Raw genomic sequence first — 72089 nt, 5'->3', positions numbered from 1 at the left:
TATTTTTTTCTGCATCTACCTCTGAAAAAATATTTGGCCTTCTAGTAGTGTGTCGGACTTTCTCTATTAGTCCATCTATACTGACCTCCATCAGGTTGCAAATTAAAACTAATTTTTATCTGCATCTACAGTACCTCTGAAAAAATATTTGGGCTTCTAGCAGTGTGTGGGACTTGTTCTATAAGTCCATCTATACTGACCTCCATCAGGTTGCAAACTGAATATATTTTTTTCTGCATCTACCTCTGAAAAAATATTTGGCCTTCTAGTAGTGTGTCGGACTTTCTCTATTAGTCCATCTATACTGACCTCCATCAGGTTGCAAATTAAAACTAATTTTTATCTGCATCTACAGTACCTCTGAAAAAATATTTGGGCTTCTAGCAGTGTGTGGGACTTGTTCTATTAGTCCATCTATACTGACCTCCATCAGGTTGCAAACTGAATATATTTTTTTCTGCATCTACCTCTGAAAAAATATTGGGCTTCTAGCTGTGTGTGGGTCTTGTTCTATTAATCCATCTATACTGACCTCCATCAGGTTGCAAACTGAATATATTTTTTTCTGCATCTACCTCTGAAAAAATATTTGGCCTTCTAGTAGTGTGTCGGACTTTCTCTATTAGTCCATCTATACTCACCTCCATCAGGTTGCAAATTAAAACTAATTTTTATCTGCATCTACAGTACCTCTGAAAAAATATTTGGGCTTCTAGCAGTGTGTGGGACTTGTTCTATTAGTCCATCTATACTGACCTCCATCAGGTTGCAAACTGAATATATTTTTTTCTGCATCTACCTCTGAAAAAATATTGGGCTTCTAGCTGTGTGTGGGTCTTGTTCTATTAATCCATCTATACTGACCTCCATCAGGTTGCAAACTGAATATAATTTTTTTCTGCATCTAGCTCTGAAAAAATATTTGGCCTTCTAGTAGTGTGTCGGACTTTCTCTATTAGTCCATCTATACTGACCTCCATCAGGTTGCAAATTAAAATTAATTTTTATCTGCATCTACAGTACCTCTGAAAAAATATTTGGGCTTCTAGCTGTGTGTGGGACTTGTTGTATTAGTCCATCTATACTGACCTCCATCAGGTTGCAAACTGAATATATTTTTTTCTGCATCTACCTCTGAAAAAATATTTGGCCTTCTAGTAGTGTGTCGGACTTTCTCTATTAGTCCATCTATACTGACCTCCATCAGGTTGCAAATTAAAAATAATTTTTATCTGCATCTACAGTACCTCTGAAAAAATATTTGGGCTTCTAGCTGTGTGCGGGACTTGTTGTATTAGTCCATCTATACTGACCTCCATCAGGTTGCAAACTGAATATATTTTTTTCTGCATCTACCTCTGAAAAAATATTTGGCCTTCTAGTAGTGTGTCGGACTTTCTCTATTAGTCCATCTATACTGACCTCCATCAGGTTGCAAATTAAAACTAATTTTTATCTGCATCTACAGTACCTCTGAAAAAATATTTGGGCTTCTAGCAGTGTGTGGGACTTGTTCTATTAGTCCATCTATACTGACCTCCATCAGGTTGCAAACTGAATATATTTTTTTCTGCATCTACCTCTGAAAAAATATTTGGCCTTCTAGTAGTGTGTCGGACTTTCTCTATTAGTCCATCTATACTGACCTCCATCAGGTTGCAAATTAAAACTAATTTTTATCTGCATCTACAGTACCTCTGAAAAAATATTTGGGCTTCTAGCAGTGTGTGGGACTTGTTCTATTAGTCCATCTATACTGACCTCCATCAGGTTGCAAACTGAATATATTTTTTTCTGCATCTACCTCTGAAAAAATATTGGGCTTCTAGCTGTGTGTGGGTCTTGTTCTATTAATCCATCTATACTGACCTCCATCAGGTTGCAAACTGAATATATTTTTTTCTGCATCTACCTCTGAAAAAATATTTGGCCTTCTAGTAGTGTGTCGGACTTTCTCTATTAGTCCATCTATACTGACCTCCATCAGGTTGCAAATTAAAACTAATTTTTATCTGCATCTACAGTACCTCTGAAAAAATATTTGGGCTTCTAGCAGTGTGTGGGACTTGTTCTATTAGTCCATCTATACTGACCTCCATCAGGTTGCAAACTGAATATATTTTTTTCTGCATCTACCCCTGAAAAAATATTGGGCTTCTAGCTGTGTGTGGGTCTTGTTCTATTAATCCATCTATACTGACCTCCATCAGGTTGCAAACTGAATATAATTTTTTTCTGCATCTAGCTCTGAAAAAATATTTGGCCTTCTAGTAGTGTGTCGGACTTTCTCTATTAGTCCATCTATACTGACCTCCATCAGGTTGCAAATTAAAACTAATTTTTATCTGCATCTACAGTACCTCTGAAAAAATATTTGGGCTTCTAGCAGTGTGTGGGACTTGTTGTATTAGTCCATCTATACTGACCTCCATCAGGTTGCAAACTGAATATATTTTTTTCTGCATCTACCTCTGAAAAAATATTTGGCCTTCTAGTAGTGTGTCGGACTTTCTCTATTAGTCCATCTATACTGACCTCCCTCAGGTTGCAAATTAAAAATAATTTTTATCTGCATCTACAGTACCTCTGAAAAAATATTTGGGCTTCTAGCTGTGTGCGGGACTTGTATTAGTCCATCTATACTGACCTCCATCAGGTTGCAAACTGAATATATTTTTTTCTGCATCTACCTCTGAAAAAATATTTGGCCTTCTAGTAGTGTGTCGGACTTTCTCTATTAGTCCATCTATACTGACCTCCATCAGGTTGCAAATTAAAACTAATTTTTATCTGCATCTACAGTACCTCTGAAAAAATATTTGGGCTTCTAGCAGTGTGTAGGACTTGTTCTATTAGTCCATCTATACTGACCTCCATCAGGTTGCAAACTGAATATATTTTTTTCTGCATCTACCTCTGAAAAAATATTTGGCCTTCTAGTAGTGTGTCGGACTTTCTCTATTAGTCCATCTATACTGACCTCCATCAGGTTGCAAATTAAAACTAATTTTTATCTGCATCTACAGTACCTCTGAAAAAATATTTGGGCTTCTAGCAGTGTGTGGGACTTGTTCTATTAGTCCATCTATACTGACCTCCATCAGGTTGCAAACTGAATATATTTTTTTCTGCATCTACCTCTGAAAAAATATTGGGCTTCTAGCTGTGTGTGGGTCTTGTTCTATTAATCCATCTATACTGACCTCCATCAGGTTGCAAACTGAATATATTTTTTTCTGCATCTACCTCTGAAAAAATATTTGGCCTTCTAGTAGTGTGTCGGACTTTCTCTATTAGTCCATCTATACTGACCTCCATCAGGTTGCAAATTAAAACTAATTTTTATCTGCATCTACAGTACCTCTGAAAAAATATTTGGGCTTCTAGCAGTGTGTGGGACTTGTTCTATTAGTCCATCTATACTGACCTCCATCAGGTTGCAAACTGAATATATTTTTTTCTGCATCTACCTCTGAAAAAATATTGGGCTTCTAGCTGTGTGTGGGTCTTGTTCTATTAATCCATCTATACTGACCTCCATCAGGTTGCAAACTGAATATATTTTTTTCTGCATCTACCTCTGAAAAAATATTTGGCCTTCTAGTAGTGTGTCGGACTTTCTCTATTAGTCCATCTATACTGACCTCCATCAGGTTGCAAATTAAAACTAATTTTTATCTGCATCTACAGTACCTCTGAAAAAATATTTGGGCTTCTAGCAGTGTGTGGGACTTGTTCTATTAGTCCATCTATACTGACCTCCATCAGGTTGCAAACTGAATATAGTTTTTTCTGCATCTACCTCTGAAAAAATATTGGGCTTCAAGCTGTGTGTGGGTCTTGTTCTATTAATCCATCTATACTGACCTCCATCAGGTTGCAAACTGAATATATTTTTTTCTGCATCTACCTCTGAAAAAATATTTGGCCTTCTAGTAGTGTGTCGGACTTTCTCTATTAGTCCATCTATACTGACCTCCATCAGGTTGCAAACTGAATATAATTTTTTTCTGCATCTAGCTCTGAAAAAATATTTGTCCTTCTAGTAGTGTGTCGGACTTTCTCTATTAGTCCATCTATACTGACCTCCATCAGGTTGCAAATTAAAACTAATTTTTATCTGCATCTACAGTACCTCTGAAAAAATATTTGGGCTTCTAGCTGTGTGTTGGACTTGTTGTATTAGTCCATCTATACTGACCTCCATCAGGTTGCAAACTGAATATATTTTTTTCTGCATCTACTTCTGAAAAAATATTTGGCCTTCTAGTAGTGTGTCGGACTTTCTCTATTAGTCCATCTATACTGACCTCCATCAGGTTGCAAATTAAAAATAATTTTTATCTGCATCTACAGTACCTCTGAAAAAATATTTGGGCTTCTAGCTGTGTGCGGGACTTGTTGTATTAGTCCATCTATACTGACCTCCATCGGGTTGCAAACTGAATATATTTTTTTCTGCATCTACCTCTGAAAAAATATTTGGCCTTCTAGTAGTGTGTCGGACTTTCTCTATTAGTCCATCTATACTGACCTCCATCAGGTTGCAAATTAAAAATAATTTTTATCTGCATCTACAGTACCTCTGAAAAAATATTTGGGCTTCTAGCTGTGTGCGGGACTTGTTGTATTAGTCCATCTATACTGACCTCCATCAGGTTGCAAACTGAATATATTTTTTTCTGCATCTACCTCTGAAAAAATATTTGGCCTTCTAGTAGTGTGTCGGACTTTCTCTATTAGTCCATCTATACTGACCTCCATCAGGTTGCAAATTAAAACTAATTTTTATCTGCATCTACAGTACCTCTGAAAAAATATTTGGGCTTCTAGCAGTGTGTGGGACTTGTTCTATTAGTCCATCTATACTGACCTCCATCAGGTTGCAAACTGAATATATTTTTTTCTGCATCTACCTCTGAAAAAATATTTGGCCTTCTAGTAGTGTGTCGGACTTTCTCTATTAGTCCATCTATACTGACCTCCATCAGGTTGCAAATTAAAACTAATTTTTATCTGCATCTACAGTACCTCTGAAAAAATATTTGGGCTTCTAGCAGTGTGTGGGACTTGTTCTATTAGTCCATCTATACTGACCTCCATCAGGTTGCAAACTGAATATATTTTTTTCTGCATCTACCTCTGAAAAAATATTGGGCTTCTAGCTGTGTGTGGGTCTTGTTCTATTAATCCATCTATACTGACCTCCATCAGGTTGCAAACTGAATATATTTTTTTCTGCATCTACCTCTGAAAAAATATTTGGCCTTCTAGTAGTGTGTCGGACTTTCTCTATTAGTCCATCTATACTGACCTCCATCAGGTTGCAAATTAAAACTAATTTTTATCTGTATCTACAGTACCTCTGAAAAAATATTTGGGCTTCTAGCAGTGTGTGGGACTTGTTCTATTAGTCCATCTATACTGACCTCCATCAGGTTGCAAACTGAATATATTTTTTTCTGCATCTACCCCTGAAAAAATATTGGGCTTCTAGCTGTGTGTGGGTCTTGTTCTATTAATCCATCTATACTGACCTCCATCAGGTTGCAAACTGAATATAATTTTTTTCTGCATCTAGCTCTGAAAAAATATTTGGCCTTCTAGTAGTGTGTCGGACTTTCTCTATTAGTCCATCTATACTGACCTCCATCAGGTTGCAAATTAAAACTAATTTTTATCTGCATCTACAGTACCTCTGAAAAAATATTTGGGCTTCTAGCAGTGTGTGGGACTTGTTGTATTAGTCCATCTATACTGACCTCCATCAGGTTGCAAACTGAATATATTTTTTTCTGCATCTACCTCTGAAAAAATATTTGGCCTTCTAGTAGTGTGTCGGACTTTCTCTATTAGTCCATCTATACTGACCTCCCTCAGGTTGCAAATTAAAAATAATTTTTATCTGCATCTACAGTACCTCTGAAAAAATATTTGGGCTTCTAGCTGTGTGCGGGACTTGTATTAGTCCATCTATACTGACCTCCATCAGGTTGCAAACTGAATATATTTTTTTCTGCATCTACCTCTGAAAAAATATTTGGCCTTCTAGTAGTGTGTCGGACTTTCTCTATTAGTCCATCTATACTGACCTCCATCAGGTTGCAAATTAAAACTAATTTTTATCTGCATCTACAGTACCTCTGAAAAAATATTTGGGCTTCTAGCAGTGTGTAGGACTTGTTCTATTAGTCCATCTATACTGACCTCCATCAGGTTGCAAACTGAATATATTTTTTTCTGCATCTACCTCTGAAAAAATATTTGGCCTTCTAGTAGTGTGTCGGACTTTCTCTATTAGTCCATCTATACTGACCTCCATCAGGTTGCAAATTAAAACTAATTTTTATCTGCATCTACAGTACCTCTGAAAAAATATTTGGGCTTCTAGCAGTGTGTGGGACTTGTTCTATTAGTCCATCTATACTGACCTCCATCAGGTTGCAAACTGAATATATTTTTTTCTGCATCTACCTCTGAAAAAATATTGGGCTTCTAGCTGTGTGTGGGTCTTGTTCTATTAATCCATCTATACTGACCTCCATCAGGTTGCAAACTGAATATATTTTTTTCTGCATCTACCTCTGAAAAAATATTTGGCCTTCTAGTAGTGTGTCGGACTTTCTCTATTAGTCCATCTATACTGACCTCCATCAGGTTGCAAATTAAAACTAATTTTTATCTGCATCTACAGTACCTCTGAAAAAATATTTGGGCTTCTAGCAGTGTGTGGGACTTGTTCTATTAGTCCATCTATACTGACCTCCATCAGGTTGCAAACTGAATATATTTTTTTCTGCATCTACCTCTGAAAAAATATTGGGCTTCTAGCTGTGTGTGGGTCTTGTTCTATTAATCCATCTATACTGACCTCCATCAGGTTGCAAACTGAATATATTTTTTTCTGCATCTACCTCTGAAAAAATATTTGGCCTTCTAGTAGTGTGTCGGACTTTCTCTATTAGTCCATCTATACTGACCTCCATCAGGTTGCAAATTAAAACTAATTTTTATCTGCATCTACAGTACCTCTGAAAAAATATTTGGGCTTCTAGCAGTGTGTGGGACTTGTTCTATTAGTCCATCTATACTGACCTCCATCAGGTTGCAAACTGAATATAGTTTTTTCTGCATCTACCTCTGAAAAAATATTGGGCTTCAAGCTGTGTGTGGGTCTTGTTCTATTAATCCATCTATACTGACCTCCATCAGGTTGCAAACTGAATATATTTTTTTCTGCATCTACCTCTGAAAAAATATTTGGCCTTCTAGTAGTGTGTCGGACTTTCTCTATTAGTCCATCTATACTGACCTCCATCAGGTTGCAAACTGAATATAATTTTTTTCTGCATCTAGCTCTGAAAAAATATTTGGCCTTCTAGTAGTGTGTCGGACTTTCTCTATTAGTCCATCTATACTGACCTCCATCAGGTTGCAAATTAAAACTAATTTTTATCTGCATCTACAGTACCTCTGAAAAAATATTTGGGCTTCTAGCTGTGTGTTGGACTTGTTGTATTAGTCCATCTATACTGACCTCCATCAGGTTGCCAACTGAATATATTTTTTTCTGCATCTACTTCTGAAAAAATATTTGGCCTTCTAGTAGTGTGTCGGACTTTCTCTATTAGTCCATCTATACTGACCTCCATCAGGTTGCAAATTAAAAATAATTTTTATCTGCATCTACAGTACCTCTGAAAAAATATTTGGGCTTCTAGCTGTGTGCGGGACTTGTTGTATTAGTCCATCTATACTGACCTCCATCGGGTTGCAAACTGAATATATTTTTTTCTGCATCTACCTCTGAAAAAATATTTGGCCTTCTAGTAGTGTGTCGGACTTTCTCTATTAGTCCATCTATACTGACCTCCATCAGGTTGCAAATTAAAACTAAATTTTATCTGCATCTACAGTACCTCTGAAAAAATATTTGGGCTTCTAGCAGTGTGTGGGACTTGTTCTATTAGTCCATCTATACTGACCTCCATCAGGTTGCAAACTGAATATATTTTTTTCTGCATCTACCTCTGAAAAAATATTTGGCCTTCTAGTAGTGTGTCGGACTTTCTCTATTAGTCCATCTATACTGACCTCCATCAGGTTGCAAATTAAAACTAATTTTTATCTGCATCTACAGTACCTCTGAAAAAATATTTGGGCTTCTAGCAGTGTGTGGGACTTGTTCTATTAGTCCATCTATACTGACCTCCATCAGGTTGCAAACTGAATATATTTTTTTCTGCATCTACCTCTGAAAAAATATTGGGCTTCTAGCTGTGTGTGGGTCTTGTTCTATTAATCCATCTATACTGACCTCCATCAGGTTGCAAACTGAATATAATTTTTTTCTGCATCTAGCTCTGAAAAAATATTTGGCCTTCTAGTAGTGTGTCGGACTTTCTCTATTAGTCCATCTATACTGACCTCCATCAGGTTGCAAATTAAAACTAATTTTTATCTGCATCTACAGTACCTCTGAAAAAATATTTGGGCTTCTAGCTGTGTGTGGGACTTGTTGTATTAGTCCATCTATACTGACCTCCATCAGGTTGCAAACTGAATATATTTTTTTCTGCATCTACCTCTGAAAAAATATTTGGCCTTCTAGTAGTGTGTCGGACTTTCTCTATTAGTCCATCTATACTGAACTCCATCAGGTTGCAAATTAAAAATAATTTTTATCTGCATCTACAGTACCTCTGAAAAAATATTTGGGCTTCTAGCTGTGTGCGGGACTTGTTGTATTAGTCCATCTATACTGACCTCCATAAGGTTGCAAACTGAATATATTTTTTTCTGCATCTACCTCTGAAAAAATATTTGGCCTTCTAGTAGTGTGTCGGACTTTCTCTATTAGTCCATCTATACTGACCTCCATCAGGTTGCAAATTAAAACTAATTTTTATCTGCATCTACAGTACCTCTGAAAAAATATTTGGGCTTCTAGCAGTGTGTGGGACTTGTTCTATTAGTCCATCTATACTGACCTCCATCAGGTTGCAAACTGAATATATTTTTTTCTGCATCTACCTCTGAAAAAATATTTGGCCTTCTAGTAGTGTGTCGGACTTTCTCTATTAGTCCATCTATACTGACCTCCATCAGGTTGCAAATTAAAACTAATTTTTATCTGCATCTACAGTACCTCTGAAAAAATATTTGGGCTTCTAGCAGTGTGTGGGACTTGTTCTATTAGTCCATCTATACTGACCTCCATCAGGTTGCAAGCTGAATATATTTTTTTCTGCATCTACCTCTGAAAAAATATTGGGCTTCTAGCTGTGTGTGGGTCTTGTTCTATTAATCCATCTATACTGACCTCCATCAGGTTGCAAACTGAATATATTTTTTTCTGCATCTACCTCTGAAAAAATATTTGGCCTTCTAGTAGTGTGTCGGACTTTCTCTATTAGTCCATCTATACTGACCTCCATCAGGTTGCAAATTAAAACTAATTTGTATCTGCATCTACAGTACCTCTGAAAAAATATTTGGGCTTCTAGCAGTGTGTGGGACTTGTTCTATTAGTCCATCTATACTGACCTCCATCAGGTTGCAAACTGAATATATTTTTTTCTGCATCTACCTCTGAAAAAATATTGGGCTTCTAGCTGTGTGTGGGTCTTGTTCTATTAATCCATCTATACTGACCTCCATCAGGTTGCAAACTGAATATATTTTTTTCTGCATCTACCTCTGAAAAAATATTTGGCCTTCTAGTAGTGTGTCGGACTTTCTCTATTAGTCCATCTATACTGACCTCCATCAGGTTGCAAATTAAAACTAATTTTTATCTGCATCTACAGTACCTCTGAAAAAATATTTGGGCTTCTAGCAGTGTGTGGGACTTGTTCTATTAGTCCATCTATACTGACCTCCATCAGGTTGCAAACTGAATATATTTTTTTCTGCATCTACCTCTGAAAAAATATTGGGCTTCTAGCTGTGTGTGGGTCTTGTTCTATTAATCCATCTATACTGACCTCCATCAGGTTGCAAACTGAATATATTTTTTTCTGCATCTACCTCTGAAAAAATATTTGGCCTTCTAGTAGTGTGTCGGACTTTCTCTATTAGTCCATCTATACTGACCTCCATCAGGTTGCAAATTAAAACTAATTTTTATCTGCATCTACAGTACCTCTGAAAAAATATTTGGGCTTCTAGCAGTGTGTGGGACTTGTTCTATTAGTCCATCTATACTGACCTCCATCAGGTTGCAAACTGAATATATTTTTTTCTGCATCTACCTCTGAAAAAATATTGGGCTTCTAGCTGTGTGTGGGTCTTGTTCTATTAATCCATCTATACTGACCTCCATCAGGTTGCAAACTGAATATATTTTTTTCTGCATCTACCTCTGAAAAAATATTTGGCCTTCTAGTAGTGTGTCGGACTTTCTCTATTAGTCCATCTATACTGACCTCCATCAGGTTGCAAATTAAAACTAATTTTTATCTGCATCTACAGTACCTCTGAAAAAATATTTGGGCTTCTAGCAGTGTGTGGGACTTGTTCTATTAGTCCATCTATACTGACCTCCATCAGGTTGCAAACTGAATATAGTTTTTTCTGCATCTACCTCTGAAAAAATATTGGGCTTCAAGCTGTGTGTGGGTCTTGTTCTATTAATCCATCTATACTGACCTCCATCAGGTTGCAAACTGAATATATTTTTTTCTGCATCTACCTCTGAAAAAATATTTGGCCTTCTAGTAGTGTGTCGGACTTTCTCTATTAGTCCATCTATACTGACCTCCATCAGGTTGCAAACTGAATATAATTTTTTTCTGCATCTAGTTCTGAAAAAATATTTGGCCTTCTAGTAGTGTGTCGGACTTTCTCTATTAGTCCATCTATACTGACCTCCATCAGGTTGCAAATTAAAACTAATTTTTATCTGCATCTACAGTACCTCTGAAAAAATATTTGGGCTTCTAGCTGTGTGTTGGACTTGTTGTATTAGTCCATCTATACTGACCTCCATCAGGTTGCAAACTGAATATATTTTTTTCTGCATCTACTTCTGAAAAAATATTTGGCCTTCTAGTAGTGTGTCGGACTTTCTCTATTAGTCCATCTATACTGACCTCCATCAGGTTGCAAATTAAAAATAATTTTTATCTGCATCTACAGTACCTCTGAAAAAATATTTGGGCTTCTAGCTGTGTGCGGGACTTGTTGTATTAGTCCATCTATACTGACCTCCATCAGGTTGCAAACTGAATATATTTTTTTCTGCATCTACCTCTGAAAAAATATTTGGCCTTCTAGTAGTGTGTCGGACTTTCTCTATTAGTCCATCTATACTGACCTCCATCAGGTTGCAAATTAAAACTAAATTTTATCTGCATCTACAGTACCTCTGAAAAAATATTTGGGCTTCTAGCAGTGTGTGGGACTTGTTCTATTAGTCCATCTATACTGACCTCCATCAGGTTGCAAACTGAATATATTTTTTTCTGCATCTACCTCTGAAAAAATATTTGGCCTTCTAGTAGTGTGTCGGACTTTCTCTATTAGTCCGTCTATACTGACCTCCATCAGGTTGCAAATTAAAACTAATTTTTATCTGCATCTACAGTACCTCTGAAAAAATATTTGGGCTTCTAGCAGTGTGTGGGACTTGTTCTATTAGTCCATCTATACTGACCTCCATCAGGTTGCAAACTGAATATATTTTTTTCTGCATCTACCTCTGAAAAAATATTGGGCTTCTAGCTGTGTGTGGGTCTTGTTCTATTAATCCATCTATACTGACCTCCATCAGGTTGCAAACTGAATATATTTTTTTCTGCATCTACCTCTGAAAAAATATTTGGCCTTCTAGTAGTGTGTCGGACTTTCTCTATTAGTCCATCTATACTGACCTCCATCAGGTTGCAAATTAAAACTAATTTTTATCTGCATCTACAGTACCTCTGAAAAAATATTTGGGCTTCTAGCAGTGTGTGGGACTTGTTCTATTAGTCCATCTATACTGACCTCCATCAGGTTGCAAACTGAATATATTTTTTTCTGCATCTACCTCTGAAAAAATATTGGGCTTCTAGCTGTGTGTGGGTCTTGTTCTATTAATCCATCTATACTGACCTCCAACAGGTTGCAAACTGAATATATTTTTTTCTGCATCTACCTCTGATAAAATATTTGGCCTTCTAGTAGTGTGTCGGACTTTCTCTATTAGTCCATCTATACTGACCTCCATCAGGTTGCAAATTAAAACTAATTTTTATCTGCATCTACAGTACCTCTGAAAAAATATTTGGGCTTCTAGCAGTGTGTGGGACTTGTTCTATTAGTCCATCTATACTGACCTCCATCAGGTTGCAAACTGAATATAGTTTTTTCTGCATCTACCTCTGAAAAAATATTGGGCTTCAAGCTGTGTGTGGGTCTTGTTCTATTAATCCATCTATACTGACCTCCATCAGGTTGCAAACTGAATATATTTTTTTCTGCATCTACCTCTGAAAAAATATTTGGCCTTCTAGTAGTGTGTCGGACTTTCTCTATTAGTCCATCTATACTGACCTCCATCAGGTTGCAAACTGAATATAATTTTTTTCTGCATCTAGCTCTGAAAAAATATTTGGCCTTCTAGTAGTGTGTCGGACTTTCTCTATTAGTCCATCTATACTGACCTCCATCAGGTTGCAAATTAAAACTAATTTTTATCTGCATCTACAGTACCTCTGAAAAAATATTTGGGCTTCTAGCTGTGTGTTGGACTTGTTGTATTAGTCCATCTATACTGACCTCCATCAGGTTGCCAACTGAATATATTTTTTTCTGCATCTACTTCTGAAAAAATATTTGGCCTTCTAGTAGTGTGTCGGACTTTCTCTATTAGTCCATCTATACTGACCTCCATCAGGTTGCAAATTAAAAATAATTTTTATCTGCATCTACAGTACCTCTGAAAAAATATTTGGGCTTCTAGCTGTGTGCGGGACTTGTTGTATTAGTCCATCTATACTGACCTCCATCGGGTTGCAAACTGAATATATTTTTTTCTGCATCTACCTCTGAAAAAATATTTGGCCTTCTAGTAGTGTGTCGGACTTTCTCTATTAGTCCATCTATACTGACCTCCATCAGGTTGCAAATTAAAACTAAATTTTATCTGCATCTACAGTACCTCTGAAAAAATATTTGGGCTTCTAGCAGTGTGTGGGACTTGTTCTATTAGTCCATCTATACTGACCTCCATCAGGTTGCAAACTGAATATATTTTTTTCTGCATCTACCTCTGAAAAAATATTTGGCCTTCTAGTAGTGTGTCGGACTTTCTCTATTAGTCCATCTATACTGACCTCCATCAGGTTGCAAATTAAAACTAATTTTTATCTGCATCTACAGTACCTCTGAAAAAATATTTGGGCTTCTAGCAGTGTGTGGGACTTGTTCTATTAGTCCATCTATACTGACCTCCATCAGGTTGCAAACTGAATATATTTTTTTCTGCATCTACCTCTGAAAAAATATTGGGCTTCTAGCTGTGTGTGGGTCTTGTTCTATTAATCCATCTATACTGACCTCCATCAGGTTGCAAACTGAATATAATTTTTTTCTGCATCTAGCTCTGAAAAAATATTTGGCCTTCTAGTAGTGTGTCGGACTTTCTCTATTAGTCCATCTATACTGACCTCCATCAGGTTGCAAATTAAAACTAATTTTTATCTGCATCTACAGTACCTCTGAAAAAATATTTGGGCTTCTAGCTGTGTGTGGGACTTGTTGTATTAGTCCATCTATACTGACCTCCATCAGGTTGCAAACTGAATATATTTTTTTCTGCATCTACCTCTGAAAAAATATTTGGCCTTCTAGTAGTGTGTCGGACTTTCTCTATTAGTCCATCTATACTGAACTCCATCAGGTTGCAAATTAAAAATAATTTTTATCTGCATCTACAGTACCTCTGAAAAAATATTTGGGCTTCTAGCTGTGTGCGGGACTTGTTGTATTAGTCCATCTATACTGACCTCCATAAGGTTGCAAACTGAATATATTTTTTTCTGCATCTACCTCTGAAAAAATATTTGGCCTTCTAGTAGTGTGTCGGACTTTCTCTATTAGTCCATCTATACTGACCTCCATCAGGTTGCAAATTAAAACTAATTTTTATCTGCATCTACAGTACCTCTGAAAAAATATTTGGGCTTCTAGCAGTGTGTGGGACTTGTTCTATTAGTCCATCTATACTGACCTCCATCAGGTTGCAAACTGAATATATTTTTTTCTGCATCTACCTCTGAAAAAATATTTGGCCTTCTAGTAGTGTGTCGGACTTTCTCTATTAGTCCATCTATACTGACCTCCATCAGGTTGCAAATTAAAACTAATTTTTATCTGCATCTACAGTACCTCTGAAAAAATATTTGGGCTTCTAGCAGTGTGTGGGACTTGTTCTATTAGTCCATCTATACTGACCTCCATCAGGTTGCAAGCTGAATATATTTTTTTCTGCATCTACCTCTGAAAAAATATTGGGCTTCTAGCTGTGTGTGGGTCTTGTTCTATTAATCCATCTATACTGACCTCCATCAGGTTGCAAACTGAATATATTTTTTTCTGCATCTACCTCTGAAAAAATATTTGGCCTTCTAGTAGTGTGTCGGACTTTCTCTATTAGTCCATCTATACTGACCTCCATCAGGTTGCAAATTAAAACTAATTTGTATCTGCATCTACAGTACCTCTGAAAAAATATTTGGGCTTCTAGCAGTGTGTGGGACTTGTTCTATTAGTCCATCTATACTGACCTCCATCAGGTTGCAAACTGAATATATTTTTTTCTGCATCTACCTCTGAAAAAATATTGGGCTTCTAGCTGTGTGTGGGTCTTGTTCTATTAATCCATCTATACTGACCTCCATCAGGTTGCAAACTGAATATATTTTTTTCTGCATCTACCTCTGAAAAAATATTTGGCCTTCTAGTAGTGTGTCGGACTTTCTCTATTAGTCCATCTATACTGACCTCCATCAGGTTGCAAATTAAAACTAATTTTTATCTGCATCTACAGTACCTCTGAAAAAATATTTGGGCTTCTAGCAGTGTGTGGGACTTGTTCTATTAGTCCATCTATACTGACCTCCATCAGGTTGCAAACTGAATATATTTTTTTCTGCATCTACCTCTGAAAAAATATTGGGCTTCTAGCTGTGTGTGGGTCTTGTTCTATTAATCCATCTATACTGACCTCCATCAGGTTGCAAACTGAATATATTTTTTTCTGCATCTACCTCTGAAAAAATATTTGGCCTTCTAGTAGTGTGTCGGACTTTCTCTATTAGTCCATCTATACTGACCTCCATCAGGTTGCAAATTAAAACTAATTTTTATCTGCATCTACAGTACCTCTGAAAAAATATTTGGGCTTCTAGCAGTGTGTGGGACTTGTTCTATTAGTCCATCTATACTGACCTCCATCAGGTTGCAAACTGAATATATTTTTTTCTGCATCTACCTCTGAAAAAATATTGGGCTTCTAGCTGTGTGTGGGTCTTGTTCTATTAATCCATCTATACTGACCTCCATCAGGTTGCAAACTGAATATATTTTTTTCTGCATCTACCTCTGAAAAAATATTTGGCCTTCTAGTAGTGTGTCGGACTTTCTCTATTAGTCCATCTATACTGACCTCCATCAGGTTGCAAATTAAAACTAATTTTTATCTGCATCTACAGTACCTCTGAAAAAATATTTGGGCTTCTAGCAGTGTGTGGGACTTGTTCTATTAGTCCATCTATACTGACCTCCATCAGGTTGCAAACTGAATATAGTTTTTTCTGCATCTACCTCTGAAAAAATATTGGGCTTCAAGCTGTGTGTGGGTCTTGTTCTATTAATCCATCTATACTGACCTCCATCAGGTTGCAAACTGAATATATTTTTTTCTGCATCTACCTCTGAAAAAATATTTGGCCTTCTAGTAGTGTGTCGGACTTTCTCTATTAGTCCATCTATACTGACCTCCATCAGGTTGCAAACTGAATATAATTTTTTTCTGCATCTAGTTCTGAAAAAATATTTGGCCTTCTAGTAGTGTGTCGGACTTTCTCTATTAGTCCATCTATACTGACCTCCATCAGGTTGCAAATTAAAACTAATTTTTATCTGCATCTACAGTACCTCTGAAAAAATATTTGGGCTTCTAGCTGTGTGTTGGACTTGTTGTATTAGTCCATCTATACTGACCTCCATCAGGTTGCAAACTGAATATATTTTTTTCTGCATCTACTTCTGAAAAAATATTTGGCCTTCTAGTAGTGTGTCGGACTTTCTCTATTAGTCCATCTATACTGACCTCCATCAGGTTGCAAATTAAAAATAATTTTTATCTGCATCTACAGTACCTCTGAAAAAATATTTGGGCTTCTAGCTGTGTGCGGGACTTGTTGTATTAGTCCATCTATACTGACCTCCATCAGGTTGCAAACTGAATATATTTTTTTCTGCATCTACCTCTGAAAAAATATTTGGCCTTCTAGTAGTGTGTCGGACTTTCTCTATTAGTCCATCTATACTGACCTCCATCAGGTTGCAAATTAAAACTAAATTTTATCTGCATCTACAGTACCTCTGAAAAAATATTTGGGCTTCTAGCAGTGTGTGGGACTTGTTCTATTAGTCCATCTATACTGACCTCCATCAGGTTGCAAACTGAATATATTTTTTTCTGCATCTACCTCTGAAAAAATATTTGGCCTTCTAGTAGTGTGTCGGACTTTCTCTATTAGTCCGTCTATACTGACCTCCATCAGGTTGCAAATTAAAACTAATTTTTATCTGCATCTACAGTACCTCTGAAAAAATATTTGGGCTTCTAGCAGTGTGTGGGACTTGTTCTATTAGTCCATCTATACTGACCTCCATCAGGTTGCAAACTGAATATATTTTTTTCTGCATCTACCTCTGAAAAAATATTGGGCTTCTAGCTGTGTGTGGGTCTTGTTCTATTAATCCATCTATACTGACCTCCATCAGGTTGCAAACTGAATATATTTTTTTCTGCATCTACCTCTGAAAAAATATTTGGCCTTCTAGTAGTGTGTCGGACTTTCTCTATTAGTCCATCTATACTGACCTCCATCAGGTTGCAAATTAAAACTAATTTTTATCTGCATCTACAGTACCTCTGAAAAAATATTTGGGCTTCTAGCAGTGTGTGGGACTTGTTCTATTAGTCCATCTATACTGACCTCCATCAGGTTGCAAACTGAATATATTTTTTTCTGCATCTACCTCTGAAAAAATATTGGGCTTCTAGCTGTGTGTGGGTCTTGTTCTATTAATCCATCTATACTGACCTCCAACAGGTTGCAAACTGAATATATTTTTTTCTGCATCTACCTCTGATAAAATATTTGGCCTTCTAGTAGTGTGTCGGACTTTCTCTATTAGTCCATCTATACTGACCTCCATCAGGTTGCAAATTAAAACTAATTTTTATCTGCATCTACAGTATCTCTGAAAAAATATTTGGGCTTCTAGCAGTGTGTGGGACTTGTTCTATTAGTCCATCTATACTGACCTCCATCAGGTTGCAAACTGAATATATTTTTTTCTGCATCTACCTCTGAAAAAATATTGGGCTTCTAGCTGTGTGTGGGTCTTGTTCTATTAATCCATCTATACTGACCTCCATCAGGTTGCAAACTGAATATATTTTTTTCTGCATCTACCTCTGAAAAAATATTTGGCCTTCTAGTAGTGTGTCGGACTTTCTCTATTAGTCCATCTATACTGACCTCCATCAGGTTGCAAATTAAAACTAATTTTTATCTGCATCTACAGTACCTCTGAAAAAATATTTGGGCTTCTAGCAGTGTGTGGGACTTGTTCTATTAGTCCATCTATACTGACCTCCATCAGGTTGCAAACTGAATACAGTTTTTTCTGCATCTACCTCTGAAAAAATATTGGGCTTCAAGCTGTGTGTGGGTCTTGTTCTATTAATCCATCTATACTGACCTCCATCAGGTTGCAAACTGAATATATTTTTTTCTGCATCTACCTCTGAAAAAATATTTGGCCTTCTAGTAGTGTGTCGGACTTTCTCTATTAGTCCATCTATACTGACCTCCATCAGGTTGCAAACTGAATATAATTTTTTTCTGCATCTAGCTCTGAAAAAATATTTGGCCTTCTAGTAGTGTGTCGGACTTTCTCTATTAGTCCATCTATACTGACCTCCATCAGGTTGCAAATTAAAACTAATTTTTATCTGCATCTACAGTACCTCTGAAAAAATATTTGGGCTTCTAGCTGTGTGTTGGACTTGTTGTATTAGTCCATCTATACTGACCTCCATCAGGTTGCAAACTGAATATATTTTTTTCTGCATCTACTTCTGAAAAAATATTTGGCCTTCTAGTAGTGTGTCGGACTTTCTCTATTAGTCCATCTATACTGACCTCCATCAGGTTGCAAATTAAAAATAATTTTTATCTGCATCTACAGTACCTCTGAAAAAATATTTGGGCTTCTAGCTGTGTGCGGGACTTGTTGTATTAGTCCATCTATACTGACCTCCATCAGGTTGCAAACTGAATATATTTTTTTCTGCATCTACCTCTGAAAAAATATTTGGCCTTCTAGTAGTGTGTCGGACTTTCTCTATTAGTCCATCTATACTGACCTCCATCAGGTTGCAAATTAAAACTAAATTTTATCTGCATCTACAGTACCTCTGAAAAAATATTTGGGCTTCTAGCAGTGTGTGGGACTTGTTCTATTAGTCCATCTATACTGACCTCCATCAGGTTGCAAACTGAATATATTTTTTTCTGCATCTACCTCTGAAAAAATATTTGGCCTTCTAGTAGTGTGTCGGACTTTCTCTATTAGTCCATCTATACTGACCTCCATCAGGTTGCAAATTAAAACTAATTTTTATCTGCATCTACAGTACCTCTGAAAAAATATTTGGGCTTCTAGCATTGTGTGGGACTTGTTCTATTAGTCCATCTATACTGACCTCCATCAGGTTGCAAACTGAATATATTTTTTTCTGCATCTACCTCTGAAAAAATATTGGGCTTCTAGCTGTGTGTGGGTCTTGTTCTATTAATCCATCTATACTGACCTCCATCAGGTTGCAAACTGAATATATTTTTTTCTGCATCTACCTCTGAAAAAATATTTGGCCTTCTAGTAGTGTGTCGGACTTTCTCTATTAGTCCATCTATACTGACCTCCATCAGGTTGCAAATTAAAACTAATTTTTATCTGCATCTACAGTACCACTGAAAAAATATTTGGGCTTCTAGCAGTGTGTGGGACTTGTTCTATTAGTCCATCTATACTGACCTCCATCAGGTTGCAAACTGAATATATTTTTTTCTGCATCTACCTCTGAAAAAATATTGGGCTTCTAGCTGTGTGTGGGTCTTGTTCTATTAATCCATCTATACTGACCTCCATCAGGTTGCAAACTGAATATATTTTTTTCTGCATCTACCTCTGAAAAAATATTTGGCCTTCTAGTAGTGTGTCGGACTTTCTCTATTAGTCCATCTATACTGACCTCCATCAGGTTGCAAATTAAAACTAATTTTTATCTGCATCTACAGTATCTCTGAAAAAATATTTGGGCTTCTAGCAGTGTGTGGGACTTGTTCTATTAGTCCATCTATACTGACCTCCATCAGGTTGCAAACTGAATATATTTTTTTCTGCATCTACCTCTGAAAAAATATTGGGCTTCTAGCTGTGTGTGGGTCTTGTTCTATTAATCCATCTATACTGACCTCCATCAGGTTGCAAACTGAATATATTTTTTTCTGCATCTACCTCTGAAAAAATATTTGGCCTTCTAGTAGTGTGTCGGACTTTCTCTATTAGTCCATCTATACTGACCTCCATCAGGTTGCAAATTAAAACTAATTTTTATCTGCATCTACAGTACCTCTGAAAAAATATTTGGGCTTCTAGCAGTGTGTGGGACTTGTTCTATTAGTCCATCTATACTGACCTCCATCAGGCTGCAAACTGAATATAGTTTTTTCTGCATCTACCTCTGAAAAAATATTGGGCTTCAAGCTGTGTGTGGGTCTTGTTCTATTAATCCATCTATACTGACCTCCATCAGGTTGCAAACTGAATATATTTTTTTCTGCATCTACCTCTGAAAAAATATTTGGCCTTCTAGTAGTGTGTCGGACTTTCTCTATTAGTCCATCTATACTGACCTCCATCAGGTTGCAAACTGAATATAATTTTTTTCTGCATCTGGCTCTGAAAAAATATTTGGCCTTCTAGTAGTGTGTCGGACTTTCTCTATTAGTCCATCTATACTGACCTCCATCAGGTTGCAAATTAAAACTAATTTTTATCTGCATCTACAGTACCTCTGAAAAAATATTTGGGCTTCTAGCTGTGTGTGGGACTTGTTGTATTAGTCCATCTATACTGACCTCCATCAGGTTGCAAACTGAATATATTTTTTTCTGCATCTACTTCTGAAAAAATATTTGGCCTTCTAGTAGTGTGTCGGACTTTCTCTATTAGTCCATCTATACTGACCTCCATCAGGTTGCAAATTAAAAATAATTTTTATCTGCATCTACAGTACCTCTGAAAAAATATTTGGGCTTCTAGCTGTGTGCGGGACTTGTTGTATTAGTCCATCTATACTGACCTCCATCAGGTTGCAAACTGAATATATTTTTTTCTGCATCTACCTCTGAAAAAATATTTGGCCTTCTAGTAGTGTGTCGGACTTTCTCTATTAGTCCATCTATACTGACCTCCATCAGGTTGCAAATTAAAACTAAATTTTATCTGCATCTACAGTACCTCTGAAAAAATATTTGGGCTTCTAGCAGTGTGTGGGACTTGTTCTATTAGTCCATCTATACTGACCTCCATCAGGTTGCAAACTGAATATATTTTTTTCTGCATCTACCTCTGAAAAAATATTTGGCCTTCTAGTAGTGTGTCGGACTTTCTCTATTAGTCCATCTATACTGACCTCCATCAGGTTGCAAATTAAAACTAATTTTTATCTGCATCTACAGTACCTCTGAAAAAATATTTGGGCTTCTAGCATTGTGTGGGACTTGTTCTATTAGTCCATCTATACTGACCTCCATCAGGTTGCAAACTGAATATATTTTTTTCTGCATCTACCTCTGAAAAAATATTGGGCTTCTAGCTGTGTGTGGGTCTTGTTCTATTAATCCATCTATACTGACCTCCATCAGGTTGCAAACTGAATATATTTTTTTCTGCATCTACCTCTGAAAAAATATTTGGCCTTCTAGTAGTGTGTCGGACTTTCTCTATTAGTCCATCTATACTGACCTCCATCAGGTTGCAAATTAAAACTAATTTTTATCTGCATCTACAGTACCACTGAAAAAATATTTGGGCTTCTAGCAGTGTGTGGGACTTGTTCTATTAGTCCATCTATACTGACCTCCATCAGGTTGCAAACTGAATATATTTTTTTCTGCATCTACCTCTGAAAAAATATTGGGCTTCTAGCTGTGTGTGGGTCTTGTTCTATTAATCCATCTATACTGACCTCCATCAGGTTGCAAACTGAATATATTTTTTTCTGCATCTACCTCTGAAAAAATATTTGGCCTTCTAGTAGTGTGTCGGACTTTCTCTATTAGTCCATCTATACTGACCTCCATCAGGTTGCAAATTAAAACTAATTTTTATCTGCATCTACAGTATCTCTGAAAAAATATTTGGGCTTCTAGCAGTGTGTGGGACTTGTTCTATTAGTCCATCTATACTGACCTCCATCAGGTTGCAAACTGAATATATTTTTTTCTGCATCTACCTCTGAAAAAATATTGGGCTTCTAGCTGTGTGTGGGTCTTGTTCTATTAATCCATCTATACTGACCTACATCAGGTTGCAAACTGAATATATTTTTTTCTGCATCTACCTCTGAAAAAATATTTGGCCTTCTAGTAGTGTGTCGGACTTTCTCTATTAGTCCATCTATACTGACCTCCATCAGGTTGCAAATTAAAACTAATTTTTATCTGCATCTACAGTACCTCTGAAAAAATATTTGGGCTTCTAGCAGTGTGTGGGACTTGTTCTATTAGTCCATCTATACTGACCTCCATCAGGTTGCAAACTGAATATATTTTTTTCTGCATCTACTTCTGAAAAAATATTTGGCCTTCTAGTAGTGTGTCGGACTTTCTCTATTAGTCCATCTATACTGACCTCCATCAGGTTGCAAATTAAAAATAATTTTTATCTGCATCTACAGTACCTCTGAAAAAATATTTGGGCTTCTAGCTGTGTGCGGGACTTGTTGTATTAGTCCATCTATACTGACCTCCATCAGGTTGCAAACTGAATATATTTTTTTCTGCATCTACCTCTGAAAAAATATTTGGCCTTCTAGTAGTGTGTCGGACTTTCTCTATTAGTCCATCTATACTGACCTCCATCAGGTTGCAAATTAAAACTAAATTTTATCTGCATCTACAGTACCTCTGAAAAAATATTTGGGCTTCTAGCAGTGTGTGGGACTTGTTCTATTAGTCCATCTATACTGACCTCCATCAGGTTGCAAACTGAATACATTTTTTTCTGCATCTACCTCTGAAAAAATATTTGGCCTTCTAGTAGTGTGTCGGACTTTCTCTATTAGTCCATCTATACTGACCTCCATCAGGTTGCAAATTAAAACTAATTTTTATCTGCATCTACAGTACCTCTGAAAAAATATTTGGGCTTCTAGCAGTGTGTGGGACTTGTTCTATTAGTCCATCTATACTGACCTCCATCAGGTTGCAAACTGAATATATTTTTTTCTGCATCTACCTCTGAAAAAATATTGGGCTTCTAGCTGTGTGTGGGTCTTGTTCTATTAATCCATCTATACTGACCTCCATCAGGTTGCAAACTGAATATATTTTTTTTTGCATCTACCTCTGAAAAAATATTTGGCCTTCTAGTAGTGTGTCGGACTTTCTCTATTAGTCCATCTATACTGACCTCCATCAGGTTGCAAATTAAAACTAATTTTTATCTGCATCTACAGTACCTCTGAAAAAATATTTGGGCTTCTAGCAGTGTGTGGGACTTGTTCTATTAGTCCATCTATACTGACCTCCATCAGGTTGCAAACTGAATATATTTTTTTCTGCATCTACCTCTGAAAAAATATTGGGCTTCTAGCTGTGTGTGGGTCTTGTTCTATTAATCCATCTATACTGACCTCCATCAGGTTGCAAACTGAATATATTTTTTTCTGCATCTACCTCTGAAAAAATATTTGGCCTTCTAGTAGTGTGTCGGACTTTCTCTATTAGTCCATCTATACTGACCTCCATCAGGTTGCAAATTAAAACTAATTTTTATCTGCATCTACAGTATCTCTGAAAAAATATTTGGGCTTCTAGCAGTGTGTGGGACTTGTTCTATTAGTCCATCTATACTGACCTCCATCAGGTTGCAAACTGAATATATTTTTTTCTGCATCTACCTCTGAAAAAATATTGGGCTTCTAGCTGTGTGTGGGTCTTGTACTATTAATCCATCTATACTGACCTCCATCAGGTTGCAAACTGAATATATTTTTTTCTGCATCTACCTCTGAAAAAATATTTGGCCTTCTAGTAGTGTGTCGGACTTTCTCTATTAGTCCATCTATACTGACCTCCATCAGGTTGCAAATTAAAACTAATTTTTATCTGCATCTACAGTACCTCTGAAAAAATATTTGGGCTTCTAGCAGTGTGTGGGACTTGTTCTATTAGTCCATCTATACTGACCTCCATCAGGTTGCAAACTGAATATAATTTTTTTCTGCATCTAGCTCTGAAAAAATATTTGGCCTTCTAGTAGTGTGTCGGACTTTCTCTATTAGTCCATCTATACTGACCTCCATCAGGTTGCAAATTAAAACTAATTTTTATCTGCATCTACAGTACCTCTGAAAAAATATTTGGGCTTCTAGCTGTGTGTTGGACTTGTTGTATTAGTCCATCTATACTGACCTCCATCAGGTTGCAAACTGAATATATTTTTTTCTGCATCTACTTCTGAAAAAATATTTGGCCTTCTAGTAGTGTGTCGGACTTTCTCTATTAGTCCATCTATACTGACCTCCATCAGGTTGCAAATTAAAAATAATTTTTATCTGCATCTACAGTACCTCTGAAAAAATATTTGGGCTTCTAGCTGTGTGCGGGACTTGTTGTATTAGTCCATCTATACTGACCTCCATCAGGTTGCAAACTGAATATATTTTTTTCTGCATCTACCTCTGAAAAAATATTTGGCCTTCTAGTAGTGTGTCGGACTTTCTCTATTAGTCCATCTATACTGACCTCCATCAGGTTGCAAATTAAAACTAAATTTTATCTGCATCTACAGTACCTCTGAAAAAATATTTGGGCTTCTAGCAGTGTGTGGGACTTGTTCTATTAGTCCATCTATACTGACCTCCATCAGGTTGCAAACTGAATACATTTTTTTCTGCATCTACCTCTGAAAAAATATTTGGCCTTCTAGTAGTGTGTCGGACTTTCTCTATTAGTCCATCTATACTGACCTCCATCAGGTTGCAAATTAAAACTAATTTTTATCTGCATCTACAGTACCTCTGAAAAAATATTTGGGCTTCTAGCAGTGTGTGGGACTTGTTCTATTAGTCCATCTATACTGACCTCCATCAGGTTGCAAACTGAATATATTTTTTTCTGCATCTACCTCTGAAAAAATATTGGGCTTCTAGCTGTGTGTGGGTCTTGTTCTATTAATCCATCTATACTGACCTCCATCAGGTTGCAAACTGAATATATTTTTTTTTGCATCTACCTCTGAAAAAATATTTGGCCTTCTAGTAGTGTGTCGGACTTTCTCTATTAGTCCATCTATACTGACCTCCATCAGGTTGCAAATTAAAACTAATTTTTATCTGCATCTACAGTACCTCTGAAAAAATATTTGGGCTTCTAGCAGTGTGTGGGACTTGTTCTATTAGTCCATCTATACTGACCTCCATCAGGTTGCAAACTGAATATATTTTTTTCTGCATCTACCTCTGAAAAAATATTGGGCTTCTAGCTGTGTGTGGGTCTTGTTCTATTAATCCATCTATACTGACCTCCATCAGGTTGCAAACTGAATATATTTTTTTCTGCATCTACCTCTGAAAAAATATTTGGCCTTCTAGTAGTGTGTCGGACTTTCTCTATTAGTCCATCTATACTGACCTCCATCAGGTTGCAAATTAAAACTAATTTTTATCTGCATCTACAGTATCTCTGAAAAAATATTTGGGCTTCTAGCAGTGTGTGGGACTTGTTCTATTAGTCCATCTATACTGACCTCCATCAGGTTGCAAACTGAATATATTTTTTTCTGCATCTACCTCTGAAAAAATATTGGGCTTCTAGCTGTGTGTGGGTCTTGTACTATTAATCCATCTATACTGACCTCCATCAGGTTGCAAACTGAATATATTTTTTTCTGCATGTACCTCTGAAAAAATATTTGGCCTTCTAGTAGTGTGTCGGACTTTCTCTATTAGTCCATCTATACTGACCTCCATCAGGTTGCAAATTAAAACTAATTTTTATCTGCATCTACAGTACCTCTGAAAAAATATTTGGGCTTCTAGCAGTGTGTGGGACTTGTTCTATTAGTCCATCTATACTGACCTCCATCAGGTTGCAAACTGAATACAGTTTTTTCTGCATCTACCTCTGAAAAAATATTGGGCTTCAAGCTGTGTGTGGGTCTTGTTCTATTAATCCATCTATACTGACCTCCATCAGGTTGCAAACTGAATATATTTTTTTCTGCATCTACCTCTGAAAAAATATTGGGCTTCTAGCTGTGTGTGGGTCTTGTTCTATTAATCCATCTATACTGACCTCCATCAGGTTGCAAACTGAATATATTTTTTTTTGCATCTACCTCTGAAAAAATATTTGGCCTTCTAGTAGTGTGTCGGACTTTCTCTATTAGTCCATCTATACTGACCTCCATCAGGTTGCAAATTAAAACTAATTTTTATCTGCATCTACAGTACCTCTGAAAAAATATTTGGGCTTCTAGCAGTGTGTGGGACTTGTTCTATTAGTCCATCTATACTGACCTCCATCAGGTTGCAAACTGAATATATTTTTTTCTGCATCTACCTCTGAAAAAATATTGGGCTTCTAGCTGTGTGTGGGTCTTGTTCTATTAATCCATCTATACTGACCTCCATCAGGTTGCAAACTGAATATATTTTTTTCTGCATCTACCTCTGAAAAAATATTTGGCCTTCTAGTAGTGTGTCGGACTTTCTCTATTAGTCCATCTATACTGACCTCCATCAGGTTGCAAATTAAAACTAATTTTTATCTGCATCTACAGTATCTCTGAAAAAATATTTGGGCTTCTAGCAGTGTGTGGGACTTGTTCTATTAGTCCATCTATACTGACCTCCATCAGGTTGCAAACTGAATATATTTTTTTCTGCATCTACCTCTGAAAAAATATTGGGCTTCTAGCTGTGTGTGGGTCTTGTACTATTAATCCATCTATACTGACCTCCATCAGGTTGCAAACTGAATATATTTTTTTCTGCATCTACCTCTGAAAAAATATTTGGCCTTCTAGTAGTGTGTCGGACTTTCTCTATTAGTCCATCTATACTGACCTCCATCAGGTTGCAAATTAAAACTAATTTTTATCTGCATCTACAGTACCTCTGAAAAAATATTTGGGCTTCTAGCAGTGTGTGGGACTTGTTCTATTAGTCCATCTATACTGACCTCCATCAGGTTGCAAACTGAATATAATTTTTTTCTGCATCTAGCTCTGAAAAAATATTTGGCCTTCTAGTAGTGTGTCGGACTTTCTCTATTAGTCCATCTATACTGACCTCCATCAGGTTGCAAATTAAAACTAATTTTTATCTGCATCTACAGTACCTCTGAAAAAATATTTGGGCTTCTAGCTGTGTGTTGGACTTGTTGTATTAGTCCATCTATACTGACCTCCATCAGGTTGCAAACTGAATATATTTTTTTCTGCATCTACTTCTGAAAAAATATTTGGCCTTCTAGTAGTGTGTCGGACTTTCTCTATTAGTCCATCTATACTGACCTCCATCAGGTTGCAAATTAAAACTAATTTTTATCTGCATCTACAGTACCTCTGAAAAAATATTTGGGCTTCTAGCAGTGTGTGGGACTTGTTCTATTAGTCCATCTATACTGACCTCCATCAGGTTGCAAACTGAATATATTTTTTTCTGCATCTACCTCTGAAAAAATATTGGGCTTCTAGCTGTGTGTGGGTCTTGTTCTATTAATCCATCTATACTGACCTCCATCAGGTTGCAAACTGAATATATTTTTTTTTGCATCTACCTCTGAAAAAATATTTGGCCTTCTAGTAGTGTGTCGGACTTTCTCTATTAGTCCATCTATACTGACCTCCATCAGGTTGCAAATTAAAACTAATTTTTATCTGCATCTACAGTACCTCTGAAAAAATATTTGGGCTTCTAGCAGTGTGTGGGACTTGTTCTATTAGTCCATCTATACTGACCTCCATCAGGTTGCAAACTGAATATATTTTTTTCTGCATCTACCTCTGAAAAAATATTGGGCTTCTAGCTGTGTGTGGGTCTTGTTCTATTAATCCATCTATACTGACCTCCATCAGGTTGCAAACTGAATATATTTTTTTCTGCATCTACCTCTGAAAAAATATTTGGCCTTCTAGTAGTGTGTCGGACTTTCTCTATTAGTCCATCTATACTGACCTCCATCAGGTTGCAAATTAAAACTAATTTTTATCTGCATCTACAGTATCTCTGAAAAAATATTTGGGCTTCTAGCAGTGTGTGGGACTTGTTCTATTAGTCCATCTATACTGACCTCCATCAGGTTGCAAACTGAATATATTTTTTTCTGCATCTACCTCTGAAAAAATATTGGGCTTCTAGCTGTGTGTGGGTCTTGTACTATTAATCCATCTATACTGACCTCCATCAGGTTGCAAACTGAATATATTTTTTTCTGCATGTACCTCTGAAAAAATATTTGGCCTTCTAGTAGTGTGTCGGACTTTCTCTATTAGTCCATCTATACTGACCTCCATCAGGTTGCAAATTAAAACTAATTTTTATCTGCATCTACAGTACCTCTGAAAAAATATTTGGGCTTCTAGCAGTGTGTGGGACTTGTTCTATTAGTCCATCTATACTGACCTCCATCAGGTTGCAAACTGAATACAGTTTTTTCTGCATCTACCTCTGAAAAAATATTGGGCTTCAAGCTGTGTGTGGGTCTTGTTCTATTAATCCATCTATACTGACCTCCATCAGGTTGCAAACTGAATATATTTTTTTCTGCATCTACCTCTGAAAAAATATTTGGCCTTCTAGTAGTGTGTCGGACTTTCTCTATTAGTCCATCTATACTGACCTCCATCAGGTTGCAAACTGAATATAATTTTTTTCTGCATCTAGCTCTGAAAAAATATTTGGCCTTCTAGTAGTGTGTCGGACTTTCTCTATTAGTCCATCTATACTGACCTCCATCAGGTTGCAAATTAAAACTAATTTTTATCTGCATCTACAGTACCTCTGAAAAAATATTTGGGCTTCTAGCTGTGTGTTGGACTTGTTGTATTAGTCCATCTATACTGACCTCCATCAGGTTGCAAACTGAATATATTTTTTTCTGCATCTACTTCTGAAAAAATATTTGGCCTTCTAGTAGTGTGTCGGACTTTCTCTATTAGTCCATCTATACTGACCTCCATCAGGTTGCAAATTAAAAATAATTTTTATCTGCATCTACAGTACCTCTGAAAAAATATTTGGGCTTCTAGCTGTGTGCGGGACTTGTTGTATTAGTCCATCTATACTGACCTCCATCAGGTTGCAAACTGAATATATTTTTTTCTGCATCTACCTCTGAAAAAATATTTGGCCTTCTAGTAGTGTGTCGGACTTTCTCTATTAGTCCATCTATACTGACCTCCATCAGGTTGCAAATTAAAACTAAATTTTATCTGCATCTACAGTACCTCTGAAAAAATATTTGGGCTTCTAGCAGTGTGTGGGACTTGTTCTATTAGTCCATCTATACTGACCTCCATCAGGTTGCAAACTGAATATATTTTTTTCTGCATCTACCTCTGAAAAAATATTTGGCCTTCTAGTAGTGTGTCGGACTTTCTCTATTAGTCCATCTATACTGACCTCCATCAGGTTGCAAATTAAAACTAATTTTTATCTGCATCTACAGTACCTCTGAAAAAATATTTGGGCTTCTAGCAGTGTGTGGGACTTGTTCTATTAGTCCATCTATACTGACCTCCATCAGGTTGCAAACTGAATATATTTTTTTCTGCATCTACCTCTGAAAAAATATTGGGCTTCTATCTGTGTGTGGGTCTTGTTCTATTAATCCATCTATACTGACCTCCATCAGGTTGCAAACTGAATATATTTTTTTCTGCATCTACCTCTGAAAAAATATTTGGCCTTCTAGTAGTGTGTCGGACTTTCTCTATTAGTCCATCTATACTGACCTCCATCAGGTTGCAAATTAAAACTAATTTTTATCTGCATCTACAGTACCTCTGAAAAAATATTTGGGCTTCTAGCAGTGTGTGGGACTTGTTCTATTAGTCCATCTATACTGACCTCCATCAGGTTGCAAACTGAATATATTTTTTTCTGCATCTACCTCTGAAAAAATATTGGGCTTCTAGCTGTGTGTGGGTCTTGTTCTATTAATCCATCTATACTGACCTCCATCAGGTTGCAAACTGAATATATTTTTTTCTGCATCTACCTCTGAAAAAATATTTGGCCTTCTAGTAGTGTGTCGGACTTTCTCTATTAGTCCATCTATACTGACCTCCATCAGGTTGCAAATTAAAACTAATTTTTATCTGCATCTACAGTATCTCTGAAAAAATATTTGGGCTTCTAGCAGTGTGTGGGACTTGTTCTATTAGTCCATCTATACTGACCTCCATCAGGTTGCAAACTGAATATATTTTTTTCTGCATCTACCTCTGAAAAAATATTGGGCTTCTAGCTGTGTGTGGGTCTTGTTCTATTAATCCATCTATACTGACCTCCATCAGGTTGCAAACTGAATATATTTTTTTCTGCATCTACCTCTGAAAAAATATTTGGCCTTCTAGTAGTGTGTCGGACTTTCTCTATTAGTCCATCTATACTGACCTCCATCAGGTTGCAAATTAAAACTAATTTTTATCTGCATCTACAGTACCTCTGAAAAAATATTTGGGCTTCTAGCAGTGTGTGGGACTTGTTCTATTAGTCCATCTATACTGACCTCCATCAGGCTGCAAACTGAATATAGTTTTTTCTGCATCTACCTCTGAAAAAATATTGGGCTTCAAGCTGTGTGTGGGTCTTGTTCTATTAATCCATCTATACTGACCTCCATCAGGTTGCAAACTGAATATATTTTTTTCTGCATCTACCTCTGAAAAAATATTTGGCCTTCTAGTAGTGTGTCGGACTTTCTCTATTAGTCCATCTATACTGACCTCCATCAGGTTGCAAACTGAATATAATTTTTTTCTGCATCTGGCTCTGAAAAAATATTTGGCCTTCTAGTAGTGTGTCGGACTTTCTCTATTAGTCCATCTATACTGACCTCCATCAGGTTGCAAATTAAAAATAATTTTTATCTGCATCTACAGTACCTCTGAAAAAATATTTGGGCTTCTAGCTGTGTGTGGGACTTGTTGTATTAGTCCATCTATACTGACCTCCATCAGGTTGCAAACTGAATATATTTTTTTCTGCATCTACTTCTGAAAAAATATTTGGCCTTCTAGTAGTGTGTCGGACTTTCTCTATTAGTCCATCTATACTGACCTGCATCAGGTTGCAAATTAAAAATAATTTTTATCTGCATCTACAGTACCTCTGAAAAAATATTTGGGCTTCTAGCTGTGTGCGGGACTTGTTGTATTAGTCCATCTATACTGACCTCCATCAGGTTGCAAACTGAATATATTTTTTTCTGCATCTACCTCTGAAAAAATATTTGGCCTTCTAGTAGTGTGTCGGACTTTCTCTATTAGTCCATCTATACTGACCTCCATCAGGTTGCAAATTAAAACTAAATTTTATCTGCATCTACAGTACCTCTGAAAAAATATTTGGGCTTCTAGCAGTGTGTGGGACTTGTTCTATTAGTCCATCTATACTGACCTCCATCAGGTTGCAAACTGAATATATTTTTTTCTGCATCTACCTCTGAAAAAATATTTGGCCTTCTAGTAGTGTGTCGGACTTTCTCTATTAGTCCATCTATACTGACCTCCATCAGGTTGCAAATTAAAACTAATTTTTATCTGCTTCTACAGTACCTTTAAAAAAATATTTGGGCTTCTAGCAGTGTGTGGGACTTGTTCTATTAGTCCATCTATACTGACCTCCATCAGGTTGCAAACTGAATATATTTTTTTCTGCATCTACCTCTGAAAAAATATTGGGCTTCTAGCTGTGTGTGGGTCTTGTTCTATTAATCCATCTATACTGACCTCCATCAGGTTGCAAACTGAATATATTTTTTTCTGCATCTACCTCTGAAAAAATATTTGGCCTTCTAGTAGTGTGTCGGACTTTCTCTATTAGTCCATCTATACTGACCTCCATCAGGTTGCAAATTAAAACTAATTTTTATCTGCATCTACAGTACCTCTGAAAAAATATTTGGGCTTCTAGCAGTGTGTGGGACTTGTTCTATTATTCCATCTATACTGACCTCCATCAGGTTGCAAACTGAATATAGTTTTTCCTGCATCTACCTCTGAAAAAATATTGGGCTTCTAGCTGTGTGTGGGTCTTGTTCTATTAATCCATCTATACTGACCTCCATCAGGTTGCAAACTGAATATATGTTTTTCTGCATCTACCTCTGAAAAAATATTTGGCCTTCTAGTAGTGTGTCGGACTTTCTCTATTAGTCCATCTATACTGACCTCCATCAGGTTGCAAATTCAAAATAATTTTTTTCTGCATCTAACCCAGCCAATAGTTTTGGCCTAATACCACAGTTTGGCCACTCAGCTCTGCTCGGTTACCATCCATTGTTTTTTTGTGCAAACAACTCCAGAGTTGTGAATTAGTTAACCACCAAAATGAGTGGAAAAAGGCCTGCTGCTGGTGGAAAGGGGAATAGGTGTGTTGGGAAGGGGAAAAAAGGTTGTGTCCGTGGGATAGGTGTTAAAGCAACAGTAACATCTGCAGAAGAAAGACCATCTTCCAGCCAAACTAAAATGTCTACTTCTTTTAGCGGACAATGTGATAAGATCCCTTTCTTACGGCCACGCCAATCGCTACAAATTCCAGATGAGGCACAAAAACAGCAGGTGCTTCAACGGATATCAAGTGCTCCTTTAAGTGGGCTCTCCTCCACATCAACTTCAACATCACAAATACTCCAGTCCTCAAAGGTGTCACCCAAATCGCACTTGCTTCCTCACAGCTCCCAAATCTCCAGCTGCCCGTCTGAGTATGAGGTAGAACAGATGGTTGAGTCTGCAGAGCTGTTTACTCATACTATAGCCTGGGAATCAGAGGTCGACTCCAGCGCTTCTGTGAATCCAGACGAGGAAATGATCTGCACTGATGCCCAGAATCTTTATGAGTCGGATCCAGGACCAGACGCAGAAGGTTCTGACCATAATGTAGACCCTCATTCCCAAACTGTAACTCCTGTTGGTGGAGACAATGAGGAAGACGATGATAAGACTCAAATACCTGATTGGAGCGACAACTTTAGTTTTTTGTCAGGGCAGGAACAGGTTGGCTCTGAGGACGACGGGTGTGATAACGCACAGGGTGATGATGATGAGGTCGGAGATCCCACTTACTGTCAACCCACAGTCAGCCAAGAGATGAGGTCAGCAGAGGAGGTGGAGGAAGATGCTAGTGACGACGAGGTCAGGTTGCGCCTTCCTGGACAGAGACGTAGTACTGGAAGCACGTCAACAACTGCATCCTCAAACACAACTCTGCCTCTCACCACAAGTCGTGGTGGCTCTTCAGGTCGCATGGGTGCTAAGCCTTGCATAGCCTGGGCATTTTTTCAGATCGATAAAGATGACCCAACTCGTGTTATCTGTAACATTTGTCAGCAAAAGCTAAGTAGAGGCCAAAAAATACATAGTTTGAGTACTTCATGCATGAACCGGCACATGGACATGAAGCATAAGTTGCAGTGGGAAGCTCAGTGTGCTACAATGCGGCCTAGCCGGCCGGGCCAACCACCGTCTGCCATATCTTGTGCATCCGCGGCCTCTTCATCCTCTGTGACTGGGGGGACAGCAGTCACACCTGTTTTGGGGCGCAGACCTGCCACCTCTTTACCCGCAACAGCCAGCGTGATTGGCAGGTCATCATTTTCTTTGGAGGTGGTAACACCAGCTGGTGTTGAGCGCTGTCCGACATCGATAGCACCACCTTTGGATGAAGGCAACCTAACATGTCCGCCTGCATCTTCCTCACAGACCAGCAGTTTGCCGGGGACACCCTTATCAACCCCGTCTAAGCACAATAGCCAGCCCTCGGTCCCTCAGATGTGGACAAGTAAAAGACCATTTCCTCCTAGCCATGAGAAAGCTAAGAGGTTGAATTTCACCATCTGCAAGCTCTTGGCTACAGAAATGCTGCCTTTCCGCCTGGTGGACACAGAGGATTTTCGAGACCTTATGTCCGTCGCAGTGCCCCAGTACCAGATGCCCAGTCGGCACTACTTCTCAAAGAAAGGTGTGCCTGCGCTCCACCAGCATGTCGCACACAACATCACCGCTTCTTTGAGAAACTCTGTGTGTGACAGGGTGCATTTCACCACAGACACTTGGACGAGGAGGCATGGACAGGGGCGTTACATGTCGCTGACTGGGCACTGGGTAACTATGGTGACAGCAGGACAAGGGGCTGCTGTCCAAGTCTTGCCGTCCCCACGAGTTGTGCGTCAATCCTCTTTATGTCAAAGTTCCTCCACTGCTTCTGCCTCCTCAACCTCCTCTCGGTCTTCCACCTGCACCCAAAGCCTGTCTGGTCATGCCACAAGCTTTCTAACTGCGCAGAAGGGATCCTGCACACCTCCTTACTATGCTGGCAGTAGGGCTCAACGTCATCAGGCGGTTTTTACATTGAAATGTCTGGGAAATGTGAGTCACACAGCTGAGGAGTTGTGGTCAGCTCTGGAGAACCAATTTCATGAATGGTTGTCTCCACTGGACCTGAAACCAGGGAAGGCCGTGTGCGACAATGCTGCAAACCTGGGTGCGGCCCTTCGCCGGGGCAATGTCACACACGTGCCTTGTATGGCTCACGTGTTGAACCTGGTTGTCCAGCAATTTTTAGCCCACTATCCCAGACTAGATGGCCTTCTGCAGAGGGCACGGTCGCTGTGTGCTCACTTCCGCCGTTCGCATCCCGCAGCTCAGCGACTTACATCTCTACAGAAGTCGTTGGGCCTGCCACTTCACCGGCTAAAATGCGATGTGCCTACCCGGTGGAATTCAACTCTGCACATGTTGCAGCGACTGTGGCAGCACCGACAAGCCCTGGTGCAATACGTTCTGACGTATAGCCTGGGCCAACGAGATTCAGAGGTGGGGCAAATCACGCTGGAGGAGTGGTCTCAGATCAGGGACCTATGCACCCTTCTGCACAGTTTTGAAATGGCGACGAAGATGTTTAGTGCTGATGATGCCATTATCAGCATGACTATTCCGGTGATTTACATGCTGGAGCACATGTTAAACAGAATTCGGAGTCAGGTGGTGGCACAAGAGGAGGTGGAGGAAGTAGAGGAGGAGGAGTTGTATGCGGAAGGGCTAACATCTGCAAGGTCCAGAAGGTCGGCAGCACCAAGGCGGCAGGCATGTCAGGGTGGGGGAGATGGTTTTACCAGGGCGCATGGTAGCAGCCAAACTAGTGAGGAAGGTGCAGGAGCCCAGGAAGAAGTGGAGGACGAACTGATGGAAGACTCATCAGATGAGGGAGACCTTGATCACATTTCTGTTGTGCGAGGTTGGGGGGAGAGGACAGAGGAAGGAAGCATGATTGTTACCTCGCCACCAACACAACAGGGACTTGGTGCTCCTGGATGCGCAACACACATGAGTGCCTTCTTGCTGCACTACCTGCAACATGACCCTCGAATTGTGAGAATTAGAAATAATCCTGACTACTGGGTTGCCACACTGTTAGATCCCCGGTACAAAAGTAAATTTGCAGAAATTATTCCTGCCATAGAAAGGGATGCACGCATGCAGGAGTATCAGCAGAGACTGTTGCAGAATCTTACATGTGCTTTTCCACAAAATACCAGTGGTGCACGTAGTGAATCTCACAGTTCCAACTTGCCAACCGTGGGACCGTCAAGTGTTCAGCACTCAAACCGTAACAGAACCACAGTATCTGCTGGTAACATCAATTTTGCGGAATCATTTCACCACTTTTTTAGCCCATCCTTTGCAAGGCCACAGGAGACAAGAAGTCTGACACATAGTCAACGCCTAGAGACGATGGTACAGAAGTATCTCCAAGTAAACATTGAAGCCACGACTGTGTCACTGGACCCTTGCTCTTTTTGGGCTTCCAATCTGGATAAATGGCCGGAGCTAGCCACTTACGCCTTGGAGATCTTGTCATGCCCCGCAGCCAGCGTTCTGTCTGAACGTGTGTTCAGCGCTGCTGGTGGTGTGCTGACAGATAAGCGCACGCGGCTCTCCACTGATAATGTAGACAGACTCACGTTCATAAAGATGATCAAATCATGGATCCGAAACGACTTTTCTACCCCTGTGTCATCCTGGGGAGAGTAAAAGCTTGATGATTGGTTAAAATCACCCTACCAAACGTTTTAAGCTTTCAAATTACTAATCATGTTTATCTGTATCTTGACTGGAAAATAATTTGGGCTTTGTAGCAGTGTGCAGCACTGATCCTATTAGGCCATCTATAATAAGCTCCACCAGATTTAAAATTAAAAATAATTTTTAGCTGCATCTAGCCCGGAAAATAATTTTGGGGCTCCGAGATGCGCAAGACACATAAGTGCCTTCTTGCTGCACTACCTGCAGCATGACCCTCATATTGTCAGAATTCGAAGTAATCATGACTACTGGGTTGCCACACTCTTAGATCCCCCAAACTTTTCGATCAACCTTTTCATTTTAATAAAGACCAAAAAAATGGTCATTTTTGAAATTATAAGCATTAGCAGGTTGTTAGAAACTGAAATCAAACAGTTTTCAACTCAAAACTTTATTCTAGGTGATGTTACATTTTCACATAGGACCCCTTGTTCGAAAGGAGCTTCTGAACTCTCTCGTCCATTGAATTTGTCAGGTTTTGGATGGTTTCTGCTTCAATTGTTTTGCATGAGGACAGAATACCCTCCCAGAGCTGTTGCTTAGATGTGAACTGCCTCACACCATAAGTTTGTCCCCTTTTATGCCCATATCAGCCAGAGATGCAGATGTTTTATGTGCAGCATGAGATGGTGCATTATCATGCAGAAAAATGATCTTGCTGTGAAATACACGGTTCTTCTTCTTGAACCATGGCAGGAAGTGCTGTTTGAGAAAATCCACATACATTATGGAGTTCATCTTTAGCGCCTTCAGGGATCCTAAAGGGGCCGACAATCTCTCTCCCCATGATTCCAGCCCAAAACATTACTCCACCTCCTCCTTGTTGGCGCTGTAGCCGTGTTTGCGTGGGGTGTCCATCAACCAGCCATCCTCCACTCCATCCATCTGGACCATCGAGCGCTGCACGGCACTCATCCGTGAACAAAACAGTTTTGAAATCAGTCTTCATGTAATGTTTGGCCCACTGGAGCCGTTTCTGCTTGTGTGAAGTGGATAGAGGAGGTCGACAGGATGGCGTATGCACAGCTGCAAACCTCTGAAGGACCCTGCATCTTGTTGTTCGGGGGACGTTGGAGGCACAAGCAGCTTCAAAAACTTGTCTGCTGCTATGACAAGGCTTTTTTGCCGCTGCTCTTTCAACCTGACGTAATTGCCTGTAGGAAAGAGTCCTCAATTTGCCCTTATCAGCACGCACACGTGTGTACTGTGAATCAGCTACATACTTCTTGATTGCCAAGACACTTCATCCTGATCATCGCACAATGTTGATTGTAGTCATGCCTTGACCTAAACACTCCACAATTTGTTGCTTCGCAGCAGCCGACACATCCTTTTTCTTTCCCATTTTGGCAGAAAATGTAGGCTGCTTAATAATGTGAGAGAGCCTTCTTAAGTAGTCTTGCCTTTCATTGGACACACCTGCCAAACTAATTAGCACAGGTGTCTGCAATTGCTTACAGTGATATAAAGAGCCCTGACACACATCACCATCAATGAGTTTAACTGACAAACAAACAAATTCTTCCCTTATCACTCCTAAACACTTTTTGCATAATAATTTGGAACGCGGTGTACATGTGCTTTTCCACCAAACACCAGCGGTTCACGTAGTGAATCTTACAGTTCTAACTTGCCAACCGTGGTCTGTATGGAATTGTTCAATAAAGGGCCCAAAATTAAGATAACATAGATGGGAGAGGTCTCTATGAATAGGAATTCCTAAGTATTTGATACCCTGTGAGGGCCAGGCAAAGGGAAAGTTGGACTGGATGGAATCCTATATGGATTTGGGGAGGGAGACATCGAGGGCCTCAGACTTCGCTGCATTGATTTTAAAATTTTACCATGTAACAAAGTGATCTATTTCAGCCATAACAGCATGGATGGATATATGTGATTGAGTGATATATACTAGGACATCATCAGCAAATAGAGAGCACTTGTACTCGGTGCCTCCCACCTCAATCCACCTAATATTGGGGTTATGGCGAATTGATGAGAGCAGGTGCTCCGTCACTAGGATGTATAAGAGAGGGGACAGAGGACATCCCTGCCTTGTCCCATTGGTGATTGTGAAAGGTGATGAAAATGTTCTGACGCACCCCCTGGGCCTTGGGACACCCGGAGCCGGACCCTTTTTGGTGGATGCTGGTGGTTGTAGTCTTCGTGGCGGCGACCCGGTTCCGTGGCTCAGGGCGGTCAAACCAGTGGCGGAAATATTTATGTGGTTTTGATGTTTAAATGTCCGACTACGCCACCCGTGGATTGCGGTCAGAGTGAACCGCCGCTACAGGGCAGACCGCTGAGGCTGGTGTTGTGGGTGCAGCAGAGCGTAGCATAACTCCCCACGGGAGGAGTATAGCCTCAGGGCAGTGTATGCGGAGGATGGGGGTGATGGTGCAGGGCAGCAGCAGTAATGACACGGAGTCAGTGATGCAGTCCAGGGCCTTTACTCACAGTTCTTATTATCCAGACCACGTCTGCAGGTAACGGCTGCCCACGTCGTACTGTGCTCACCAGGTGAGGGGCTCAGACAACTCCCAGATAACTTTGGAGCACTTCACAGGACCCCCTTTGTGTGTCCTTTGTCTGGCCTTTCTTACCAACACTTCTGTCCGGCTGCCTCGGGCCTCCTCTTGGTAAACTTGGCGCCAGTTTCCCTGACCCTATGTGGTGCCTTCCTAGCGGGTGTAGCGAGGGGCTGCGCCACATAAAATGTCAGAGCCTCCGGTTTCTAGCTGAGGGTCGTTTCCTGCCTCCACTAGTTCGGGGACCGGTCTCCCCCTTTGGCCTGACCCCTCCACGCAGGTGGATTCGGGCGTGCGGTGGCGACTCGCCCGTCCGCACCCCTGGGATCCCTTCATTCCTCGTTCCTGGAGCCTTCTCTGCTCCTCTTCCTTCCTTCTCCCTCTTCCAGGCCTGGGCCTCTGTTACTAGGCCCGCCTCCGGAGCAGAGCTCATGCAGAGCCCCTGCTCCCTGCCACTTCTGCTCAGACTTCTCTGCACTGAACTAAGATGGTGCCCACCTTTTATACTCCCTTCTCAATGCACCCAGGAACTGCTTCCTCCCTGCTCCTGCACTACAGGGTTCCCCTTCCTCAGTGTTCCCTCCCCCCACTCCAGCCAGGGACAGGGACTGTCGTGCCCATCTCAGGGGCATATTGGTCGCCCTGCCCCACGGCAATGTGGTGTAATGCATGCAGGTGTCGGGTCCTGATCCACACTCCATCCTTACCTGAGAGTGAGATATCACACCTCTGGGTGAGGTGCAATACGTCTGTAGCAACCGAGCCCTCAGGGTGCTACAGTTCCATTTATCTTCAGCCTAGGTGACGTATTGCGATACAGGGCCGTGATTTTGGCTATAAAAGGGTCCCCTAGACCCCTACCCCAAGCTTTTTAAGAGAATCATATATGGCGTGCCAGGAGACTCTATGGAATGCTTTCTCAGCATCCAACGAGAGTATCTAATTACAAATTTTTAACTGCATCTAGCCCAGGAAATACTTTGTGCCTAGTAGCAGTGTCTGCTAGTCAGCGGATTATCCCGGCTGTTAAGCAAGCTACACCACCTGTAGTTTAGACACTTAATTTTTTCAAAGGAAATGCTTCGGGACCATGGGATACTCAGTGAAGAGCATCAGGAGGCACCCCAAGGCATAGGGGCTGGGACTGGCAGTAGGATGCCTTGCGGTGGACAGCCGAGCTCGATCCTTATAAAAGCTTTTTAACTGCAGCAGCTTTAGTGGACGCTACTGGAGCTGGAATTACGCGGCTGCTGGCATGAGACTTGCCCTCCAATAGATCCTTGTAAATGGATTTAAAGTGTATTCATTCAAATTAGAGAGACAATTTAAATTAAAAAGCTTAGAGCTGCCTCCACCACAGGGGGGCTCGCTCGACCCACCAGCGGACAGGCACCAGTATTGGGAGAGGGGGGCTGGCCATCAGGGTTCACCGCGGCTCTGGCACAAACCCGGCGACACGGAGGTGGCACGGGCAGGAGCGGACTGGCCGTGTCGGCTTCTCACTTTTTGGATTTTAGAAGGGCATGACATGCCTATATCTGTGTCTCCCCCTCCTTTTACTCCTCCACCTCTTTTATTTTCGCATGACTATATGTACTTGTCACTTTTCCATGTGTTAGTTGTGTCTTCTGAGCAGTTTGTCAGCTTTTGGACACCTTTGAAGGTGTTTTCTATGTGTTTCTATGTGTTTTTGTTTGCCTGCCATTGGTTTTAACGGTGTTCGAAGGTGTTCGACGAACAGTTCGACGAACAGTTCGGCGAACACACGGGTGTTCGACGAACCGAACCGAACTCGAACACTACGGGGATGGCTCAACACTAGCTGTGAGCACCGAAACGTGTGTAGGGGCACAGAATCGAGCGGTGCAACACATAGGGAAGGTAATTATTATGCTGATATGCTGATACTATGGTCATCCATTGTGACTATGTAACTTTATGCATGTTTACTAAGGTGGGATTTGTGACTTGGGCACATGCTCCTTGGATCGTGGGTGGAGTTTTTGTACTGTGAAACCTCTTCTTTATATATTCAGGTTGACATTCAACCCTATATGGGAATGTCTTAGACCCCATGCATGACTCCACCTGTGATACTGGAAAGTAGTCACGCATATATAGATCTGTGACCTGTGTTCCCTTTCCCATATGTGATTTGCACCTCACTGATTGTGAGCCTATATCTGGACCTATGTTCCATTACTGATAAGGAACTTTTCTATTGTACTGTTGCTAATGAGCACAGTTCTCTTATTTTTATGTATGTATGTCTAGTGTTTAATAAAATTATGGTTATTTCTATCATGATCAATGGTTTGGATCTTTTTATGACTCCATATTTGTGCTTTGTAGGTGATATAATTTTTTAAATGTGGGGAATTCTGATTGAGTCTCCATCTATTGGGTTGGCTGTAGTGGCACTGGTTTAGGTCTCCTTTGCAATACTTATACTCTAGTGAAATTGATGTCACTTCGGTGGTGTTAGGCCCTCATTTAGGGCAATGTGAACACTCCTGGTTAGGTCTCCATCTCCTGGGTTGGCTGTACTGGAACAGGTGTGGGTCTTATTTACACTATTTCTACTGTAGTGAAATTGATTAGACATTGCTAGTGTCTGTCACTAATTTTTTTGAAATGTGGAGAATCATGACTGAGTCTCCATGTATTGGGTTGGCTGTAGAGGAACTGGTTTTAGCCTCCTTTGCAATACTTATACTCTAGTGAATTTGATTACACTTTGCTGACATCTGCCGCTAATTTTTGGAAATGTGGGGAATCCTAAATGGGTCTCCATCCATTGGGTTGACTGTAGTGGAAGAGGTTTTGGTCTCCATGAACTTCTATAGTTATACTGTAGTGAAATTGAGCATTTGATGCAGATATTATTCTCCCCAAACAGGTATACAAGCATGATAAACTCTAAATTGATATTCAATAAACAACCATCAGCCGCCCCATCAAACACCTCTGCTGCTTCTTCCTCCTCATCTGTTACTATGCCAAATTGTGTCACACAGGTGTCTGACAGAGCCAGCTATATATCCGCTGCAGTTAGGCTGAGTGACAGCCCGTCAGCTGAAAGTGAAGCGGACATGACTGCTCTGTTTGTTGCTCTAAGCACACCACACGTTTCTCAATCCACCGTAACATCTCCGCCTGCGTCTCACTCACTGTCTATCGGTTTGTCTGTTTCACCATACTCTGCCCTCTCTCAGCACTGGAGCCAGCCCTCAATCCCACTGTTGTGGTCACATAAAAGATTGTTTCATCCCACACATGACAAAGCTAAGAGGTTGAACTCCAACATCTCCAATCTGTTCGCCATGGAAATGATGGTCTTAGGCCCTATTTTTTTAAATGTAAACTCTTCCGATTGAGTCTGCATCTCCTTGGTTGGCTGTAGTGGGACAGGTATGGGTCTGCGTTAAACTACTTGTAGTCTGATGACATTAATGCCACTTCGGTGGTGTTAGGTCCTCAGTTAGGACAATGTGAACACTCATGGTTAGGTCTCCATCTCCTGGGTTGGCTGTATTGGAAGAGGTGTGGGTCTTATTTACACTATTTCTATAGTAGTGAAATTGATGCCACTTTACTGGTGTCTACCACTAACTTTTTCAAATGTGGGGAATCCTGATTGGGTCTCCATCTATTGGGTTGGCTGTAGTGGAACCTTCCTGTTCTGCAGTCTACATTGTGTAAGGTTGCGTACCAGTCCTTGTTCCACTCCTGATACAGACTCTGTCTGTTGCACTCCTGATACAGACTCTGCCTGCTGCACTCCTGATACAGAGACTGCCTGCTGTAGTCTGATACAGACCCCTCCTGCTGCACTCTGATAAAGACACTGCCTGCTGCACTCTGATACAGACTCTGCCTGCTGCACTCCTGATTCAGACTCTGCCTGCTGCACTCCTGATTCAGACTCTGCCTACTGCACTCTGATATGGTCTCTGCCTGCTGCACTCTGGTACAGACTCTGCCTGCTGCACTCCTGATACAGAGACTGCCTGCTGCAGTCTGATACAGACTCCTCCTGCTGCACTCTGATAAAGACACTGCCTGCTGCACTCTGATACAGACTCTGCCTGCTGCACTCCTGATTCAGACTCTGCCTGCTGCACTTCTGATTCAGACTCTGCCTACTGCACTCTGATATGGTCTCTGCCTGCTGCACTCTGATACAGACTCTGCCTGCTGCACTCGTGATACAGATTCTGCCTGCTGCACTCTGACACAGACTCTGCCTGCTGCACGCTGATACAGACTCTGCCTGCTGCACTCTGATACAGACTCTGCCTGCTGCATTCTGATACAGACTCTGCCTGCTGCACTCTGATACAGACTCTGCCTGCTGCACTCCTGATACAGACTCTGCCTGCTGCACTCCTGATACAGACTTTGCCTGCTGCACTCTGATACAGACTCTGCCTGCTGCACTCTTGATACAGACTATGCCTGCTGCACTCCTGATATAGACTCTGCCTGCTGCCCTCTGATACAGACTCTGCCTTCTGCACTCTGATACAGACTCTGCCTGCTGCACTCCTGATACAGACTCTGCCTGCTACACTCTGATACAGACTCTGCCTGCTGCACTCCTGATACAGACTCTGCCTGCTGCACTCCTGATACAGACTTTGCCTGCTGCACTCTGATACAGACTCTGCCTGCTGCACTCCTGATACAGACTCTGCCTGCTGCACTCCTGATACAGACTCTGCCTGTTGCACTCTTATACAGACTCTGCCTGCTGCACTCCTGATACAGACTCTGCCTGCTGCACTCCTGATACAGACTCTGCATGCTGCATTCTGATACACTCTGCCTGCTGCACTCTGATACAGACTCTGCCTGCTGCACTCCTGAGACAGACTCTGCCTGCTGCACTCCTGAGACAGACTCTGCCTGCTGCACTCTGATACAGACTCTGCCTGCTGCACTCTGATAAAGACTCTGCCTGCTGCACTCTGATACAGACTCTGCCTGCTACATTTCTGATACAGACTCTGCCTGTTGCACTCTGATACAGACTCTGCCTGCTGCACTCTGGTAAAGACTCTGCCTGCTGCACTCTGATACAGACTCTGCCTGCTACACTTCTGATACAGATTCTGCCTGCTGCACTCCAGATACAGACTCTGCCTGCTGCACTCCTGATACAGACTCTGCCTTCTGCACTGTGATACAGACTCTGCCTGCTGCATTCTGATACAGACTCTGCCTGCTGCACTCTGATACACACTCTGCCTGCTGCACTTCTGATACAGATTCTGCCTGCTGCACTCCAGATACAGACTCTGCCTGCTACACTTCTGATACAGATTCTGCCTGCTGCACTCCAGATACAGACTCTGCCTGCTGCACTCTGATACAGACTCTGCCTGCTGCACTCCTGATACAGACTCTGCCTTCTGCACTGTGATACAGACTCTGCCTGCTGCATTCTGATACAGACTCTGCCTGCTGCACTCTGATACAGACTCTGCCTGCTGCACTCTGATACAGACTCTGCCTGCTGCACTTCTGATACAGACTCTGCAAGCTGCATTCTGATACAGACTCTGCCTACTGCACTGTGATACAGACTCTGCCTGCTGCACTCCTGATACAGACTCTGCCTGCTGCATTCTGATACAGACTCTGCCTGCTGCACTTTGATACAGACTCTGCCTGATGCACTCTGATACAGACTGCCTGCTGCACTCCTGATAAAGGACTCTGCCTGCTGCACTCTGATACAGACTCTGCCTGCTGCACTCTGATACAACTCTGCCTGCTGTACTCCTGATACAGACTCTGCCTTCTGCACTGTGATACAGACTCTGCCTGCTGCATTCTGATACAGACTCTGCCTGTGGCACTCTGATACAGACTCTGCCTGTGGCACTCTGATACAGACTCTGCCTGTGGCACCATATTATCTGTTTTACTTGGTCCAGCTGCTGCGCGTCCGTTGGTCTGTCCCGGAGTAGCACCTGGCGTTCATCAGGAGCCAAGTCTAACCTCACCATCAGAGGCTCTAGCGAACAGTCTGATGCTCGCTTAGTCACGACCCTCCAGGTTCTCCGGGGTCCATAGCACAGTGGTTCCACAAACCACATCCGTGACAGTGCGCCCTCGCAGGTAGGGTCCTCTCTCCTTTTGTACCAGTCAGTGACCCCTTTTGACATGTAAAGTGCAACTGAATAAATGTTGTTGTCACAGTAATAATAATTATAGTACTTGTACTCTGGGTCAATTGATAGCACTTCCCTGGTGTCTACACCTAATTTGATGTCTTTTGGCAGCTTTTTATCCCGTTTCTAGGTGTTGTATATTCATTTTTTTTCGTCCCCCCATTGACTCCTATGGTATCCGGAAATGTTCGACGAACATTCAGGGAATAAATTCAGCGAATATAAATTTGTTCGGTAAACTTTTCCGAACCGAACATTGAAATGTTCGCTCATGCCTAATCACCAGCTCCTCCTCACTATGCTCTGCTCTATAGGCCTCAAGGACACCGCTCTCCTGGTTCTCCTCCTTTCTCTCTGACCATTTCTTCACGGTATCTTTTGCCGGCTCTACTTCCTCTAATCTTCCCCTTACTATCGGGATTCCACAAGGATCAGTCCTAGACCCCTTCCTCTTCTCCTTGTATACTGCCCCTATTGGGCAAACCATCAGCAGATTTGGTTTCCAGTATTATCTCTATGCTGATGACACCCAACTATACACCTCTTCACCTGACATCACCCCCACTCTAATACAAAACACCAGTGATTGCCTTTCCGCTGTCTCTAACATCATGTCCTCCCTCTATCTGAAACTGAATCTCTCCAAAACTGAACTCCTTATTTTTCCTCCCTCTACTAAACTACCAATACCTGACTTTTCAATTTCCTTGGGTGGCGCCACCATAACTCCCAAGCAGCAAGCTAGCTGTCTTGGAGTCATATTTGACACACAACTTTCCTTTATTCGCCATATTCAATCACTCACTCGCTCATGTCACCTGTACCTTAAAAACATCTCCAGAATCTGACCTTTTCTCACATTTGATATGGCAAAAACTCTTACTGTCACTCTTATTCACTCTCATCTGGACTACTGCAACTCTCTTCTGATCGGTCTCCCTCTAAACAAACTCTCTCCTCTCCAATCCATTCTGAATGCAGCAGCCAGGGTCGCGTTTCTATCAAGCCGCTTCACCGACGCCTCTACCCTGTGCCAGTCATTGCACTGGTTACCCATTCACCACAGAATACAATACAAACTCATCTCTCTCACCCACAAAGCTCTACACAGTTCTGCACCACCCTACATCTCATCCCTCATTTCTGTCTATCGCTCCTCCCGTGCTCTCTGTTCTGCAACTGATCTAAGACTGACATCATCCTTAATCTGAACCTCACACCTCCGGCTCCAAGACTTCTCTCGTGCTGCGCCAGTTTTATGGAATGCACTGCCCCAAACGATCTGACTGATATCTAGCCCCCATGTTTTCAAACGTGATTTAAAAACACATCTGTTTAGACAAGCCTACCACCTCAACTCACCAACCTAACTCTCCCCTGTCCCTCCTAAATATTAATCTTAATCGGCCCCTGCGTATTCATCTGTCTCCACATCCACCATGCACCAAATACCACACGGTAACTGCCCTTAGACGGATACTGGCTGATGACCATGTTCTTCCTATTGTGTCCCCCCCATTTCCATATAGATTGTAAGCATGCGAGCAGGGCCTTCGATCCTCCTGTAACTGTTGAAATATGATACATTGTATTGTTTATATTGTCTGTATATGTCCCTACTTAGTTGTAAAGTGCTGCAGAATATGTTGGCGCTATATAAATAAAAATTATTATATTATTTGCCAGGGAGCGGTCTGGGGTTGAGCCATTACTGGGGATGGTGGAGGAACCAATGCAGTTAGGGGGTGTCTCGACGTCATACATCTCCCCAGAGATTCGCAAGAAATAAGGCATATGTTTTTTTTGCGGGAAAAAGGGACATTTTGTTGGGACCTGTCCTTCAATTCCTAAACAAAAGGAGACTCAATTAACTCTTGGTAGTCTGGAGTTGGATAAACAAGGGGTGCATTTGTGGCCAAACTGCAGTTCCCACTTTGTCCTGACAGCAGAGGTAATGCTAGAGAGCAAAACCGAGAAAATTTCTGTGTTTGTTGACAGTGGAGCCAAAGTCAGCATAGTTGATGCTGAGTTTTTGAAAACTCATGGTCTTGCTTGCTGTGCTCTAGCTAAATCTATTTCCATCTTTGCCATTGACTCGGCGCCCCTTGCACAGAAAGCATTTACTCAGATTGTTCATAATGTAAAACTGAGAGTGAGGTCAGTTCATTGTGAAATAATCCCTTGCTATGCTCTGGATAATCTTCCCACACCAATTGTCTTGGGTATCCATTGGCTTGTTAAACATAATCCGTTGATGGATTGGCAAACCGAGGAGATTATTGAATGGAGAGATTACTGCCATGAGAATTGTTTAGAGATTTCCCTTGCTACTGTCTCTACGGAAATATTACCTGCTTTTCTGTCGGGTTTTGAGGACGTTTTTTCTGATTTGCCTCCTCATCATGCTTATGACTGTCCTATTAACCTGAGCCCCGGAGCTAAACTACCGAAGTCCAGATTGTATAATCTTTCTGGCCCTGAGAAACAAGCCATGAAGGATTTCATTGCGGAAAGTTTGTAGAAGGGACATATCAGACCCTCATCTTCGCCCATGGCGGCAGGGTTCTTCTTTGTGAAGAAAAAATATGTCCCTGCTTAGATTTCCGGGAATGAAATCAAATTATCATCCGTGATCCATACCCTCTTCCACTGATTCCTGATTTGTTCAGCCAGATTGTGGGAGCTAAGGTATTCTCCAAGTTGGATTTAAGGGGAGCCTACAACATAGTTAGAATTAGAATATACACCATTCATGAATAGGTAGTAAGTATCACCATATATGTGTATAAATCCACAATTTCGGTATATATTCAATTTATTACTACCCTATTATGGACAACGTACGACTCCATCGCCAAAACTTATACATAAGCAACCAGAAAAAAAGAAGACGACAAAAGGAGTCCACATTACTATAGAAGAGTATATCACTATTTATTGATAATAAAAGATCAGACATATAGAAAAATTCAGTGCAGCAACACTAATAGGCATTAAAATCCACAAACCCTCTCCGCATGTAAAGCCAATACACGACCCAAAGTATAGATATCCCACTATATCATGTCCATACCGTCGCCACACATTAAAAAAAAAAACATGTAGTTTCGAAATGGAACATGTATATCTATGGTGAGGGCATTTCGCATTTCCATAGATATACATGTTCCATTTCGAAACTACATGTTTTTTTTTTTTTAATGTGTGGCGACGGTATGGACATGATATAGTGGGATATCTATACTTTGGGTCGTGTATTGGCTTTACATGCGGAGAGGGTTTGTGGATTTTAATGCCTATTAGTGTTGCTGCACTGAATTTTTCTATATGTCTGATCTTTTATTATCAATAAATAGTGATATACTCTTCTATAGTAATGTGGACTCCTTTTGTCGTCTTCTTTTTTTCTGGTTGCTTATGTATAGTTAGAATTAGAGAAGGGGACGAATGGAAAACAGCGTGCAATACCACAGAAGGACATTTCGAGAATCTGGTTATGCCTTTCGGTTTGACCAATGCACCTGCGGTATTCCAGCATTTCATAAATGATATTTTCCATCATTTGGTGGGGAGGTTTGTGGTGGTCTATCTGGACGATATTTTGGTTTACTCATGTGATTTTGAGACTCATCTTGGGCATGTTAAGCAGGTGCTCCAGATATAAAGGGATAACAAACTTTATGCCAAACTAGAAAAATGTGTTTTCGCTGTTCAGGAGCTGCAGTTTTTGGGGTACTTGTCATCTTCGGGTTTTCGGATGGATGTGGAGAAGATCCGTGCAGTCCTTGACTGGGAATGTCCCGAGAACCTGAAGGCTCTACAAAGTTTTCTGAGCTTTACTAATTTTTACCAGAAATTCATCCAAAATTACTCTGTTACAGTGAAACCCCTTACTGACGTGACTAAGAAGGGGTCTGATTTTTCCAAATGGTCGGATGCTTCTCTCCATGCTTTTTCTTCCTTAAAGAATCATTTTACCACTACACCTATACTTAGTCAACCCTATGTTTCTCAACCCTTTATTGTGGAGGTCTATGCGTCGGATGTCAGGGTTGGGGCTGTGTTGTCTCAGGGTTCGTCTCCTGGTAAATGGCGTCCATATGCCTTTTTTTCTAAAAAATTGTCTTCGGCTAAGAGAAATTATGACGTGGGTAATAGGGAACTTTTGGCGATCAAATTGGCGTTCGAGGAATGGCGACATTGGTTGGAGGGGGCTGTCCATCCTATTACTGTTATTACTGACCATAAGAACTTGTCATATCTCCAGTCAGCTAAACATCTCAACCCTAGGCAAGCCAGATGGTCTCTGTTTTTTACTAGGTGCAATTTTGTTGTCACTTTTCGTCCAGAGGTCAAAAATGTCAAGGCTGATGCTTTGTCCCGTAGCTTCCCTGGTGGTGGTGACCATGAGAACCCTGTCCCGATATTACAGAAAGGGGTAGTCATTTCGGCACTTTATCCTGAACTGGAGGGTGAGGTGTTGGAGGCACAGGGGGACGCCACTGCCTCCTGCCCTTCAGAAAAGTTATTTGTACCATCTAATTTGCGCCGCAAAGTTATTAAGGAACATCATAACTCTGTGCTTGCTGGGCATCCAGATGGTAAGGCAACCGTGGACTTCCTGTCTCGTCGTTTTTGGTGGCCGGAGTTGCATTGGGATGTAATTGAACACGTAGCTGCTTGTAGTATATGCGCGCATTCTAAGGTTTTGCATACCCGTCTGTCTGGTACTCTTCTTCTTCTACCTATCCCTAGTAGGCCATGGACACACTTGTCCATGGATTTTATTACTGACCTACCGGTTTCTGCAAGCAAAACGGTGGTTTTGGTGGTAGTAGATAGGTCAGTAAAATGGTTCATTTTGTCGCATTGCCTGCACTTCCAAATGGCAAGACACTTGCTCAGGTGTTCATAAATGAGATCGTGAAGCTTCACGGGATTCCCTCTGATGTGGTGTCAGATTGGGGGACCCAGGTTGTTTCCAAGTTCTGGAAGGCATTCTGTTCTCGACTGGGGGTGCAGCTGTCCTTTTCCTCTGCCTTCCACCCTCAGTCCAATGGACAGACCGAGCGTGTCAATCAGAATTTATAGACCTACCCCAGGTGTTTTGTTTCCGAAAATCAGGACGATTGGGCATCCTACCTACCGCTGGCAGAATTTGCCATTAATAATCATCGTCAAGAATCCACTGGCAGGTCACCGTTCTTCGGTGCATACGGTTGTCACCCACAGTTTGGTACCTTTAGTGGGGGCTTCAGGAGTTCCTGAGGAGGAAAGGTTTGCTTCGTCACTCTTCTCGATATGGCAGGGTGTGCTGAGTAATTTAAAGATCATGGGAGACAGGTATAAATGTATGACTGACAGAAACGCTTGCCAGGTCTGGAACTGAATATGAATGACTTTGTGTGGTTGTCTTCCAGGAATATAAGATTGAAAGTTCATTCTTGGAAGCTGGGACCTAGGTTTATTGGTCCCTATAAAATAACCGACGTCATTTACCCAGCAGCATTTCGTCTTGAACTTCCTCAGGCCCTTAAAGTCTACAATGTGTTCCATAGGTCTTTGCTTAAAAAATATGTGGAACCTCGCCTCTACCACCCTCGCCTCTACCACCGCCCCCAGTAATGGTTGATAGTAATCTGGAGTTCCAGATTTCGAGGATTGTAGATTCTCACCTCCAACGTCGTTCTCTACAATACTTGGTGCACTGGAAAGGCTATGGTCCAGAGGAGAGGATGTGGGTTTCAGCATCAGAGGTGAACACTCCCAGATTGGATCTCTCATTTCACACCTCTTTTCCTGAGAAACCCGGTCCTGAGTGTCCGGAGGCTACTCGTACAGTAGGTACTGTCATGGGTGTGTCAGAGGTGACAGACAGTCGCCCTTCAGTTGGTTGCAGGAGATTTATACATTTGGCATTACAGACATCTTCTTAGAGGCTGGCTGTCTCTAGGACCCAACCCTCTGGCTAATTAGCTCACTGGCCTGAGTGTATAAATGCCTGGTGTGTCTGAGTGGGAGGTGCCGGCGATATTCATTACTACTTGTGAGGCTTTAGCAAGAGAAGTACTTCATCCTCTCTGGAGCTTGAGGCCATGTGCGCATTTGGCTGGAGTCGTCTAAAGCTAAGCAATCCCTCCCTGTTTGTCTACCCTTGTTGTCTATAGAGTTTAGTGGAGATCGACTAGTGCTCATCTCCTCCCTTCCCTAGCCTTAGCCATACACCAGGGAAAGTCAGGGCGAGGCACGCATGCGGCGATTGGTGAAGAGCCAATATAGGGATGGTAGTTGAGACAGGGTGACACTAGACTAGACTAGGAGGTCTCCACTCCCCCCTTTCCCTAGTGTCTGGGCCCCCTTTCCCTCTTCACTCTGTGTTGCACTAAGTCTTTCCCACACCCTTTGTGACAGGTACTTACCTTATCTGTCTCTGACGCTCTGGAACTCTCTCCTAGGGCACTCTCTTCATCTTACGCACTCTGTCCCATCTAGGCCCGTTACCTCTATGAGTTATAAACTCTGGACTGTACTGTTAGCCATCCTGTCCCAGGACCCGTCTTAAATCAAACACTATATTTCTTCGGTCACTTCTCTTTCACTTTCCACTAGGATCTTGCTATTTCTTTCTCTTGGTCTCCTGTCACGTTAGGGACACCCACATCATGCGGCACTACTCCCATTAGACCTTAGGCCTATGCACACTGGGCCCTTTCTGACATTCTAACAGGAAACTGTCTCTCTCCCCTCAGCTTTTCCCCTCCATCTCTGAGCTAGTCCCAACCATTAACTCTCACTTTCTCTACTGTGGAACAACACAGATTATTAACACCATTAAAGCATAGCACAAGTCACATTACACATTAATATAACACACTTGCTCTTCAAAGAGGAAATGTGGGCAATATGTCCATTTCCTTACACAGGTACCTTGTAGCATAATCAAGGACCACCAATATATATTGATGTCCACTGTTGGACTTTATCCATGGCTATCCATTCAAATGGGTCCTCTATGATTGGTAATGGAATTAGGGGGCTGCAGAAGTGCATAACCAGGGAGGTTCATTGGCACACAGGACAGGAACAACAATAGCTCAGGATTTTTCTGTAGCACCCGGGCCAGTAGAATTTTTGGAGGATGCACTTTTGGGTCTTGTCTACCCCCAGATGACCACCCAACACAAGAGAATGAGCCATATCTATCACCCTGCATCTGTAGGGCCCTGATACCGATAATTACTCTATTACCTCACCCCTTACTTTGGTCACTCTGTACAACAGATCCCCATTCATGGTAAATTAAGGGAACCGATTGTCAGCCCCTGGCTCCTGAGGATTCCCATACTCCAGAGAACCTTTCAAAGTTAGGTCCATAAGTTGGACTGTTCCAAAGTTTCTCCTGGACACCTCCAGCTCAGGAGCCTTGGCTTCAGGGGATGCTTTCTTATCTTCATTGCTAGCCTAATTAGGTTCTCCATGGTTTCAGACTATGCTTGAACAGCTGCGGCTGACTACACCCAGGACATACAGCTTTTACACTGCAATCACCTGTGTTCCCTGGGATTTCTGCCCGCAATTCAAACACCAATTGTATGGGTGAAGCTCTTTGCCAACAGTTTAGGTTAGAGGCATAGCGAGTTCTTACATGTGTCCCCTTGTTTATATGGTGGAATTTTAAACAATTAAATATAAGGTGAAGTATTTTTTATCCCTTCTGAGCTGGAACAATATCTGAAACTGCTGTACTACCACCATTAGAGACCCAGGATGTGACAATCTCTCCTAGTTGGTGGCACTATACTATGTTATATGATAGTTGCAAGACATTTTAGGGAAGCCCATACAGTGTGTGACTTCTGCAATCTTCTGAAATGCGTGCAAATCATTCATTGTTCATCTCAGCCTGGACTTGTGGATTTCAGAAAATTTGACTTGAATTCAATTAGCATTGTATTGATTTGACCCCTCTCTATGACCTATCCGAATGTTAGTTCTTCAATAACTTAATTTTGGACAACCCCTTCAAACATTTTGCTTAAATGGGTTTGTCCAGATGTGCACGGCCTTGCTCAGTACAAGTGAATTCAATGAGGAAAAAGAAATAAAGACGCTCACCATGCCAATATTGTTCAGGATACACCACATGTCTCGTAGGAATATGGCATATCGCATACTTGTAGTCACATGAGTGCCCTGTCTTTCCACCGGCACCGGAGAATCCTGACAGCACAAGACTGTAGACTTTCATGCTAAACTTGGACAACCATTTTAACTTTTCACCACTTACTGCATGAAGTAATGCCAATATTTTGTGCCCTAATTTTTTGCACAATTTTGTTGCACACTGTTGCATTTTAAAACATCCTCTACCTGCTAAATTATGCTCCCCCTGAAAATAAGCCACACCCATTTGTCAAAGTCTCTAAAGCACATAATAAATGTGGTCTAATACATTTCTGCCACTTTTTTGGGGGTAAATTCAAAAACAGTGTTGATGCATTTATCTTAGTAAACTCTCCCCAACCATTTATCTCTTCATTTGAATGGAATGGAATCTTATAACAGAAATGTTTGCAAGAATTAAATTCCATTTTCCAAAAATTTGTATTGACAGCTGTCATGTGCAGATGTAAACTGCGGCATAAAATTAATTGTTTTATCAATTTTATATTTCCATGGACGATAGCTAAGCTAAAATGCTGCAATGCCATCCATTAGAATAAATGACGGCAAATTTAAAAATCTGCCTAATGCCTAAAAAAAAAATAGTCATCTGTATAAGGAGTACATTCGCTCGTCTTACAGAAATCGTCTACAGCAGGTTTTTTTTTAAAGGTTTATTGTGATAGATAAAAACTAACAACATAAACTTGTAGCCATTAGAGTCCTGCTGGGCACATCTCTCTCTTCAGCAAATGTCTATGGTGTCTGTAAAAGAGGCAATATATCTCTGCTCTGTACTTCTCATCAGTGAACCATTTATACTTACAGCCCTGAGGCATTCTTTTCAGGAGATTGGTTATTTAAATAGACCCCAGCACTTACACTATAAACTTACTGCTAGGGGGTATGGCTATTGCTGCTGAACAGAAGGACAGTTCAAGTGAACCTACATAATGCGCACGTGTATGTTTTTCTTTAGTTGTAGCAAGTTTCATTGTATGTCTATTTCAATAATATAGGAATGTCAATAAAATCAATTTTTATTAGGGATACAGTATGTGTTCCATAGAATATCACTGCGCCTAGGCTAAAGTACAAAAGCTGGAGGGAATATAAGACATTAGGCTGTCTTGTTTTAACATGCATGAATAACCCTTTTATTATTATGATGGGGCAGTGCTGTTGGATCGTTGACTGTTTAGACTTCCAATATTTAGTGAAGGAAATCCTGTCTTTCAGGAAAGCGAGCGTATAGGCTGATGTTAACAGGATTCTTGCACAGGTTTTTTTTCTGCTGTCTCTGACATTGAAGAGAAAAGTAGAAGAACAATCAGACAGCACTTGTATCCTGTGTAACAATTTACTTATGTTAATGCAAATCACAACATGCCAAAGTTTCTCCTCATATACATAGTCGAGCTTTTACTCTAGTTGATCTTTTCTCAAATAAGGCTCAACTATGAATATATAAGAACAAAAAGTTGCCATGTTATAATTTGTATTCAGGCTCGGACTGGCCCATAGGAGAAGAGGAGAATCCTCCGGTGGGCCACCACCCTCTTATATGAGCAGTACTTGACACAATATACTTAAATCACTATGTACAGACAGAGGCAGCATCTTATTCATTTCACAATCTACCCAGTTCTTTGTCATATAAATTTGTGATTGAAGATAATGTCACATTTGCATATAGCTGAAAAGTGGGGCCCTGAAGTTGATGTTCCTTTTGGGCCCTTGTCACCCCAGTTCAACACTATTTGCATTAAAACATAAATATGCAAATATCCTTCAACGTGAAAGAGAACTTGAATTCTAATGCCAGCTACTGAAAGTATCAATCCTAAAAAGTCAATATTGACCCTTTATAAATCCTTGCCACATGACTTAGGATAAGAAGCCAAACCAGATAGTCCATTTGTAGACTCATGTTTTGGGGTGTTTGTCGCTCATCAGTGCAAAGCAGTAGATCTGATTTTGCTGGGTGAGAGGCCTCTGAAAGGACATTATAAGCCACGCAATGCTCTTCTGGGAAATTAAATATGTAATTAGCCTCTTCAGAGAGGAAAAACACTTGAACTTTTGAGCCAACTATTGGAGTGGCAATCCTAAAAGTAAAGATCCACCCACAAATAATTCCCCTCAAATAAATTGATACACTTAGTACAAGTTCTGTTAGATAGATTATTCTTTTGGATTTTGGGGGGAAGTGTGGATTCACTTCAAGAGTGATGTGACAAGACTTTGGGATGGAGGAGTTAGTGCTTGTTTCAACCATCTCTTGTGTGGATTAGTTTCTTAAAAACTTTTCTATTGGCTCAAAAATATTTTATTTTGCTGTTTGTCAGGAAAACAAATTTGCTAGTGAGTAGTGTTGAGCCACCCCCGTAGTGTTCGAGTTCGGTTCGCTTCGTCGAACACCCGTGTGTTCGCCGAACTGTTCGTCGAACTGTTCGTCGAACACCTTCGAACACCGTTAAAACCAATGGCAGGCAAACAAAAACACATAGAAACACATAGAAAACACCTTCAAAGGTGTCCAAAAGCTGACAAACTGCTCAGAAGACACAACTAACACATGGAAAAGTGACAAGTACATATAGTCATGCGAAAAGAAAAGAGGTGGAGGAGTAAAAGGAGGGGGAGACACAGATATAGGCATGTCATGCCCTTCTAAAATCCAAAAAGTGAGAAGCCGAGACGGCCAGTCCGCTCCTGCCCGTGCCACCTCCGTGTCGCCGGGTTTGTGCCAGAGCCGCGGTGAACCCTGACGGCCAGCCCCCCTCTCCCAATACTGGTGCCTGTCCGCTGGTGGGTCGAGAGAGCCCCCCTGTGGTGGAGGCAGCTCTAAGCTTTTTAATTTAAATTGTCCCTCTAATTTGAATGAATACACTTTAAATCCATTTACAAGGATCTATTGGAGGGCAAGTCTCATGCCAGCAGCCGCGTAATTCCAGCTCCAGTAGCGTCCACTAAAGCTGCTGCAGTTAAAAAGCTTTTATAAGGATCGAGCTCGGCTGTCCACCGCAAGGCATCCTACTGCCAGTCCCAGCCCCTATGCCTTGGGGTGCCTCCTGATGCTCTTCACTGAGTATCCCGTGGTCCCGAAGCATTTCCTTTGAAAAAATTAAGTGTCCAAACTACAGGTGGTGTAGCTTGCTTAACAGCCGGGATAATCCGCTGACTAGCAGACACTGCTACTAGGCACAAAGTATTTCCTGGGCTAGATGCAGTTAAAAATTTGTAAGTAGATACTCTCGTTGGATGCTGAGAAAGCATTCCATAGAGTCTCCTGGCACGCCATATATGATTCTCTTAAAAAGCTTGGGGTAGGGGTCTAGGGGACCCTTTTATAGCCAAAATCACGGCCCTGTATCACAATACGTCACCTAGGCTGAAGATAAATGGAACTGTAGCACCGAGGGCTCGGTTGCTACAGACGTATTGCACCTCACCCAGAGGTGTGATATCTCACTCTCAGATAAGGATGGAGTGTGGATCAGGACCCGACACCTGCATGCATTACACCACATTGCCGTGGGGCAGGGCGACCAATATGCCCCTGAGATGGGCACGACAGTCCCTGTCCCTGGCTGGAGTGGGGGGAGGGAACACTGAGGAAGGGGAACCCTGCAGTGCAGGAGCAGGGAGGAAGCAGTTCCTGGGTGCATTGAGAAGGGAGTATAAAAGGTGGGTACCATCTTAGTTCAGTGCAGAGAAGTCTGAGCAGAAGTGGCAGGGAGCAGGGGCTCTGCATGAGCTCTGCTCCGGAGGCGGGCCTAGTAACAGAGGCCCAGGCCTGCAAGAGGGAGAAGGAAGGAAGAGGAGCGGAGAAGGCTCCAGGAACGAGGAATGAAGGGATCCCAGGGGTGCGGACGGGCGAGTCGCCACCGCACGCCCGAATCCACCTGCGTGGAGGGGTCAGGCCAAAGGGGGAGACCGGTCCCCGAACTAGTGGAGGCAGGAAACGACCCTCAGCTAGAAACCGGAGGCTCTGACATTTTATGTGGCGCAGCCCCTTGCTCCACCCGCTAGGAAGGCACCACATAGGGTCAGGGAAACTGGCGCCAAGTTTACCAAGAGGAGGCCCGAGGCAGCCGGACAGAAGTGTTGGTAAGAAAGGCCAGACAAAGGACACACAAAGGGGGTCCTGTGAAGCGCTCCAAAGTTATCTGGGACTTGTCTGAGCCCCTCACCTGGTGAGCACAGTACGACGTGGGCAGCCGTTACCTGCAGACGTGGTCTGGATAATAAGAACTGTGAGTAAAGGCCCTGAACTGCATCACTGACTCCGTGTCGTTACTGCTGCTGCCCTGCACCATCACCCCCATCCTCTGCATACACTGCCCTGAGGCTATACTCCTCCCGTGGGGAGTTATGCTACGCTCTGCTGCACCCACAACACCAGCCTTTGCGGTCTGCCCTGTAGCGGCGGTTCACTCTGACCGCAATCCACGGGTGGCGTAGTCGGACATTTAAACATCAAAACCATATAAATAGTTCCGCCACTGGTTTGACCGCCCTGAGCCACGGAACCGGATCGCCGCCACGAAGACTACAACCACCAGCATCCACCAAAAAGGGTCCAGCTCCGGGTGTCCCAAGGCCCAGGGAGTGCGTCAGAACATTTTCATCACCTTTCACAATCACCAATGGGACAAGGCAGGGATGTCCTCTGTCCCCTCTCTTATACATCCTAGTGACGGAGCACCTGCTCTCATCAATTCGCCATAACCCCAATATTAGGTGGATTGAGGTGGGAGGCACCGAGTACAAGTGCTCTCTATTTGCTGATGATGTCCTAGTATATATCACTCAATCACATATATCCATCCCTGCTGTTATGGCTGAAATAGATCACTTTGTTACATGGTCAAATTTTAAAATCAATGCAGCGAAGTCTGAGGCCCTCGATGTCTCCCTCCCTAAATCCATATAGGATTCCATCCAGTCCAACTTTCCCTTTGCCTGGCCCTCACAGGGTATCAAATACTTAGGAATTCCTATTCATAGAGACCTCTCCCATCTATGTTATCTTAATTTTGGGCCCTTTATTGAACAATTCCATACAGACCACGGTTGGCAAGTTAGAACTGTAAGATTCACTACGTGAACCACTGGTGTTTTGTGGAAAAGCACATGTACACCGCGTTCCAAATTATTATGCAAAAAGTGTTTAGGAGTGATAAGGGAAGAATTTGTTTGTTTGTCAGTTAAACTCATTGATGGTGATGTGTGTCAGGGCTCTTTATATCACTGTAAGCAATTGCAGACACCTGTGCTAATTAGTTTGGCAGGTGTGTCCAATGAAAGGCAAGACTACTTAAGAAGGCTCTCTCACATTATTAAGCAGCCTACATTTTCTGCCAAAATGGGAAAGAAATAGGATGTGTCGGCTGCTGAGAAGCAACAAATTGTGGAGTGTTTAGGTCAAGACATGACTACAATCAACATTGTGCGATGATCAGGATGAAGTGTCTTGGCAATCAAGAAGTATGTAGCTGATTCACAGTACACACGTGTGCGTGCTGATAAGGGCAAATTGAGGACTCTTTCCTACAGGCAATTACGTCAGGTTGAAAGAGCAGCGGCAAAAAAGCCTTGTCATAGCAGCAGACAAGTTTTTGAAGCTGCTTGTGCCTCCAACGTCCCCCGAACAACAAGATGCAGGGTCCTTCAGAGGTTTGCAGCTGTGCATACGCCATCCTGTCGACCTCCTCTATCCACTTCACACAAGCAGAAACGGCTCCAGTGGGCCAAACATTACATGAAGACTGATTTCAAAACTGTTTTGTTCACGGATGAGTGCCGTGCAGCGCTCGATGGTCCAGATGAATGGAGTGGAGGATGGCTGGTTGATGGACACCCCACGCAAACACGGCTACAGCGCCAACAAGGAGGAGGTGGAGTAATGTTTTGGGCTGGAATCATGGGGAGAGAGATTGTCGGCCCCTTTAGGATCCCTGAAGGCGCTAAAGATGAACTCCATAATGTATGTGGATTTTCTCAAACAGCACTTCCTGCCATGGTTCAAGAAGAAGAACCGTGTATTTCACAGCAAGATCATTTTTCTGCATGATAATGCACCATCTCATGCTGCACATAAAACATCTGCATCTCTGGCTGATACGGGCATAAAAGGGGACAAACTTATGGTGTGACCCCCATGCTCCCCTGACCTCTACCCCATTCAGAACCTTTGGAGCATCATTAAAAGGAGTGTCTATGATGGCGGGAGGCAGTTCACATCTAAGCAACAGCTCTGGGAGGGTATTCTGTCCTCATGCAAAACAATTGAAGCAGAAACCATCCAAAACCTGACAAATTCAATGGACGAGAGAGTTCAGAAGCTCCTTTCGAACAAGGGGTCCTATGTGAAAATGTAACATCACCTAGAATAAAGTTTTGAGTTGAAAACTGTTTGATTTCAGTTTCTAACAACCTGCTAATGCTTATAATTTCAAAAATGACCATTTTTTTGGTCTTTATTAAAATGAAAAGGTTGATCGAAAAGTTTGGGGGATCTAAGAGTGTGGCAACCCAGTAGTCATGATTACTTCGAATTCTGACAATATGAGGGTCATGCTGCAGGTAGTGCAGCAAGAAGGCACTTATGTGTCTTGCGCATCTCGGAGCCCCAAAATTATTTTCCGGGCTAGATGCAGCTAAAAATTATTTTTAATTTTAAATCTGGTGAAGCTTATTATAGATGGCCTAATAGGATCAGTGCTGCACACTGTTACAAAGCCCAAATTATTTTCCAGTCAAGATACAGATAAACATGATTAGTAATTTGAAAGCTTAAAACGGTTGGTAGGGTGATTTTAACCAATCATCAAGCTTTTACTCTCCCCAGGATGACACAGGGGTAGAAAAGTCGTTTCGGATCCATGATTTGTTCATCTTTATGAACGTGAGTCTGTCTACATTATCAGTGGAGAGCCGCGTGCGCTTATCTGTCAGCACACCACCAGCAGCGCTGAACACACGTTCAGACAGAACGCTGGCTGCGGGGCATGACAAGATCTCCAAGGCGTAAGTGGCTAGCTCCGGCCATTTATCCAGATTGGAAGCCCAAAAAGAGCAAGGGTCCAGTGACACAGTCGTGGCTTCAATGTTTACTTGGAGATACTCCTGTACCATCGTCTCTAGGCGTTGACTATGTGTCAGACTTCTTGTCTCCTGTGGCCTTGCAAAGGATGGGCTAAAAAAGTGGTGAAATGATTCCGCAAAATTGATGTTACCAGCAGATACTGTGGTTCTGTTACGGTTTGAGTGCTGAACACTTGACGGTCCCACGGTTGGCAAGTTGGAACTGTGAGATTCACTACGTGAACCACTGGTATTTTGTGGAAAAGCACATGTAAGATTCTGCAACAGTCTCTGCTGATACTCCTGCATGCGTGCATCCCTTTCTATAGCAGGAATAATTTCTGCAAATTTACTTTTGTACCGGGGATCTAACAGTGTGGCAACCCAGTAGTCAGGATTATTTCTAATTCTCACAATTCGAGGGTCATGTTGCAGGTAGTGCAGCAAGAAGGCACTCATGTGTGTTGCGCATCCAGGAGCACCAAGTCCCTGTTGTGTTGGTGGCGAGGTAACAATCATGCTTCCTTCCTCTGTCCTCTCCCCCCAACCTCGCACAACAGAAATGTGATCAAGGTCTCCCTCATCTGATGAGTCTTCCATCAGTTCGTCCTCCACTTCTTCCTGGGCTCCTGCACCTTCCTCACTAGTTTGGCTGCTACCATGCGCCCTGGTAAAATCATCTCCCCCACCCTCACATGCCTGCCGCCTTGGTGCTGCCGACCGTCTGGACCTTGCAGATGTTAGCCCTTCCGCATACAACTCCTCCTCCTCTACTTCCTCCACCTCCTCTTGTGCCACCACCTGACTCCGAATTCTGTTTAACATGTGCTCCAGCATGTAAATCACCGGAATAGTCATGCTGATAATGGCATCGTCAGCACTAAACATCTTCGTCGCCATTTCAAAACTGTGCAGAAGGGTGCATAGGTCCCTGATCTGAGACCACTCCTCCAGCGTGATTTGCCCCACCTCTGAATCTCGTTGGCCCAGGCTATACGTCAGAACGTATTGCACCAGGGCTTGTCGGTGCTGCCACAGTCGCTGCAACATGTGCAGAGTTGAATTCCACCGGGTAGGCACATCGCATTTTAGCCGGTGAAGTGGCAGGCCCAACGACTTCTGTAGAGATGTAAGTCGCTGAGCTGCGGGATGCGAACGGCGGAAGTGAGCACACAGCGACCGTGCCCTCTGCAGAAGGCCATCTAGTCTGGGATAGTGGGCTAAAAATTGCTGGACAACCAGGTTCAACACGTGAGCCATACAAGGCACGTGTGTGACATTGCCCCGGCGAAGGGCCGCACCCAGGTTTGCAGCATTGTCGCACACGGCCTTCCCTGGTTTCAGGTCCAGTGGAGACAACCATTCATGAAATTGGTTCTCCAGAGCTGACCACAACTCCTCAGCTGTGTGACTCACATTTCCCAGACATTTCAATGTAAAAACCGCCTGATGACGTTGAGCCCTACTGCCAGCATAGTAAGGAGGTGTGCAGGATCCCTTCTGCGCAGTTAGAAAGCTTGTGGCATGACCAGTCAGGCTTTGGGTGCAGGTGGAAGACCGAGAGGAGGTTGAGGAGGCAGAAGCAGTGGAGGAACTTTGACATAAAGAGGATTGACGCACAACTCGTGGGGACGGCAAGACTTGGACAGCAGCCCCTTGTCCTGCTGTCACCATAGTTACCCAGTGCCCAGTCAGCGACATGTAACGCCCCTGTCCATGCCTACTCGTCCAAGTGTCTGTGGTGAAATGCACCCTGTCACACACAGAGTTTCTCAAAGAAGCGGTGATGTTGTGTGCGACATGCTGGTGGAGCGCAGGCACACCTTTCTTTGAGAAGTAGTGCCGACTGGGCATCTGGTACTGGGGCACTGCGACGGACATAAGGTCTCGAAAATCCTCTGTGTCCACCAGGTGGAAAGGCAGCATTTCTGTAGCCAAGAGCTTGCAGATGGTGAAATTCAACCTCTTAGCTTTCTCATGGCTAGGAGGAAATGGTCTTTTACTTGTCCACATCTGAGGGACCGAGGGCTGGCTATTGTGCTTAGACGGGGTTGATAAGGGTGTCCCCGGCAAACTGCCGGTCTGTGAGGAAGATGCAGGCGGACATGTTAGGTTGCCTTGATCCAAAGGTGGTGCTATCGATGTCGGACAGCGCTCAAGACCAGCTGGTGTTACCACCTCCAAAGAAAATGATGACCTGCCAATCACGCTGGCTGTTGCGGGTAAAGAGGTGGCAGGTCTGCGCCCCAAAACAGGTGTGACTGCTGTCCCCCCAGTCACAGAGGATGAAGAGGCCGCGGATGCACAAGATATGGCAGACGGTGGTTGGCCCGGCCTGGCTAGGCCGCATTGTAGCACACTGAGCTTCCCACTGCAACTTATGCTTCATGTCCATGTGCCGGTTCATGCATGAAGTACTCAAACTATGTATTTTTTGGCCTCTACTTAGCTTTTGCTGACAAATGTTACAGATAACACGAGTTGGGTCATCTTTATCGATCTGAAAAAATGCCCAGGCTATGCAAGGCTTAGCACCCATGCGACCTGAAGAGCCACCACGACTTGTGGTGAGAGGCAGAGTTGTGTTTGAGGATGCAGTTGTTGACGTGCTTCCAGTACTACGTCTCTGTCCAGGAAGGCGCAACCTGACCTCGTCGTCACTAGCATCTTCCTCCACCTCCTCTGCTGACCTCATCTCTTGGCTGACTGTGGGTTGACAGTAAGTGGGATCTCCGACCTCATCATCATCACCCTGTGCGTTATCACACCCGTCGTCCTCAGAGCCAACCTGTTCCTGCCCTGACAAAAAACTAAAGTTGTCACTCCAATCAGGTATTTGAGTCTTATCATCGTCTTCCTCATTGTCTCCACCAACAGGAGTTACAGTTTGGGAATGAGGGTCTACATTATGGTCAGAACCTTCTGCGTCTGGTCCTGGATCCGACTCATAAAGATTCTGGGCATCAGTGCAGATCATTTCCTCGTCTGGATTCACAGAAGCGCTGGAGTCGACCTCTGATTCCCAGGCTATAGTATGAGTAAACAGCTCTGCAGACTCAACCATCTGTTCTACCTCATACTCAGACGGGCAGCTGGAGATTTGGGAGCTGTGAGGAAGCAAGTGCGATTTGGGTGACACCTTTGAGGACTGGAGTATTTGTGATTTTGAAGTTGATGTGGAGGAGAGCCCACTTAAAGGAGCACTTGATATCCGTTGAAGCACCTGCTGTTTTTGTGCCTCATCTGGAATTTGTAGCGATTGGCGTGGCCGTAAGAAAGGGATCTTATCACATTGTCCGCTAAAAGAAGTAGACATTTTAGTTTGGCTGGAAGATGGTCTTTCTTCTGCACCTACCCCACGGACACAACCTTTTTTCCCCTTCCCAACACGCCTATTCCCCTTTCCACCAGCAGCAGGCCTTTTTCCACTCATTTTGGTGGTTAACTAATTCACAACTCTGGAGTTGTTTGCACAAAAAAACAATGGATGGTAACCGAGCAGAGCTGAGTGGCCAAACTGTGGTATTAGGCCAAAACTATTGGCTGGGTTAGATGCAGAAAAAAATTATTTTTAATTTGCAACCTGATGGAGGTCAGTATAGATGGACTAATAGACCAAGTCCCACACACCGCTAGAAGCCCAAATATTTTTTCAGAGCTAGATGCAGAAATTTTTTTTATTCAATTTGCAACCTGATGGAGGTCAGTATAGATGGACTAATAGACCAAGTCCCACACACTGCTAGAAGCCCAAATATTTTTTCAGAGCTAGATGCAGAAAAAAATTATTTTTAATTTGCAACCTGATGGAGGTCAGTATAGATGGACTAATAGACCAAGTCCCACACACTGCTAGAAGCCCAAATATTTTTTCAGAGCTAGATGCAGAAAAAAATTATTTTTAATTTGCAACCTGATGGAGGTCAGTATAGATGGACTAATAGACCAAGTCCCACACACCGCTAGAAGCCCAAATATTTTTTCAGAGCTAGATGCAGAAAAAAATTATATTCAATTTGCACCCTGCTGGAGGTCAGTATAGAAGGACTAATAGAACAAGTCCCACACACTGCTAGAAGCCCAAATATTTTTTCAGAGCTAAATGAAGAAAAAAATTATTTTTAATTTGCAACCTGATGGAGGTCAGTATAGATGGTCTAATAGACCAAGTCCCACACACTGCTAGAAGCCCAAATATTTTTTCAGAGCTAGATGCAGAAAAAAATTATTTTTAATTTGCAACCTGATGGAGGTCAGTATAGATGGACTAATAGACCAAGTCCCACACACTCCTAGAAGCCCAAATATTTTTTCAGAGCTAGATGCAGAAAAAAATTATTTTTAATTTGCAACCTGATGGAGGTCAGTATAGATGGACTAATAGACCAAGTCCCACACACCGCTAGAAGCCCAAATATTTTTTCAGAGCTAGATGCAGAAAAAAATTATATTCAATTTGCACCCTGCTGGAGGTCAGTATAGAAGGACTAATAGAACAAGTCCCACACACTGCTAGAAGCCCAAATATTTTTTCAGAGCTAAACGAAGAAAAAAATTATTTTTAATTTGCAACCTGATGGAGGTCAGTATAGATGGACTAATAGACCAAGTCCCACACACAGCTAGAAGCCCAAATATTTTTTCAGAGCTAGATGCAGAAAAAAATTATTTTTAATTTGCAACCTGATGGAGGTCAGTATAGATGGACTAATAGACCAAGTCCCACACACCGCTAGAAGCCCAAATATTTTTTCAGAGCTAGATGCAGAAAAAAATTATATTCAGTTTGCAACCTGATGGAGGTCAGTATAGATGGACTAATAGAATGATGCTATGCCCAAAAGATTTTACTTTACTAGGTGCAGTAAAAAAATTGGTATTCTATACACAGGTGGTATATCTTGCAACACAGATAGGCTACTCCACTGACTAACACACTCTGCAATAGGCCAAAAAGGATTAGCTTTGCTAGATTCAGCCAAATGCTGTGAAAAAAACTTGCACAGCACTGGCACAGACCTGCCTGGCAAAAACTGATAGGAACTGATGTAACCTAGTCCTGAAAAGGACTCCAATTACAATTAGTCTTTACTCCCACAATCTATCTATTTAAGAGCACAGACCTGCCTGATAAAAGTCATAGGAAATGCTGTAACCTAGTCCTTAAAAGGACTGCAATCACAACTATTCCCTACTCCCAAGCTATCTGTATATTTGTGCGAAAATTGGCTTGAAATTAACAAGGTATAGCGCACACAGCAACAGCGGTGCCGTCTAACACGCAGCTGCAGCAGTGAGAAAATGGTGGCGACGGGGAAAATGGCTTGGTCTTATAGGGCAAGGACATGTGACATACACTGCCAATCACACATGCCCTTGCTTGTGTGAAAAAAAGCACTTCGCTCCGTGTGTGCGCTGCTGATAGGCTGACAGATTGCACCTCCCCACTGCAAATGCGGGAAAGAGAAAAAAAAATGGAGATCTTCATTGTTCCTGCAGAGATCCATCCCCTGCCCCTCCCCCCGCCCCGCTGTACACTCAAACTGCGTATTAACATTAATTTTCATCATTACTGAGAAAAAATCCAGTTATGATTTTGGTGCACGAACAGTTATCGAACATAACCTCGAACAGCCGAATTTTTCTCAAATTGTTCGTGTTCGCCGTCCGGCTCGAACACCACCCAAAACAGCTCGAATTTGAGATTGGCAAACAGTTCGAGTAGAACAACGCTCATCTCTACTAGTGAGTATTATGTTTATTCCCTTTACATTTCAGGAAGTGATAGTTAGAGCAACCATTTAGTACATAGACCATATTTTAGCCTTTTTCTCCCATATACCAGATGAGGATGGTTTAAAAAAAATTAAAGAACTAAACATCCTCACCAATCTCCCGCTTTTTGTTTTCTGATGCTTACTCAGTCATCGCTGATCGCTGCTTCCTTGCCGAATCTTGACACACTAGAAATGGATGGAACCAGAAGGTACATGTGCTAAGTAGGATCAGTGAGTGAGTATTGCTTCTTTTATATGTTTATGTACCTGCCAGAGCCCATTTTAAAATTATTTTTATCTCATGAGACACGCCTTTAACTTCGCACACTAGCACTCTGTTGAGGTTGGGTTATGTTTAGTTACCTAGAAATATTATTAAAATGTGCCCTTCGTTTCTGAATGCTGAATGTGTGTTGCCACTCGTCACCTTCTTCCGGCCGCATGCATTTAGCACAGTGATGGCCGGGTCGCGGGCACACAGGGGAGCTGTGTCAGTTACTGACACTGCTCACCCCTCTCCCTGCACCTTGGCCGTCGCTCCATTCCCGTACTAAATTGTATTCACGTCTGTAATATACAGACAAGGAAAAAGACTTTGCAAGACTAAAAGAAGACGGTTAGAAGAGGTAATTAATGGAAAACAGCTAGCATGAACCTTTATAAATATTCTACAAAGAAAGTAGTGGTATACATGCATGTTATATTTATATACCCATATACCGACTAAATTCACTGGCTCTCATTAATGTTAACATTCAGGTCTACTGCAGATGACGGGATACATTAGTAATATTAAAATATATGTGACAAAACAGAAGGCTGGTTCTATATAGAGAAGTGTAGTGTGCAGTATAAATACAATTTTATCCTGGAACTTTCTGCCCTTTCTTAAGATTCTGGAGGTCTATTCTTTATACACTAACATTTGTATAAGTTAATTTTGGTAGTTGTTAGTAGACCATGAATATTTTATTCCCTTCAATAAGATGAATTTCATCTCTGTCCTCGTGTGCTGAGATACTAATACAAACTGCTTTTTTATTTTCTATTTACTCACAATCTTAGGTACATACATATGTATACACACTTGGATAAAATATAAAATCAGCAATATACAGAATATAAATAAAAAGGCACTTTTCTAATTAATATATTATTTGTATGCAGTAGGAAATGCAGCGACTGCATACTTTAGTTTCATATTTGCATAAATAAGCTTGATCTTTAATTTTTATTTTCTGAGCAATACTCTGTGCAATAGTAAAAATCATCATGACAGATCCTAACACTAATATTAATGGAAATGTTACAATTTTCTTGGAATCAATTTCCACAATTGCTTGTAGTCCAGTTGGTTTGCATATGCATGTAAATCTAGGCCTCCACAATGACACATAGTCACTTGTTATAAAATTATGGAATTACCATGACTTGCTGGGGACTTTAAAGGGATTGGTCAATAAGTGATACATCTATTTTATGTCAACTAACTGCCACAGATAAGCTCTTTTGTAAATACTATACTTTCCCAAATCCTTCTGTAACCAAAGCTGCTGTCCTGGTACCATGATTTCTAGCTGAGGATCTGCTGACATCCTGTGATGTCATGTGAATTTGTCCCTGAGGTTCTGGGATTGGAAACTGACTTGCTGTGTGGGTGAGGCTCCATTCAGCAGAGCTCACACTGCTTCTGTGCATGTTGCTGCAGACACAGCTCTCCCTTTTATCTGTATGAACAAGCAATCCATGGGTTACAAACTAGATAGGTTCTTTAGGTTTGTTCATAACTATAATTTGCATGAAAGTTGGAACAAGGCTGACAAAAAAAAACCCATTGCTCACCTCTCCGGCTGTTATGTTCTGCTACCAAAGCTAAGGAAAGAGAGGAGATCTGTCCCTACTATAGGACTCAGCTGAATCCCTACGATGTAACAGGGAACCTGATCCTGCGATCAGACCTGCTAAAGTCCTAATCTAGTCTGTACGGAGACCTATAGATGTGGGGAGGGAATCCCTACAAGTACTAAGGACTGGGAGGAATATGGGACACCTCCTAACAGAAATAGTAGCAGACAGACGAACAAACAAAATAGATAGAACATAGAGGTCCGTAGACCAAGCAAACTAACAGAGTTAGATACAGAGCACAGGCTAGCTAGAAAGTAGTTATACAATGAAGTCTAGCAAAGCCAGAAGGGCGGAGCAGGACTAAATAGGCCAACAAGGTCATGTGACCAGCAAAGGAAAAAAAAACCTAACAGCAAGGTTCTAACAGTACCCCCCCTTCTAAGAGGATCCTCCGGATCCCCTAGGACCAGGCTTATCAGGAAATCTCCTGTGAAACGCTCTGATAAGTCTGGACGCGGAAACATCATCTGACCTCACCCAAGAGTTATCCTCGGGTCCGAAACCTTTCCAGGCCACAAGATACTGCAAACTACCTCTATACCGTCTAGAGTCAAGGATGCGAGAAATTTCATATTCCCCGTCCTCCACCACCGGAGGAACAGAGGCAGAGGCGTCACCATCCGACACAACAGCTTTTTTTAACAGAGAGACATGAAAGACCGGATTAATTCTCCAGGAGGTAGGAACCTCCAACCTAACAGCAGATTGGTTGACAACCTGAAGCACCTTAAAGGGCCCTACAAACTTGGGACCCAATTTCTTAGAAGGAATCCTCAACCGCAGATTCCTAGAGGACAACCAAACCATGTCACCAACAGCGAACAAAACCTCCTGTCGTTTCCTATCAAAGTAGTCTTTAGATTTTCTGTTGGCCTCCTGAAGATTACCACGCACATCCGTCCAAACTCTTTCCAAATCACCGGAAAAATTCTCCTCCTCAGGCACGGCAGATCCCAACTTGGAGAACGACCCAAACGACGGATGTCTCCCAGAACAACAAAAAAAAGGCGAACAACCAGCAGAAGAAGATGTATGATTGTTCAGAGCAAATTCGGCAAGTGACAGAAACTCAGACCACCCCTCTTGATTGTCTGCCACAAAACAACGCAAGAACTGCTCAACATCCTGGTTTTTCCTTTCTGTCTGGCCATTAGATTCAGGATGATATCCGGACGAAAACGACAAATGAATTCCCAACCTGTCACAAAAGGCACGCCAAAAACGAGCCACGAACTGAGGACCCCTATCAGAAACAATGTCAGTAGGAACGCCATGAAGTCTGACAATTTCCTTGACAAAGGCCTTAGCGAGAGTTTTAGCGCAGGGCAGTTTGACGAAGGGAACCAAGTGACACATCTTGCTAAAACGGTCCACGACCACCCAGATGACAGTAAAACCCTCAGAGGGGGGAAGGTCAGTTATAAAGTCCATAGCCAAATGTGTCCAAGGAGCACTGGGGACCTCCAAAGGACAAAGCAACCCCGCAGCAGGAGTATGTGAGGACTTAGATCTAGCACATATAGTACATTGGCGCACCCACTTAATGACTTCCTTCTGCCATCCAGGCCACCAAAAACTGCGACCCACCAGTCTCTTGGTCTCAGAGATTCCGGGATGACCTGCCAACCGAGATTCGTGACACTCAACAAACAAATCTCTCCTAAAGGTCCCAGGCACAAACAACCTCCCATGAGGAGTGTTAGATGGGGCATTCTCCTGAGCTTTAAGAATCTCATCTTCCAAAACGGAGTCTAAAGCAGCTATCACAACACCTTCTTGTAAAATGTTCTCCTCTTTCTCACCACCGACTATGGGAGAAAAACTGCGAGACAAGGCATCCGCCTTAACATTCTTAGTACCAGGGATGTAAGTAACGGAGAAATTAAACCGCGAGAAAAACAGTGCCCACCTAGCCTGACGGGCATTCAGGCGCTTGGCAGCATCAAGATATATCAGATTTTTATGATCCGTAAGAACCTGAACGGGAAATTCCGCACCTTCCAAGAAGTGGCGCCAGTGTTCAAATGCGAGTTTAATAGCCAATAATTCCCGATTACCAATATCGTAATTCAGTTCAGTCTCCGAAAATTTTTTTGAAAAAAAGGCACAGGGATGTAATCCATCCCCGTTATCCTGAGACAATACTGCGCCAACCCCCACAGAGGAAGCATCAACCTCAACCAAAATCGGCCTAGTAACATCAGGCTGCATAAGGATGGGAGCAGAGGTGAACCTCTCCTTGAGATACACAAAAGCTTCAATGGCCTCAGAAGACCACTGAACCGCATCAGCACCTTTCCTGGTGAGATCAGTCAGAGGTTTGACAATACTAGAAAATTTTTTTATGAATTTTCTATAGTAATTGGCGAAACCCAAAAACCTCTGTATCGATTTCAAACCAATAGGCCTAGGCCATTCCTGCACAGCCTGAACCTTAACCGGATCCATCTCAAAACCTTTGCTGGAGATAATGTAGCCCAAAAAACTAATTCTCTGTACAGCGAACTCACATTTCTCCAGCTTAGCAAAAAGCGAATTGTCCATTAATAACTGTAATACCTCACGCACGCTCTGCCAATGAGACTCCAGATCTGGCGAATAAATCAAAATGTCATCCAAATACACAACCACATTTTTACCGATCAAAGGTCTAAGGATGTCATTAATCAGATTCTGAAAAAATGCAGGAGCATTAGTAAGACCAAAAGGCATAACCAGATTCTCAAAATGACCCACAGGAGTGTTAAAAGCAGTCTTCCATTCATCACCCTCCTTCATGCGCAACAGATTGTATGCCCCCTTAAGGTCAATTTTAGAGAACCACTTGGCCCCCAATAACTGGTTAAACAGATCAGGAATCAATGGCAGTGGGTAAGGATTGCGTACCGTAATTTTGTTAATCTCACGAAAATCCAGACAAGGACGTAAACCGCCGTCCTTTTTTTTTTACAAAAAAAAATCCAACCGCCACAGGAGACTTAGAGGGCCTAATGTGACCGGCGGCCAAGCTTGTCTGTATGTATTCCTCCAAAGCCTTCCTCTCAGGAATAGTAAGGTTAAATAAACGACTCTTAGGAAGAGTCGCTCCAGGGACAAATTCAATAGAACAATCATAGTCTCTATGGGGAGGCAAAACCTGCGATTCTTTCTCAGAAAAAACTCTCCAAAAATCCTGAATAGGAACAGGCAATTCTCCCCTATCCAAAGCTGCAATACGCCCGTTACAACACTTGTCATAACATTTATGGCTCCAGGATTTAATTTCACTGGTAGACCAATCCAGTACAGGATTGTGAAATTTTAACCAGGGCAAACCCAATATTACTGGAGAAGGCAAGTTATTCAACACTACCAAATCCAATTTCTCATGGTGAACACCATTAATAGTGAGAGGAAATTCACTGACCTTGAGAGTAATATTCTTCAAAGGGGAGCCATCCACAGAAACCACAGCAATGGGGGATGATAAAGGTTCAGGTTTTAAATTGAGTTTTTCCACGAATCCCCCATCAATTACATTCAGTGTAGACCCGCAATCAACAAACACCCGAAATTCCATCAATTTTTCCTGAGCAATCGTGGAAGCAGCTAAAAATATACCCTTGGAATTTAAACAGGCAATACGGGCGTGACTGACCATTTTTTTTTCTTTCTTCATACGAAGCTCACAGCCTTTAATCAAATGACCAGATTTTCCGCAATAGAAACACAAGCCTTCCGAAAAACGACGGTCTTTTTCTTGAGAGCGAGGTGCCACCGATCCAATCTCCATCGGTTCACCACTGTTAATACACACATTATCATAACCAGAAACTGACATAGCAGAGGATTTGCTCTCATTAACCCTAGCACGCAGTCTTCTATCCACCCGTATAGCTAATTGCATAGCCTGTTGCAAATCCTCAGGTGTAGGATAAGCAATTAGCAGGTCTTTAACCCTTTCACTGAGCCCAGCAAGAAATAGACTTTTCAGAGCAGAATCGTTCCACCCTGTTTGAGTGGACCAACGACGAAAATGTGTACAATATTTTTCCACATTACCCGATCCTTGTTTTAAACGTCTCAACTCAGTCTCAGCTGATGCGACACGGTCAGGATCATCATATAATAGTCCCAAAGCAGAAAAAAAACTATCCACTGATCTGAAGCATGAATCACTAGGTTGCAAAGAAAAGGCCCACTCCTGAGGCTCTTTGCGCAAAAGTGACATTATGAACCCTACGCGCTGGGATTCATCCCCAGAGGACTTAGGTCTCAAACGAAAATACAATAAGCAAGCATTTTTAAATGAAAAAAATTCTCGGTGTTCACCAAAAAATAAATCCGGCAAACATACCTTAGGCTCCAAGAAATGTGCTCCAGGACAGTTACTCACGTGCTGACGGAGCTCGGCCACCTCCAGAGAGAGTCCCTGCAGGCGATGAGCCAAATCCTGAACCGACACCATGATGGAACAGAAAAATCTTTCCTTAGAGAATTTGCTGGCTGGACTTACTGTTATGTTCTGCTACCAAAGCTAAGGAAAGAGAGGAGATCTGTCCCTACTATAG

Source organism: Phyllobates terribilis, unplaced genomic scaffold (genome assembly GCF_046119375.1).
Source record: "Phyllobates terribilis strain yellow unplaced genomic scaffold, ASM4611937v1 Scaffold_1__5_contigs__length_1240528914, whole genome shotgun sequence".
In the NCBI taxonomy this organism is placed as follows: domain Eukaryota; kingdom Metazoa; phylum Chordata; class Amphibia; order Anura; family Dendrobatidae; genus Phyllobates; species Phyllobates terribilis.
The sequence above is the reverse complement of the archived record's forward strand: the minus strand, read 5'-3'. Positions refer to the sequence as shown.